The following is a 52338-nucleotide window of genomic DNA, read 5'->3' on the forward strand; positions in this document are numbered from 1 at the left end:
GATCTTGTGCAGTTGCAAACCGTAGTCTGGCTTTTTTTATGGCAGTTTTGGAGCAGTGGCTTCTTCCTTGCCGAGCGGCCTTTCAGGTTATGTTGATATAGGACTCGTTTTACTGTGGATATAGATACTTTCGTACCTGTTTCCTCCAGCATCTTCACAAGGTCCTTTGCTGATGTTCTGGGATTGATTTGCACTTTTCGCACCAAAGTATATTCATCTCTAGGAGACAGAACGCGTCTCCTTCCTGAGCGTTATGATGGCTGCGTGGCTGCGTGGTCCCAAGGTGTTTATACTTGTGTACAGGTGAATGTGGTACCTTCAGGTGTTTGGAAATTGCTCCCAAGGATGAACCAGACTTGTGGAGGTCTACAATTTTTTGATTTATTTAGATTTTCCCATAATGTCAAGCAAAGAGCCACTGAGTTTGAAGGTAGGCCTTGAAATATATCCACAGGTACACCAATTGACTGAAATGATGTCAATTAGCCTTTCAGAAGCTTCTAAAGCCATGACATCCTTTTCTGGAATTTCCCAAGCTGTATAAAGGCACAGTCAATTTAGTGTATGTAAATTTCTGACCCACTGGAATTGTGATACAGTGAATTATAAGTGAAATAATCTGTCTGTAAACAATTGTTGGAAAAATTACTTGTGTCTGCTGAGGTGAAACCCCTTCTGAAGAAAAGTAGTCTAGATTCTTAAACTCTAAGCAATTTACGGCCAATCTCCAACCTTCCATTCCTAAGCAAAATTCCTGAGAAATTGTTTTCAAATAGCTGCATTTTTTGTACTGTATTTAAAAGAAACAATACCAATCTGGTTTTCGTGCCCACCCAAGCACAGAGACAGCCTTGGTTAAAGTGGAAAATTGTCTTAGAGCCAACACAGATGCCAAACAGCTGTCTGTCCTATTATTGGATTTAAGTGCTGCATTCTGGACAGACTGGAGAGGTGGGTTGGCCTCTCCGGTCCAGTTCTAAATTGGTTTAGGACCTTTTTAACCGGTCCAGAGATTTTGTCGCCCTTGGTGAACATAACTCAGAAAAACTAGATATCGCATGTGGCGTTCCACAAGGTTAGATTTGGGGTGCGGCAGTGTTCAGATTATATATGGTACCCCTTGGCAGCGTTCTTATAAAGCTGTATTCTGATAAGGCTGTATTAGTTATTTAAATACTTGGATGGCTGCTTCCTCCAGCTACATAAAGATAAGACAAAGGTACTTATTATTGGAGCCAAAGCACAGAGAGAGAATCTGTCCACACATTTTAATTAATGGGCAAAAAAGATAAAATACCAGTTAAAAAACCTAGGTGTCATTTTAGACTCCGAACTCAATTTCGAATCACACATTAGGATTGTGACCAAAATACATTTTTACCACCTGAGGAACATTGTCAAGATGCCACCATTTCATCCATGCTTTTATTACAAGCAGGCTTGACTACTGTAATGCTCTCCTATCTGGTCTAGAAAGCTGTTGGTCAACTGCAAAACATACAGAATGCTGCAGCACAGTTACTGACCAAGACCAGACGGAGAGCACACATTACACCGGTGTAAAAGTCTCTGCACTGGCTGCCTGTGAGTTTTAGATCCTTTTAAGATTCTTCTATTTGTTTCTGAGTCACCAGACATGCTTTTGAGTTATGTACCCATTAGGTCCCTCAGGTGCTCTGGCACTGACCTTTTAAACTATCCCAAAGCCTAGGACCAAGAGACATGGAGAGGTAGTCTTTAGTTACTATGCCCCCAGTCTCTGGAATAGCCTGCCAGAGAATCTGAGGAGGGTGAAAAACTGTGGACATATTTAAAAGACATCTTACAACACACCTTTTTAGCTTTGCTTTTCCTCAGGGTTGTTTTTTAGTCTTTCAGTTTTTATTGATAATTCTTTTTTTTTATCCTCTCATGTTCGTTGTAGTAAATATTTTTTTATTTTCACTGCTTTTTTCTGTGAAGAGCATTGAATCATGTCTCAAATATGCTATATAAATAAAGCTTGATTTGATCATTTGCAGTGATTTGGTGAGGGGGACCCCTCAATTAAGAAGGCAGAAGGAGACTCCGAGCCCTCATGCTCCAGGGTTAAGCCATGGGAGAGACCAATATTATTCTCTGCAATAAAAGATTGGACAACATCATGCTAATTGTTTAAAAAATTGTATGACCTTTCTCAAATGCAATGATCAAGAATAAGGAGTTGGCTTAAGTTGTAAAGAGTCATCCTCACCATCATTACTTGGTGGCTTGTGCTGCGTTTTAGTCTTTTGCTTCTTGATAGCAGGAGGCACAGGTTTTACTGGTGTGTTGGGGAATATTTTGGTGGGGACTTGGGTAGACGTTTGCCTGAAAATTGTAAAATAATATCCTGTCACACCCTGACCATAGTTTGCTTTGTATGTTTCTATGTTTTGTTTGGTCAGGGTGTGATCTGAGTGGGCATTCTATGTTGGATGTCTTGTTTGTCTGTTTCTGTGTTTGGGCCTGATATGGTTCTCAATCAGAGGCAGGCGTTAGTCATTGTCTCTGATTGGGAGACATATTTAGGTAGCCTGTTTTGTGTTGGGTTTTGTGGGTGGTTGTCTCCTGTGTCAGTGTTTGTACCACACGGGACTGTTTCGGGTTTTCACGTATAGTTTCATTGAAGTGGAAGAAGACTTGGAAAGTCAACCTAAACACATTACCAAACTTTAAACCAAAATTCTACAACGTGCCAAAGTTAACCCAGCAAACGGGACGTCCTGAGGACATTCAGCGAGGTTCCCATTAGGTCCCTTAAGGGTTTTAGCGTGACGTTATCCCATTGACATTCTGAGAAATACCATATGAAACATAATATATACTATAATATACTGACAACAATATAAACGCATCATGCAACAATTTCAAAGATTTGACTGAGTTACAGTTCACAGAAGGAAATCAGTCAATTGAAATAAATTCTATCTCTGGATTTCACATGACTGGGAAGGGGTGCAGCTGGGAGGGCGTAGGCCCACCCACTTGGGAGCCAGAATTAGTTTTCCCCAACAAAAGGGTTTTTATCCTCAGACAATCCCGCAGGTGAAGAAGGTTGAGGTCCTGGGATGGCGTGGTTACACATGGTCTGCGAAGGCCGGTTGAATGTACTGACAAAGTCTCTAAAATGACTTTGGAGGTGGCTTATGGTCGAGAAATTAACATTCAATTCTCTGGCAACAGCTCTGTTCGACATTCCTGCAGTCAGAATGCCAATTGCACACTCTCTCAAAACTTAAGAAATCTGTGTCATTGTATTGTGTGACAAAACTGCACATGTTAGAGTGGCCATTTATTGTCCCCAGCACAAGGTGCACCTGTGTAATGATCATGCTGTTTAATCAGCTTCTTGATATGCCACACCTGTCAGGTGGATGGATTATCTTGGCAAAAAATAAATGCTCACTAACAGGGATGGAAACAAATTTGTGCACAAAATTTGAGAGGAATAAGCTCTTTGTGCGCGTGGAACATCTCTGGGATATTTTATTTCAGCTCATGAAAAATCGGACCAACACTTTACATGTTGCATTTATATTTATGTTCAGTTTAAGTGGAGTGTCTCCGATTTAGGTACAGAATAATATGAAATGCTCTGAGACCAGGTTGTGTGAATGGATCAGTGGTTCACCAATCAGGGCCTTGATGCGCTGGTCAACAGTAACAAGGGTAGACATGTAATAAACTAGGGTGCACGTGACCTGGGTACAACAAATTTTCATTTGCGCGCATCAGGTGATGTCCCCGGGACAAACCGGGAACAAAGACAGAACATCCCAAGAACATGACACAATGTCCCAAGAAAGTCTTAAAAACATACTTGGGTACATCCACGGGAACTAGACAAAACCTTCAGGGGAACATGACACAACGTCCTGATGACTTTAGGCGACCATTTCGTGATGTCCTAACTACTCATTGTTGTTTGCAGGAAACATGGGGTGATTATGTCTGGGTTGAGGCCACCTTCCCACTAAGCTTGTAGATTTAAACAGATCAGTTAAAGTAATATGGTTAAAGGTTCTCCCAGTTCAGGGGTTTAGGGCAGGGTTTCCCAAACTCATCAAGCTTCGATAATTTGAATCAGCTGTGTAGTGCTAGGGGGAAAAACATGTACCGTGTGTCCCTGGGTCTGTCATTGAAAGAGGTGTTCCTAATGTTTTGTACACACACACAGTATATTTCTTATTTATTCATACAAAAAGTGTGTTACATTGCGGGAAGCATGTGTGTTACATTGCGGGAAGTTTTAAAATGCATTCTGTCATTACTAAATGTGTATTGTGATATTTTTAACAAAGAAAACATTTGATTAAGAAATTATTCAATCAGTCGTCTTCCTCAAATGAAGGGGATGATGGGAATCTGATTTAATTGATCCTCAACTCACAGCTCAGTCACTTCATTCAGGGTAAGTGAAGTTAACCGTAACTTAGCCTGCCCCGGAGCAGGTTAGTTCTGTAGGATTGGTTGACGTAGAAATGTACCTGGCTGAAAGGTGAGCCACTTTCGTATGCCCAATTATCCCTAGTTGAACTCAAAGTTGACCAAAGTTACTGCGCTAACTCCTCAAACCTGCTTTTTAGGGTCAGTAGCGGTGCGTGGGTAAAATCACTGAGGAAGCTAAGCCAGGAAAAATAGTCATATTACAACCTATGTGTTGTGATAAATACAGTGCCTTGCGAAAGTATTCGGCCCCCTTGAACTTTGCGACCTTTTGCCACATTTCAGGCTTCAAACATAAAGATATAAAACTGTATTTTTTTGTGAAGAATCAACAACAAGTGGGACACAATCATGAAGTGGAACGACATTTATTGGATATTTCAAACTTTTTTAACAAAACCTTGTGAAGACTTACAGAAACGTTTGACCTCTGTTATTGCCAACAAAGGGTATATAACAAAGTATTGAGATAAACTTTTGTTATTGACCAAATACTTATTTTCCAACATAATTTGCAAATTAATTAATTAAAAATCCTACAATGTGATTTTCTGGATTTTTTTTCTTCTCATTTCATCTGTCATAGTTGAAGTGTACCTATGATGAAAATTATAGGCCTCTCTCATCTTTTTAAGTGGGAGAACTTGGTGGCTGACTAAATCATTTTTTGCCCCACTGTATATATATTTTTAAAAAATCAAGGTAAGGCAGATGCTCTCTGTCTTTCCTTGATTTCAATGCTATGGGTGGCAACAATGTCACTCTTTTTGACCTGACAGCATCAGATAGCACCCCTTAGTATGTGTAGGCGTTCTGTTTCGCTCACTAGGATTCTTCCTCCGGTAATATAGTCAGCCTCTTGCGAATTGAAAGACAGTTATGAAAGACAGAGAGACGAAAGATGAATAATGTTATTTTTTTCGTAAAAAATAATTGGGGACAGCCTGGTTTCCCTTGGCATCCATGAATACACGGCAGTGCGTAGGATACCCCTCATCAATCCTCTGAAAGTAGCAAAGATCAATCAAAAATCAGAAAACTAAATTCTGCAAATATTCAGTTGTTGATACAACACTTTAGATAGAACATGTGTACTTCAGTAAAGTTAAAGGGGCAATCTGTGTAACCGATGTGAAATGGCTAGCTAGTTAGTGGTGGGCCGCGCCAATAGCGTTTCAATCGGTGACGTCACTTGCTCTGAGACCTTGAAGTACTGGTTCCCCTCGCTCTGCAAGGACCGAGGCTTTTGTGGCGCGACGGGGTGTTAGCTGTCTATGTGTGCAAGGGTCCCTGGTTCGAGCCCGGGTAAGGAACGGACTAAAATTAGACTGTTACATCTGCAAACAATAACAAAGTCACCGACATGCAATAAAACAGTGTAATTGTCCAATACAATAGGTATGTTGTTCATTAGGTCAATAAGGAGAAATATGGTGCAAAGAAAGATTCTTTATAATCCTGGTAAGAATTTATTCCATAATTCCGTTAAAATGTGCTTGAAAAAAGGCAGTCGCGCATACGGTGTATGTGTTGAATGTAGAGAGAGAGATTGAATTGAATTGAGAGAAAGACGCGTATTTGACGAAGATGAGAGGGAAGGGCGGAGAGAGGAGGGAGTGGGACCCGGATTCTGATGCAAATAAGGCAAAGGAAGAGGAGAGAGAATATATCGATTTACGGCAAGAAAAGCAAACGGACTATAAACGGGGAGGCCCTCTCAGGCAACGTGTGCAATTATATAAAAATGAGTATATCTAGTAAAATGTCAATACATATGTAGTTATTTTTCACTAGCAAATCGTTGAATGATTGAAATTGGAACCGGCAAGGGAGACACGCCAAAGGAGAGAGAGAAGATGCTATGATACGCCTACTGGCAGTGATAGAGCGTGAGGGAGGGAGGGAGGGAGGGAGGGGGTGATACGGTAAAGATGGTTGTTTTGCAAGGGGTGCATCTTTCTTCAAAACAAATCGCTACAATGTAGCTGTTGGACGTAACATATATTTTCACTTTACAAAGAAACTTCAAAATGATCCGATTTTGACAGACGTGGATAGATACAGGCTAACCACAGTGTGTGGCAGCACTTGTTCAGCTAACTCGAAGAAAACATGCTGCTCCACTTGTGATAACCGGCCTGACAGTGAATACCATTTACGTCAGTCTGTCTGCATTGAACTATAAGGACGTTTTATGTTGCAATACATTGTTTGAATGAATGGATGTAGCAGGTTGAATATAGACAATAAATGGTGCAGTCAACACGAACGTTGATAAATATCTATAAATTATTGTTGCTGTCAAACTGAAATAGCTATTAGTACTTGTTATGCTATGTGGATTGACCAATGTATCATAAACGAAGCTAGTTAAAACCTGAAAACTGACATATAGACCAACCATGTTATCAATCTTGTCATACTTGTTAACATGATAGGTGTCGCTATTTTGAGTTTAGGCTAGTGCAGAACATGATATTTGTGTCGGCAATCCATTTACTCAGCGGGTTATTGTTCGGTTTCAATATAAGGCGTCTATATTCACTAAGAAGTAAAACCTCACAAATCGGTGGAGGTAGTAGGTTTTGTCTGGGAAGGTGAAATATATCCCACAATTCTTAATTCAGGATTTATCCTGCCTTTAACTCAGACTGGAGTTATAGGTCTACATCTCAAAGTAGCATAGCAATCTTTTCCTAACCATTACTTGCCATTGTTATACAGACTTCCTTTTTTTATTTGGGGACAATAATTCGTGAAATTCACCAAGATATAGAGCTAGTTATCAACATTGGTCACTCATAAGTTGTAGTCAATAGTTAGAGCAGTATGAGTAAGGAACTGTCACTAAGTCAGACAGCTCAATATGTTGGGCCATATCGAATGGAAAAAACACTGGGAAAGGGCCAGACAGGTGAGTTCTGAATTGTTCGGCTCAAAGTGGCTCACTTGTAAATAATAATGTGTTTGTCTGTGTTTATCATGGGATGGAAGGCTGGATGACAGGTGGGTGGGTGAATAGATAGATGGATGTAATATACACTCACCGGCCCGTTTATTAGGTACACCCATCTAGTACAGAGTTGGCCTCCAGAACAGCCTGAAATCTTCTGGGAATGGATTATACAAGTCGGAAATGTTCCACAGGGAAGTTGGTCCATGCTGACGCGATGGCATCACACAGTTGCTGCAGATTGGACGGCGGTACACCACCGCCTGTACCGTTGACACCAGGCAAGATGGGTCCATGGACTCATGCTGCTTACATCAAAATCCTGACTGCCCTCAGCATGACGCAACATAAACTGGGATTCCTCCTCAGTAGTCCAGTGTTGGTGATGGCGTGCCCACTGGAGCTGTTGCTTCTTGTTTTTAGCTGATAGGAGTGGAACCCGGGGGTGGTCGTCTGCTGCAATAGCCCTTCCGGATTGACGAGTTGTGCATTCAGAGATGCCGTTCTGCACACCACTGTTGTTCTGAGACATTATTTGTCTGTTTGTGGCAAGCCTGTTAACTTGCACGATTCTTGTAATTCTCCTTTAACACCTCTCATCAACAAGTTGTTTTCACCCACAGGACTGACTGTCAGACTGCCGCTGACTGGATGTATGTTTTTCTTCTTCGACATTCTCTGTAAACCCTAGACACTGTCATGCGTGAAAAGCCCAGGAGGGCGGCCGTTTCTGAGATACTGGACCCGGCAAGCCTAGCACCAACGATCATACCGCACTCAGTCACTTAGGTCACTCGTTTTTCTCATTCTAACTCATTCTAATCGAACTGTAACTGAATGCCTCGATTCCTGTCTGCCTGCTTTGTATAGCAAGCCACTGCCACGTAACTTACTGTCTGTAGGTACGATCCATTTTCGTGAATGGGGTGGTGTATCTAATAATCTGGCCGGTGACTGTATGTGTTTTGTGACTGCGTTATGAATGCATAATACTTATATTAAAAGGGTGAACATGTGACTCTCTCAGGCTTGGTGAAGCTTGGAGTTCACTGCATTACAGGACAGAAGGTGGCCATCAAAATAGTCAACAGGGAGAAGCTGTCAGAGTCAGTTCTGATGAAGGTAAGACGTTGATGATGATGATGATGATGATAATGATGAAAATAAGGATATCCCAGTATGATGCCTACTTTTCTAGACTGACAATATCATGATTAACTGTCTGTTTGCAATAGTTACAATAGGCGATGTACATAGTAAAGACAATTTTCAATAGTAATGAAATGATATGCATACATTGGCTTTCTCACTCTGTAACAAGACACGTTTCATCAAGTATGCCTTAAGAGTGAACACTGGAATGTAAATTCCTCTCAAATTACAATTTGTATATCTTTCTCTTCCCCCTCTCTATTTATATTCCCCTCTCTTTCTATCCCCATCTCTTCTCTCTCTCCCTCTACCCCTCTCTTTCTCCCGCTCTGTCTAGGTGGAGAGGGAGATTGCCATCCTGAAGCTGATTGAGCATCCGCATGTGTTGAAGCTGCATGACGTTTACGAGAATAACAAATATCTGTGAGTTCATTCATTGTACGTTCAGGAGCGACCCTCTGTTCTGCCTGTACCCTATAGCTCTAGACCCGTGGGTGTGATGTGTAAATATTACTCAAAGGACTGTATTAATCCGCTCTGTCTCTTGAAGTCTGTGTAGAGTTCTGTTATTAATTCTCCTATTGACTTCAATGTATGTTCTATGCAAAAATCGTGATTACACAGGCCTATCCTCAGGTTAGGATTCAACCCACTTGAAATGCTTGCTCAATTCCTCTCTCTCTCTCCAACCGTCACACCTTTCATTGTATTTCTTCCGCTCACCCCTCTCTCTCCCCATCTATACCACCCATCACTCTCTATCTCTCTCTTTCTGTCTATCACCCGTCTGTCCCTCTCTCTCTCTCTTTCTCTCTCTCTCTCCCTTCTCTACTTTCTCTCTCTCTCTCTCTCTGTCTATCACCCATCTGTCCCTCTCTCTCTCTCTCTCTCTCTCTCTCTCTCTCTCTCTCTGTTTATCACCCATCTGTCCCTCTCTCTCTCTCTCTCTCTCTCTCTCTCTCTCTGTCTATCACCCATCTGTCCCTCTCACTCTCTCTCTCTCTCTCTCTCTCTGTCTATCACCTGTCTGTCTCTCTCTCTCTCTCTCTCTCTCTCTCTCTCTCTCTCTCTCTCTCTCTCTCTCTCTCTCTCTCTCTCTCTGTCTATCACCCGTCTGTCCCTCTCTCTCTCTCTGTCTATCACCCGTCTGTCCCTCTCTCTCTCTCTGTCTATCACCCGTATGTCCCTCTCTCTCTCTTCTCTACTCTCTCTTCTCTACTCTCTCTCCCTCTCTCTCTCTCTCTCTCTCTCTCTCTCTCTCTCTGTCTATCACCCATCTGTCCCTCTCTCTCTCTCTCTCTCTCTCTCTCTCTCTCTCTCTCTCTCTCTCTCTCTCTCTCTCTCTCTCTGTAGGTACCTGGTGTTAGAGCATGTGTCAGGAGGGGAGTTATTTGACTATCTGGTGAAGAAAGGTAGGCTGACACCTAAAGAGGCCAGGAAGTTCTTCCGACAAATCATATCGGCCCTGGACTTCTGTCACAGTCATTCTATCTGGTAAACGACTATATTCACGTACAAAATCATTGTGAGTCTGTGAGGGGCCTGCGTGGTCGAGCGGTTAGAGCTGCTGACCCTGGCACACATTATGCCAGAGTTGGCATGGTTTCAAATCCGGCCAACTGCTCTTTGACTCATCCACCCCCTACCTCCTTTCCTGTCTTTCCTCTACAATCCTATCTTTTCAATAAATGCACAACAAACCTTAAACAGTTGGGACTGCCCACTTTAACAATTTGTATCAGTTTTTTCTTTTTTCAAGTAAATTAGCGGCACCTGATTGAGCTTGCCTGGTGCAATGGGACCACTGGAATGGTCCAGAAATGCAATCTCCGGCCACTACAGGCAGGCTCAATCAAATGGTCTGGTGGGGTCTAAATGTCTTTATGCTTCCTTAATTATTAAGTCATTATATTCTATACATCCGCGGTCTCAGTGTTGTACTTACATCCGTTGATAATTCAATATCTCACTAATAAAGTCATTATATTCCAATGTATTCTATCCTGCTCTTCTCTAATCTACTTTATTCACTCCTTCCTACAGTCACAGAGACCTGAAGCCGGAGAACCTGCTCCTGGATGAGAAGAACGACATCCGCATCGCAGACTTCGGCATGGCCTCCCTACAGGTGGGGGACAGCCTGCTGGAGACCAGCTGTGGGTGAGTATGCTGTGTGTGGGTCTTATGTGCTGGTAAATGCTTACATCTTCTCAATGCCCCATTTCTAACCATTTCAGATCCCCACACTATGCCTGTCCAGAAGTGATCCGGGTAGGTTCCTGATCATCTTCCCTTTTCATAATACATAATTCTAAGTGGCTAAGATCATTTAACCAAGTGTGATAGAAATGTAATGATTGGTAAGACATAAGAAATGTAAGTATTTGAGTTTTCTATTAGCAACAATGTGTAAGTAAGAAAGATACATGTTGGATAGTTAACCGTTGTTGCATAGTTGACATTTTGATCTCACATTTTGATTTCTCTCTCTCTGATCTCTCCATCTGTCTCTCTTAGGGAGAAAAGTATGATGGTCGCAGGGCAGATGTGTGGAGCTGTGGAGTCATCCTTTTTGCTCTGCTGGTGGTGAGAATGTGTCTTCTGATATTTTTTGCCTTATGCCCTAACACCTACCCAATTCTTTCAGATCTACAGGAGGGCCTTGGGTGGAGGTGCTAGGGGTCAATTTGGAATTTAGTATTCATGGAGTTGGGTTATAACCTTGTGACCCAACATTACTGCTTGCTTTCCTTGACACAGATTAAGCCTAGTCCTAGACATGTTCAATGGAGATTTGCCATTGAAGCTGCTTCTTAGTCCAGGACTAGGCTTAATCTGTACGGAAAACCAGCCCTACGTGTTCGTAAGTTTCTGCCTCCTATTCTTTGTAAAACGGCTTATTTAACAGTAACATTCTCTTCTCTGTAGGGCGCCCTACCATTTGACCATGACAACTTACGTCAGCTCCTTGAGAAGGTGAAGAGCGGGGTGTTTCACATGCCTCACTTCATCCCACCAGACTGCCAGGCACTGCTCAAAGGCATGATCGAGGTTGACCCCGACAAGAGACTTAAGGTACAAGAGAGGGGGATAGGGAGGCAGAGGGGAGGGAGCAGTCAACCCTGACAATTGTTTTATTTATTTGACCTTTATTTAACTAGGCAAGTCAGTTAAGAACAAATTCTTATTTACAATGACAGCCTAGTGGGTTAACTATCTTGTTCAGGGGCAGAAAGACAGATGTTTACCTTGTCAGCTCAGGGATTCAATCTTGCAACTTTTCGGTTACTGGCCCAACGCTCTAACCACTTGACTACCTGCCATCCCAAGATAAGAGACAGGGCGGGTCAGGGTAGGGCAGGGGGAGCCATTTGGGGATGAATAGGGTGCCATTTGGGGCACACTAAATAAGATTTAGATGCCCAAAATGTATGCAAAACTGATTTTCCAATTGCAAAAGTCAGGCCTAGCAGGAATTGTTTACACCTTGTGCTAGCAGCCATCTGTGTGTGAACAGACTGGCCTAATTGCTCCATCTGCCCTCTCGCCCTTCCAGCTAGAGGCCGTCCAGAAGCACTCCTGGTATCAGTAAGCATAGATCAGTTCTGTCTGCCTTTGAATTATATTGAGAATTTGAAGTAGATGTCAAACGTTGTGTATTGTGCCCAGTTTTTGGGTCACTAACATGGGGGTATTGTGTGTGTGCGCATGTATCTGTTTCTTTGTCTGTCTGCGTGTTTGTTTGTCTCAGGTCGGGTCAAAACGAGCCATGTCCCGAGCAGCCCCCTCCCAGGCATGTGTGCATGGGGCGCATCCTGTGTTTGACCGAGCTGGACCCGGACGTGCTGGACAGCATGCACTCTCTGGGCTGCTTTAGAGACAGCGGGAAACTCACGTGCAATCTGCAGTGTGAAGAGTAAGTGTGTGTCTGTTCATCTGTGTGCCCAGGTTCTTCTCTCTAATTTCTAGTTTTCCTGTTGTTTTGTCTTGCTCGGGGGTCTGCAACCGCGGCTCCCTGGCTATTTATAGATTCGCCCCAAAAAACAAATACATATGTAACATTTTTCAATTGGAAATAGATGGGTTTGGAAAGATTGGGACTATCTGAAATAGGCTATATTAAAACCTGATCTTAAAAAAAAACAGCCTCTTCCATGTTAAGTTTCTGTTGTTGAAAGTTTCTGTTGTTGAAAGTTTGCAGACTAGGCCTGTCTGAATGTGTCTCATTTATAAAAGTAAAGTAAAGAAACAAACAACACTTAAAGCAGTAAAATAAATATTGATTATAATTAAATATTATTTTTCATTATAACACTTGAGTATCTGTGTGGGGTATTTCAATTATTCACTGGAGGTTTTTCAATCAAAAACTAGTATCACCAGGAGTATCACTCCTGAGGCATATTTACTGTACAAGATGCGATGCTCCCTGCAACTTCACCAGACAGCTGCTGTGGCCGCTGCTCTGGGACACTGAATGTCAGATTTGAGCCGACTTCTATCCGTGGTGCTGAACATCAGATATATTGTGCTTGAAAGGGGCTCTAGTTTCTTGTGCAACTCCCTTATTTGTCTTCATTCTCCTTGTTTGTAACCAGTCTCGCGTCTTGCTGCCTTATTCCACTTTATATTTATTTACATTTGACCCCTTTTTCTCCCCAATTTCGTGGTATCCAATTGTTTTAGTAGCTACTATCTTGTCTCATCGCTACAACTCCCGTACGGGCTCGGGAGAGACGAAGGTCGAAAGCCATGCGTCCTCCGAAACACAACCCAACCAAGCCGCACTGCTTCTTAACACAGCGCGCATCCAACCCGGAAGCCAGCCGTGCCAATGTGTCGGAGGAAACACCGTGCACCTGGTGACCTGGTTAGTGTGCACTGCACCCGGCCCGCCACAGGAGTCACTAAAGCGATGAGACAAGGATATCCCTACCGGCCAAACCCTCCCTAACCCGGACGACGCTATGCCAATTGTGTGTCGCCCCACAGACCTCCCGGTCGCGGCCGGCTGCGACAAAGCCTGGGCGCGAACCGCGATGCAGTGCCCTAGACCACTGCGCCACCCGGGAGGCCTTACTCCACATTTTAATCCTGAATTGAATTCTGTGCAAATTTCTACACACATTCTCCCTTTGACTCAGTATTAAAATCAATACATTTCTGGGTAACAATTAAGTACCTTACTGTGATTGCTTTCAATTAAAATGGTTCAAAAATAAACAAAAATAGCTTATGCAATATCTCAAGCTAGAATTTTGCTATGACTTTCTGGGAGTGGTCTGAGTGGGGAGGGAAAACTAGCTGTTATTGGCAGAGCGGTTTGGAACTCTTTTCTTATTGGTCTATTAACTCATTTAACAAATTCCATCCCACCAAAACAGGCAGAAATTTCAGGTGCTCTTTTCAAACAGCGCTTACACTAAAAAGGCATTTTCACAAATTCACAGTATTATTCCAACTTCGTAGTGTGGAAAAATATATAAAACATAGGAAAATCACTTTGTGGATTGCAATGGGCCTTTAATGTATGATTTTTGAGAACATTCAACTGCATATCTCAAGATAGGATTTCATTTTCTTTGAGCACTTCCCAAATCCCCTCCCCCTCTCCCTCCCTCCCCCAGAGACAACCAGGAGAAGATGATCTACTATCTCCTGTTGGACAGGAAGGAGCGTTACCCCAGTTACGAGGATGAAGATCTGCCACCCCGTATTGACGTAGGTGAGTCCCTAGGTGGCAGGAGCGAGCCACTGATCACACTGACACTCTCCACCCCTGTCTGGTCTACTGTCTTCCTCCTGCCCCCGTCTCTGTGTCTGGGCGTGTACCGCTCTCCTGCTTCTCCACTGACACGCACACTACCCGGACCCACTTTTTAAACAGCTCAATTTGGTGTCTGAGATTGTGGGGGGTTGGGTGCATGTATGGGCTGTCTGTGTGTGTATAGGGATATTTTTTGTATTTATGAGAGGGTTACTATTAGAGGTCAACCGATTGTGAGTTTTCAACGCCGATACCGATACCGATTATTGGAGGACAAAAAAAAGTCGATACCGATTAATCGGACGATTTTTATATATACATTTGTAATAATGACAATGACAACAATAATGAATGAACACTTATTTTAACTTAATATAATACATCAATAAAATACATTTAGTCTCAAATAAATAATGAAACATGTTCAATTTGGTTTAAATAATGCAAAAACACAGTGTTGGAGAAGAAAGTAAAAGTGCAATATGTGCCATGTAAAAAGCTAACGTTTAAGTTCCTTGCTCAGAACACGAGAACATATGAAAGCTGGTGGTTCCTTTTAACATGAGACTTCAATATTCCCAGGTAAGAAGTTTTAGGTTGTAGTTATTATAGGACTATTTCTCTCTTATACCATTTGTATTTCATATACCTTTGACTATTGGATGTTCCAATAGGTACTTTAGTATTGCCAGCCTAATCTCAGGAGTTGATAGGCTTGAAGTCATAAACAGTGCAATGCTTGAAGCACAGCGAAGAGCTGCTGGCAAACGCAGAAAAGTGCTGTTTGAATGAATGCTTACGAGCCTGCTGCTGCCTACCACCGCTCAGTCAGACTGCTCTATCAAATCATAGACTTAATTTTAATATAATAACACACAGAAATACGAGCCTTAGATCATTAATATGGTCAAATCTGGAAACTATCATTTTGAAAACAAAACGTTTATTATTTCAGTGAAATACAGAACCGTTTCCATATTTTATCTAACGGGTGGCATTCATAAGTCTAAATATTGCTGTTACATTGCACAACCTTCAATGTTATGTCATAATTATGTCAAATTCTGGCAAATTAATTACGGTCTTTGTTAGGGAAGAAATGGTCTTCACACAGTTCGCAACGAGCCAGGCGGCCCAAACTGCTGCATATACCCTGACTCTGCTTGCACAGAACGCAAGAGAAGTGACACAATTTCCCTAGTTAAAAGAAATTCATGTTAGCAGGCAATATTAACTAAATGTGCTGGTTTAAAATATATACTTATGTATTGATTTTAAGAAAGGCATTGATGGGCATTGATGGGGCGGCAGGGTAGCCATAGAGTGTTGGGCTAGTAACCGAAAGGTTGCAAGTTCAAATCCCCAAGCCGACAAGGTACAAATCTGTCGTTCTGCCCCTGAACAGGCAGTTAACCCACTGTTTCTAGGCTGTCATTGAAAATAAGAATTTGTTCTTAACTGACTTGCCTAGTTAAATAAAGGTAAAATAAAAAAAAATATTATGGTTAGGTACACATTGGTGCTCCAAAAGTACTTTTTTTCGCAAATGCGCTTGTTAAATCACCCGTTTGGAGAAGTAGGCTGTGATTCAATGATAAATTAACCGCATCGATCATATGCAAACGCATACGCTACAAGTGGATTAGCTTGTCAGTCACACTACTAGCTGCAGCCTACAGAGCTGCAACAACCGCTCCTCTCAACAATTAGGTTTGTTTGCACCAGCACCTTGTTGTTTGACTCTGCACTCTACACTTGGTTTCTTTCTTCGCTCACGCTCCTCACCTGCCTGCTTGGTTGCCTGCCTCGTGAGAGAGCGAACCAACATTTCCATGGGAAACAAGGTATGTGTTAATAAAATCAGTTTAGTCATTCTCTAAAACTAGCTAGAATGACCCAATATATAGCTAGCTAACAAAACTACTAATGTTAGCTTTAGTAACCTAGTAACCTATATCTAACAGTATTTAGCTAGGTTAATGCAATAATGTAACCAGCAGCTAATGTTCACAATTTAGACTCACTGAATAAATGTGTTTGGCGCAGGATGAAGAATATTAAATGACCTTCTGCTGCTATCCAAGGCTGAAGTTTCTGAAAGGTTAGTCAGCGAGATGTCAGTCCCGTAATGTTGGAATTTTCATTTTATTTCCACCTCTGGTGTTTGTGGTGCAAATTTCACAGTCTTAAAAGTAAAAAACCTTCTGCCAAAGAGCAGTCTACACAGACAATATGCACACATTTTTCCAACCATAACAGAATTGCAGAAAGAGAGAATTTATTGATTGTTACTACCATAACTTTCACAAATACAGAGACAGGCAGCCATCATGGTGTCAGTCTTTTTTGACTAGCTAGTGCATTAGTGACACTTACTGATATGAACTGGCAATGCAGGTTTGGTTAGAATAGATTGCAATAGAATGAATGACGTTCAATAAAATCTACTTAATGAAAAGGGGGTTATTATTCAATGAATATGTTGAAAGTAGTTGATTTAAGATTGAATATATGGATTTTACAGGAAATCAGTTCCTACAGTGCGCGCCAGGGAACCAACCTCTGGTGGGCCAGATGGAGACCAGGACAACAACACAAGTTTAGTGGTTTTATGGCTTAGGCTACACATAAAACATGTTTTGTTACAAACTCTACTGTGTATATGTAAACCTGCCTTCTTACATAAAGCGTACATAATTAATAATTGCAGAAGAGTGCTGTAGTCAGACAAACAAATAATTGGTTTTATGACATACAATTAAAATACTTTTCAACATTAAAACCTGTCTATCTTTTACATTTTTCAAAAGTCCACTGCTTAACGTTGTGTGTATATAGAGTGAAATTCATATTTAAAGACATTGTAACCATTCTTTGCATTATGCTCAGCCCTGCTATAGTAGTTCACCAAACTATGTTGTTTGTTGAAGTTGTTGTCACTAGCGCTTTTGATATCAGATTCAGAATGAATAATAACAAAGTTTGTGGTAGTTTGAAAGGGTTCGACCCACCGTAGCGTAGGAATGAAAATGACCTAACAAGAAAACCACAAGCCCTATAGTCACAGCACAGATGAAAAGAGAAGCTGTCTATAATAATAATATTTTGTCATAGTCTACGAGTAGGACCCAGAGTTTTACCTGACCAGGTCATGAGATCAGGAAAAACTCCAGGCCCCAGAAAAGACACGTACGAATTTTGCCACACCACATTTGAACCCGTGGTGCCACCTCTGGTATAAAATATATAATACAAATACTGATATTTAATGGGGTTACCTGGTGTGCGTGGTCGAAGAGCTTTATTTTCCTGTCATTTGACCATAGCACCGGTTCCAATCCAAATGCCAATGCTGTTTACATTTGTTGGATGACATGAAAACATGAAAATTGGCCATTCACACCAGTGGTTCATTTTGTATCGATAGAAAGATGCAGAAAAGGGGCCTCCCGAGTGGTGTAGCGGTCTAAGGGCTTTAGATGTCACTACAGACCCGGGTTCAATCCCAGGCTGTGTCACAACCGTCTGTTACCAGTAGTTCCATAGGGCGACGCACAATTGGCATAGCGTTTGTTAGGGGAGGGTTTGGCCGGGCCGGGGGTGAGGCCCCTCTAGCAACCCCCTGTGTCAGGCCGGGCTCCCCTTAAGCTGTCGTCAGTTGAACAGTGTTTCCTCCAACACATTGATGGAGCTGGCATCCGTGTTAAGTGGGCGGGTGTTAAGGAGCGTGGTTTGGCTGGTCCTGTTTCAGAGGATGCATGACTCGACCTTTACCTCTTCTGAGCCCGTTGGTGAGTTGCAGCAATGAGACAAGAATGTAATTGAAAAATCGGGTGAAAAAAAATAATAACCCCATACATTCCATTTGAGTAATATAGCATACACCCTTATCCAGAGCATCTTACAGTACTGAGTGGTTACATTTTCAAACTGGTCTCTCGTGGGAATCAAACCCACAATCCTGGCGTGGCAAGCACCATGCGCTACCAACTGAGCCACAAATGCCTTGTCAACGACGTCATTAACTTTACCCAGTACCAGGTCATTTTAGCCAAAAACCTGGTTGCCTCTGGCAGGAGGCTGAAACTTGGCCGCAAGTGGATCTTCTTGCAAGACAATAACCCCAAGCACACATCAAAGTCCACACTTCTTACATTTTTTTCAATGACCACAAAATGAACATATTGCAATGGCCATCTCTCCGGACTTGAATGCCATTGAAAACGTGTGGTTTGAATTGAAGAGGGCAATGCATAAGCGCAGACGAAGGATATCAAGGATCTGGAAAGATTCCGTATGGGGGAAATGGTCAAGGTTCCCTCCCAATGTGTTCTCCAATCTCATAAAACATTTTACAAAAGGCTCAGTGCCATTATCCTGTCAAGGTGAGGTATTGAAAACAATCATTTTGACCCCTATGTTTTTGGAGAAAAAAACATTATTTAACAGGTAATCTTTCTTTGAGCAATTATATTAGTATAAAGTAATATACTTTTCAATTTTTTGGGGAGCATACAAAATAGCGCAGTATTGGTATTATTTATTTTATACAGTCTTTTGCTCATCTTTATCAAGGGTGTCAAATTTGGACCTGACTGCACGTGGTATGATCCGATTTAAGGGGAAGTTGGGGTTGGTGTTACTGCATGCTGTGCTAACTCCACCCTGGTGTCCCTCAGCGGACCCCCCTCGTAAGCGTGTGGACTCTCCCATGCTGACACGTCACAGCCACTGCCGCCCGGAGAGAAAGAGTCTGGAGGTGTTGAGTGTGACCGAGCAGGGGTCTCCCACCCCACCACGCAGGGCCCTGGACACGGCCGCAAACAGCCAGAGGTACTGGGGGTCTCACACACACAGTCCAGAAACACACATAAAGACTGAACATGCTTACTCTACAAAAAAAAAAAATCTAGCCACATAGAATACACAGAGTATAGATTATAATACATATACTAGTAAATAAGCCAACAGTGGACCTACTTAATGGTGGAATAATGACCTTTTCTTCACCTCTATGATGATGACATTTAACCTTATGACCTCGTGACCCCTCTATAAAGGTCTCGCTCAGTCAGTGGGGCGTCCACCGGCCTTTCCTCCAGCCCTCTCAGCAGTCCCAGGGTAAGAGGCCTGTTGGCCAACACTTTTAACATCAACTCTGAAGTGATAAAGTATACAACGTTGACTCTGAACTGTCTTTTTCATATGTATGTCAGTGTATTGTTTTGCAATGCTCAAATATTCTGTTTTTATTGCTGATTGAAAATGCATTGACATTGCTTTAGCGTTCCTTCCCGAGATTGTCCATCTCACTCAAGCTTCTTGATCATTCAGAGCCATTTTACATGTAATAACACCACTCTTATCGGAATAATTCTTACTCATTGGGATTTTCTTTGCCATTTTTTCTTTTTCTGCTTCTCTACACCTTCTACCATATCCACCAACTTGATAGATGCACATTTTGTAGCGCATCAAGTAGCATGTGTGGTTTGCAGAATTTTAAAAAATATGTTTAGGCCTTCCTCTAGTTGGTCATCATTGGAAGTCGTTGTTGGTTTAAGCTTTTTGTTCAATTTGAGAAGTTGTGTTCCACTAACTGTGAAAATGTCAACATACTGGTTAAATTGTTTCTGTTCTGGATCAGCAAAAGCAGAAACCCTGTTTTCCCACAGTCATAGCATCACTACTGAAAGAGGACGTTCACAGAACAGAGTCATAATGTATTGCTTATGCCATTTTGTAGTGTTTGTCTTCCATACTGTTTCTGACATGGAGGGATTTTTGTGTACTGGGGTATCTAATATGTTATCTTAAAAGATGTTTTTAAAAGTGAGGTTGGAATATAAATGGTTGAATTCGCAGTCAGAACTAATGATTTTTCAATTAGTTATACAAATAGCCCACACTGTCAGTGCAGTTTCTTCACCATCATACAAGAAGCACTCTTTTGTCATAACCCATAACACTCATTTCCATCCCTTTTCAATTTTTCCATTCCTCTCTCTTCTTTTTCAATCCTCCACCCCTCCCCTAGTCCTATCAGAGCCCCGTCTTCACGTTTAGCCAATCAGACGTCACCTCCGCCACCCCTCACACTAAGGACCCATCCAAAGCAGGAAGGGCTACCACTTCTCGGCCGGCCCGAGCTCTCGACAAACCCAAAGCGTCGCAGAACCCTAAAACCCAGACCCTGCCCACCCCCACCAAGGGTGGCCGGCCCCACCTCCAACCCATCATGTCCATCCCCATCCACAACTCACCCTCCTGCTCACACTCGCCCCTCCTCTCGCCCATCCCCCGCTTCTTCTTCCCCTCTCCCTCCATGCTCAAGTCGGTCACTAAGAGCTTTTACCCCAACTCTGCCCACTCTGTGTCACAGGTTACTCCTCTGCCAACCCCCATGGGCACCCCCGTCCACCACCCCTCCTCCACCCCTCGCTCTAACTCCTCCTCCTCGTCCTCCTCCTTGCGGGTGGAGGGAGGCGGAGGGGTGGGCTCCCTGTCCCTGACTCCTCCCTCCAGCCCCGGAGGGGGCGGCATGGCAGCTAGCAGCTCCGCCCACTGGAGGACCCGGCTCAACTCATTCAAGAACAACCTGCTGGGCTCGCCCCGCTTCCACCGCCGCAAGATGCAGGGTGAGAGGTCACAAGGTTTCTTTAGGTGTTTCCCCTAAAGGAAGTTGCAGTTAGGGCTGTTGCGGTGACAGCATTACCGGCACACCGGCAGTCATGAGTCATGGCCGCAGTAAAATTCTACGTCACGGTAAATCTCCTCTTATGCACTCTGGACATGCATTAGTAATACCCAACTCGCTAATAATCATCAGGTCGCTAATGGACTGGTACTTATCCCTCTAACCAATCTGACATCAATACAAAAGCAATCGAAAATAACAAACACTTATCATAAAACAGTATGTGCTTTTAAAACTCACTTACCTCACTGTTTTTGATCAATTTGAAGATAGAAGTTCAACAAATTGAAATGGTCGCTGTGGATGTTGTTTCAAAGCCTAACACAACGAAATGGACAGTGCTTTCTAAGGTTATGATGAATTCAAAACACCCTAATGCATATTAGAGCTTATGCATAAGCATAGGCCTATAGAGCCCAAGAGCCCAAGCCCGAAAAAAACACCCCCGAACTAAAATAATGATTGTGCAGTTATACAATACATAGCCTACCTCATATTACACATGGCAGAAAAAGATAGTGTCCTTGGTACATCATTGGTACAGTGCCTTGCAAAAGTATTCATCCCCTTTGGTTTTTATTTTATTTTGTTGCATTACAACCTGTAATTTAAATATATTTTTATTTGTATTTCATGTGATGGACATACTTACAATAGTCCAAATTGTTGAAGGGAAATTTTTTAAATAACTTGTTTAAAAAAATTCAAAAAATAAACGCAACAGGGGTGCGTGCATATTGTTGAAGTTGGAAGTTTGCATACACATAGGTTGGTGTCATTAATACTCGTTCTTCAACCACTCCACCAATTTCTTGTTAACAAACTATATTTTGGCAAGTCGGTTAGGACATCTACTTTGTGCATGACACAAGTCATTTTTCCAACAGTTGTTTACAGACAGATTATTTCACTTATAATTCACGGTATCACAATTCCAGTGGGTCAGAAGTTTACATACACTAAATTGACTGTGCCTTTAAACAGCTTGGGAAATTCCAGAAAATTATATCATGGCTTCAGAAGCTTCTGATAGGCTAATCATTTGAGTCAATTGGTGTACCTGCGGATGTATTTCAAGGCCTACCTTCAAACTCAGTGGCTCTTTGCTTGACATCATGGGAAATTCAAAAGAAATCAGCAAGACGGTAGACCTCCACAAGTCTGGTTCATCCTTGGGAGCAATTTCCAAAAGCCTGCTACCATGTTCATCTGTACAAACAATGTCATACCGCTCAGGAAGGGGAAGTGTTCTGTCTCCTAGAGATGAATGTACTTTGGTGCGAAAAGTGCAAATCAATCCCAGAACAACAGCAAAGGACCTTGTGAAGATGCTGGAGGAAACAGGTACAAAAGTATCTATATCCACAGTAAAACGAGTCCTATATTGACATAGCCTGAAAGGCCGCTCGGCAAGGAGGAAGACACTGCTCCAAAACCGCCATAAAAAAAATCTGAATGCGGTTTGCAAATGCACATGTGAACAAAGATCGTACTTTTTGGAGAAATGTCCTCTGGTCTGATGAAACAAAAATAGAACTGTTTGGCCATAATGACCATTGTTATGTTTGGAGGGAAAAGGGGGAGGCTATCAAGCCAAAGAACACCATCCCAACCGTGAAGGACGGGGTTGGTAGCATCATGTTGTGGGGGTGCTTTGCTGCAGGAGGGACTGGTGCACTTCACAAAATAGGATGAAAATAAGGTGGATATATTGAAGCAATATTTCAAGACATCAGTCAGGAAGTTAAAGCATGGTCGCAAATGGGTCTTCCAAATGGACAATGACCCCAAGCATACTTCCAAAGTTGTGGTAAAATTGCTTAAGGACAACAAAGTCAAGTTATTGGAGTGGCCAACGCAAAGCCCTGACCTCAATCCTATAGAAAATTTGTTGGCAGACCTGAAAAAGCATGTGCGAGCAAGGAAGCCTACAAATCTGACTCAGTTACACCAGCTCTGTCAGGAGGAATGGGCCAAAATTCACCCAACTTCATTGAGGGAAGGTTGTGGAAGGCTACCCAAAACGTTTTACCCAAGTTAAACAATTTAAAGGCAACGCTACTAAATACAAATTGAGTGTTTGTAAACTTCTAACCTACTGGGTATGTGATGAAAGAAAGAAAAGCATAAATAAATCTGACTTAGTTTTTTGTGAGCTCAACACGCCAATCATTCACGAGAGAAATTGGGCGCGTTCCACAGCTAAGGCAAAGCAAAGCAAAAACGAATGGTTGTGTGCAACGTTATCGACTGTGTCATCGACAGACAAATTGTTATAACATATGATGTGATTAGCTGACACGTAAAATACCTATCTAGGCGTTGTAAGATCTGTCAGGCATCAGCAACATATCATCATGGAAATGCCCCAATTAAGTCAAGAACGATGTGGGACACTGGGCTGAAGGCAGTTGTAGTTTTCATTATTCAACCTAGTTCAGCGCAGAAAAATGGCAATTAATGACAGTGACCCTAATCCGCTGCGCCTGTTCTTCCCTGCTTGGACAGAGACAGCAGAACACATGACAGAGGTGTGTATACAATACAACAACAAAGAGGGATGGAGAGTTTGTGAGGTAGCACTACTCGATTGATAGTTGTAGTAGTTGGTAATTAGCATTCTTGAATGTATATGCCTATGTACTTTGAAGACCAAGTAAAATGATTTTGAAGACATCTCTGCAGAATACTTAGGCTTCTAGCCAGCTAGCTACTAGCCTAGCTAAATAGGAGGACAAAGACAGTACAGTATGGGGAGCACAGAGATAAAGTTAGATGGTTGCCTGGCTGAATGGCTGCCATTGTCTACCCATTTTGGACCTGACAATTAATGTTGTCATTGTTTTGGCAATTGAAGGTTCACTATTTGGAGCTTTGGAATTTCCATTAAAAAGCTCTAAAATCATTTCATAATGTATTTCATGTTTTAAAAAATTATTGAATGTGATGATTTTTAATAGCCGAACAGAAACCTAACCGACCGCAAAAAGCACTAATCGCTCAGCACTAATAGCAATAGTTAATTAACATTTAATAAAATTGAAATTGAGCAAATTAGCATACATTACTAAATGCACGTCCTGTCAACCCCATAGATCAACTATTGACCTGTTTTTTTCAGTGCCCACATCAGAGGATATGTCCAGGCTGACCCCTGAGTCCAGCCCTGAGTAAGTCACAGACACACACTTATGAACATGCCTCTTAGATGCCCTAGGCCAAGGACTGACTAATTTTACCTCGCTATAACTATGAGTTTGTGTGTCCATTTCTATCCCTGTGTCTCTCTCTCTCTCTCTCTCTCTCTCTCTCTCTCTCTCTCTCTCTCTCTCTCTCTCTCTCTCTCTCTCTCTCTCTCTCTCTCTCTCTCTCTCTCTCTCTCTCTCTCTCTCTCTCTCTCTCTCTCTCTCTCTCTCTCTCTCTCTCTCTCTCTCTCTCTCTCTCTCTCTCTCTCTCTCTCTCTCTCTCTCTCTCTCTCTCTCTCTCTCTCTCTCTCTCTCTCTCTCTCTCTCTCTCTCTCTGTGTGTGTGTGTGTCATGCTCCATCAGGCTGGCTAAGAAGTCATGGTTTGGGAACTTCGTCAGCCTGGAGAAGGAGGAGCAGATCTTTGTGGTGATCAGAGACAAGCCGCTGAGCTCTGTGAAAGCAGACATCGTCCACGCCTTCCTCTCTGTAAGTATCTGGTTCCGCTTTGAACATCTTCAATTAGTCATGATTTTTATTGAACCTTTATTTAACTATGCAAGTCAGTTAACCTCTCTTGGGTAGCGGGCAGTATTTTCACATCCGGATGAGAAGTGTGTCCAAAGTAAACGGCCTGTTACTCAGGCACAGAAGCTAGGATATGCATATAATTGGTCGATTTGGATAGAGAACACTCTAAGAACACTAGTTTCTTAAACTGTTAAAATAATGTCTGAGTATAACAGAACTGATATGGCAGGCGAAACCCCGAGGACAAACCATCCCAAAAAAAGAAAAATTCAGCCTACCGCTATTTTCAATGGCTGTCACTTTTATTATAAGGCGAAGTCCTCCCAGATTGCAGTTCCTAGGGCTTCCACTAGATGTCAACAGTCTTTAGAAAGAGTTTCAGGCTGGTTTTTGGAAAAATTTGCCAGAAATTGTAGCTTTTCTAGGTGGCTCTCATTTTGGCTGTAGTGTTTCCAAGCTCGTGAATGAGAGCGCGTTCTTTGGTATTTTTCTCCAGTAAAGAAAATACCGATTCTCCGTCTTAGATTTGATCGTTTATTTACGTATTAGGGTACAAGGTTTGATTATTGTTTGACTTGTTTGAAAAAGTTTATTAGTAACGTGTGGGATTCATTTTGTAATGCATTTTGATGAAGGGAAGCTGGGTGGATTATTGACTGAAGCGCGCCAGCTAAACTGATTTTTTATTGATATAAAGAAGGACATTGTCGTGCAAAAGGACCATTTGTGATGTAACTGGGACCTTTTGGAGTGCCAACAGAGAATATCATCAAAGGTAAAGCATTTATTATATCGCTATTTCTGATAGTGTCGCACCTGCCTGGTTGAAATATGTTTTTCATGGTTTTGCATGCGGGCGCTGTCCTCGGAAAATCGCATGGTGTGCTTTCGCCGTACGGCCTTTTTGAAATCTGATACAATGGCTGGATTAACAAGAAGTTAGGATTTATTTTGACGTATGATGTATTACACTTGTGATTTTATGAAAGTTAAATATTTATAATTCTGTAGTTTGAATTTCGCGCTCTGCAATTTCACCGAATGTTGGCCAGGTGGGACGCTACCGTCCCACCTGCCCATAAGAAGTTAAACACTCAGATTCCTCATCTGGTATCTTCTCTGCACCTGGGTTCAATCTCACCACGTCATAGCAAGCTTCTTACCTCAAAATGGACCCAGCAGATCTCACCCAGATCCAGAATGCTATAACCCAACAAGGAGCATTGCTGGGGCGGCAGGAAGAACAACTCTCCCAAATATCAGAGACCCTCTGGGCACTTACCGATTCCCTCCAACCACGGCCCAACCCCAACCCAGGAGGAGCCAATGCCCAAGTCTTATCACCCAGTTCTACAGGCGTCGCCGTAGTTTATCCAGGGAACCTGCACCGGGAACCCAAGATCCCAGCCCCCGAGTGGTATGACGGGCTCCCTGGAGGATGCAAGGGGTCAGTCCTCCTCGTTCCACACAGGTCGGGCCATGATCACCTACATCATCTCTCTGCTCTCGGGCAAGGCCCTGGGGTGGGTAACTCCATCAAGGATGAACTGGTTGCTTGGGAACTGGGCGAGGACCTCGATTCCCTGATAACACTGGCCATCAGGATTGACAACCGCATCTGAGAATGTGTAAGACAGTGCCTTTTTGAAACCGCATCCCAGTTTGCGGAGCACCACAAGCCCCCGAGCCCAGCATCGAGGAGCCCAGGCAGCTGGGATGCACTCGTCTCAGCCCACAGGAATGTGCCAGGCACCTGCGCGGGGTATGCTGCCTCTACTGCGGAGGCCTCGGCCATCTCCGTTCTACATGCCCAGAGTTGACGGGAAACACCGGGCTCTCCAGGATAGAGGAGACCCTGACGAGCTGTGCAGTTACACCCCAGCTACCTGGTCACCGTCTGACACTACCCGCAACCCTCTATTGGGACAACCGTCAGCACCACATTCCATCCCTCTGCAGATTCAAGCCCTCTATGGATGCCCCATCGGCTCCAGCCAGGTGGAATATCAGCCCATTCTACTGCAGTTTGGGGTGAACCACTCAGAGACTCTTAGATTTCTTTTGAACACTGCTCCCGAGCACCCACTCACCTAGGGTATCCCTGGCTAGTGCTACATAACCCACTATTTTCCTGGTCTACGGGACACCTACTAGACTGAGGTATTAACTGTCAGACTAAATGCCTAAGACCCCCACCAAGAGCCTCACCGTGTTCCCCGGCCTCCATTGAAGACCAAGACTTTTACACTCTCCCTCCCGAGGACTTCGACCTCCTTCAGTAAGAGGCAATCTGCCACCCTCCCTCCTCATCATCCATACGACTGTGCCATAGAACTCCTACCTGGCTCCACCCCTCCCCTGGGCCGTCTCTACTCCCTCTCTGAAGCAGCAGTCATGGACAACTACATCCGGGAGTCGCTGGAGTCAGCTTTCATTCGCTCCTCTACATCCCCAGCTGGTGCAGGCCTCTTCTTTGCGGGAAAGAAGGATGGAGGTCTGTGTCCCTGCATAGATTACAGAGGGCTGAACAAAATTACGATTAAGAATTGTTACCCCCTACCCCTGATATCCGCCTTCTTGGAGTTGGCCCATGGGGCCCAATTCTTCAGCAAACTGAACTTAACGCTTACCACTATCTGGTGAGAATCAGGGAGGGAGAGGAATGGTGGTCACTATGACTATTTAGTCATGCCCTTATTATCGAACTCACCGGCAGTCTTTCAACCATTGGTCAATGACACTCTTAGCGATATGTTGAATTGGTTAATATTTGTTTACCTCGACGACATCCTCCAAAACTCTTCTGGAACACATACTGCACGTCTGCCAAGTCCTGAGACGCCTCCTGCAGAGCCAACTATTTGTCAAGATGGAGAAGTGTGAGTTCCACGTATCCCAACTTTCCTTCCTGGGTTACATTATCTCTACCGCAGGCATCCAAGTGGACCCCATAAAAGTTGAGGCGGTCACCGACCGGCCCCATGTCACCTCAGTCAAGCAGGTCCAGCGGTTCCTCGGGTTTGCCAAATTTCAAAACCATTTATTATGCAAGTTTTGTGCGGTGGCAGCACCTCTCGCGGTCCTAACCCGCAAGTTCCAGTCTTGTTTATGCTGGACTCCCGAGGCTGAAAGGGCCTTCATGGAGCTCAAGGGACATTTCACCTCTGGATCAATCCTTGTTCATCCTGATCCTACTCGTCCCTTTGTGGTAGAGGTGGACGTCTCGGACATAGGATCAGGGGGGTCCTTTCACAGCGGAACGAGGAGGACAAGAAACTGCACCCATGTACCTTCCTCTCCAAGCGGTTCTTGCCAGCGGAACAACCGGGAGCAACTACGGGGGCACCTCATCCTTTCGTGATCTGGACGGACCATAAGAACTTGGTCTCCATTCAAGAATCCAAGAGGTTGAACGCCTGCCAGGCTAGGTGGACTCGATTTCACACTAGCCTATCGCCCGAAATTCAAGAATCAGAAAGCAGACGCCCTGTCCCGCCAACACGATGTCTCTAAACGAGGAGAGGGTCTCCGAGCCCATCATCCTCAGTTCCCGCATTGTGGCCCCTGTGATATGGAGTATTGAGACCACGGTCCGACAAGCCCAGTCCTGAGGACCTGACCCCAGTGGGGGACCCACTAACAGACTTTACGTTCCGCTATCAGCCCGTTCCCGAGTACTACAATGAGGACACTCCTCTAAATTAACTGGGCATCCAGGGGTTAAACGGACACTGTTTCTGTGGCGGAAATTCTGGTGGCTTAACATGATTGAGGATGTGAGATCCTTTGTTGCGGCCTGTTCCACCTATGCCCAAAGCAAGTCCTCACGACAGCGACCGGCTGGGTTGCGCCAACCTATGCCCATCCCCTGCTCCATCCCAAGGGCTTACCACTATCCTGGTGGTCATTGATTGGTTCTCCAAGGCAGCCCATTTCATTGCCTTACTCAAGTTGCCCTCATTGAAGGAGACGCGGATCTCATGATTACATCTCATGATGTGTTTCGACTACAAGGGCGTCCACAGGACATGTCTCGGATCGTGGGCCCCAGTTTGTTGCACGGAATTGGAAAGCCTTCTGCTCCCTGTTGGGGGTGTCTGTGAGTCTCTCCTTGGGAATCCACCCACAGTCGAATGGGCAAACGGATCGGGCCAACTAGGAGCTGGAGAAGTTCCTCTGCTGTTTCATCTCCACCCAGGTCAACAACCGGAGCAAGTTCCTTGCCTGGGCAGGGTGTGGTCATAACACACTGCCAAAATCGTCCACTGGAATGTCGTCATTCGAGCCCCCAGTTTCCTGAACAACAGGCCGAAGCGGGGGTGCCATCAGCCGATGCGTTCATTCAACGATGTCGTCGCACCTGGATCAGAGCACGATCCTCCTTGCTCCGCTCCTCTGCCTGACACCAACACCAGGCAAACCGGCACTGAAGGCCTCTTCGGGCTCCTCTGACGGGTCAACGGGTGTGGCTGTCCACCTGTGATCTTCCCTTATAGGTGGACTGGCAGAAGCTTGCTCCACGCTACATAGAACCATTCAAGATACCGAGTCGCATCAACCTATTGTCCCCAGCTTCCCAGGTCTATGAAGGTCTGTCCATCCTTCCATGTCTCCCGTCTCAAGTTGTTAAGGACCAGTCCCTTCACTCCCCCCACACCTGCCCTTTCACCCTCTCGACTTGTTGATGGTCAGCCTGCCTAAACTGTCTGGCGTCTGTTGGAGGCTCGTGGGGTCCGAGGCATCGTGCACTACCTGGTGGACTCCGAGGGCTATGGCCCTGAGGAGCGGGCGTGGGTTCCTGCCCGGGACATCCTAGATCCGGGACTTGTTCGGGACTTCAACTAACTACGTGGGAGTCGTCATGGCTCTGCGGCTGGAGACGCTCCTAGAAGGGGGTGTACGGCATAGACCATCCTAGAGACATTAACGACACTCAGGTGTGTCCAATTTACTCATTATGATTTCCCTGTTAGAGGTGTGTTTTCTGTTGTCCTTTGCAGAAGCTTGAATTGTTTAGCGTGTGTATATGTTTGTTTCCTGAGTGAGTTTGAGGCTTAGTGTTTGTTGTTTTTTCCAGTGTACTGTGATCCTGCGGCTACTGTTTATCAGTAAAGTATTTGGTCCCTTCTCTGCAGCTGGGTCCAACCTCACCACGTCACACCGTCACACTGTCATTCATCTTCAGTCCTAGTAATATGTTTTTAAAGTGCTAGGAATTTTTCTTGTGAACCTTTATATTTTCATTGCAATCTGTTTTAATGACAAACATTTCTTGCTCTCTACTACCCCATCTCACACGGACTCTGTTTCTGTGTCTCCCCCTCACACAATCTTCCCCTTTGTCTCTTACTTTCTCTACCCGTCTCTCCTTTTCTTTCTTTCCATTACCCTACGCATCCTCTCTCTCCCCCTACCCCCCTCGTCAGATCCCCTCCCTCAGCCACAGCGTCATCTGCCAGACCAGCTTCAGGGCCGAGTACAAGACTTCCTGCGGCCCCTCCGTCTTCCAGAAGCCTGTTAAGTTCCAGGTGGACATTGCCTTCTCCGTGGGAGAGAGAGAGCGAGATAGGGAGAAAACCGAGAGGGAAGGCAAGAGAGAGACAGGCATCTACAGTGTGACATTCACCCTCATATCAGGCAAGTGGAACTTGGAATAGAAAGTATAACTGTTCATTCTAGTGCTGTTCGTTGGTGATTTTACAATATCTGGTTATATATGGTGGCTTGAATTGGTACAGTTCCACGAATTAATGAAAGAAAGTAGGGCAGGTTTGTTATGGTGGAAGGGTGTGTGTGTGTTTGTGCACGCACGCACGCGGTGCAGATGTGTGTCTCATGTGCTGGTAAAAGCTTGCATCTTCTCAATGTCTTTGTGTGTGTGTGTTTTCGCAGGTCCTAGTCGCAGGTTCAAACGAGTGGTGGAGACCATTCAGGCCCAGCTTCACAGCTCCCATGATCAGCCCGTGGGGGTCTCTTGTGAGTCATACACATTCTCTTCTACTCACACACACCAACCTCCTCACATTCGGTTACACTTTCTAATAACTGAAATTAATAATCTATCATTTGCTTTATAAATTATTGTAATTGTTATAAATGTTTGTATATGTTTACAAATAATGAAATGCTAATTTATTAATAGTATGCACACTATGTATTGATAACGTATTCATTATTCATGAAAATGATTTATTATTATTTCCCCACATTCTTACACCACACTGGTTTCACCTTCATGAATGGAGTCACTTTCCTCCAGGTTTCCCATGCTTGTTCAATGAACCATAAACATTTAATGAACATGCACCTGTGGAACGGTCTTTAACCTTTCTGATCTCCCCATCCCGGATCCGGGATCGTGAATACAGACTCAAGCTCATTACCATAACGCAACGTTAACTATTCATGAAAATCGCAAATGAAATGAAATAGCTCTCAAGCTTAGCCTTTTGTTAACAACACTGTCATCTCAGATTTTCAAAATATGCTTCTCAACCATTGCAAAACAAGCATTTGTGTAACAGTATTGATGGCTAACGTAGCATTTAGCATTAGCATTCAGCTGGCAACATTTACACAAAAAAACAGAAAAGCATTCAAATAAAATCATTTACCTTTGAAGAACTTCAGATGTTTTCAATGAGGAGACTCTCAGATAGCAAATGTTCAGTTTTTCCTGAAAGATTATTTGTTTAGGACAAATCGCTCCGTTTTCTGCGTCACGTTTAGCTATGAAAAAACCCCTGTATCCAGGATTGTGTAAATCTATCAGCAAGCTCATTAGCATAACACAACGTTAACTATTCATGAAAATCGCAAATGAAATGAAATAAATATGCCATCTCTCAAGCTTAGCCTTTTGTAAACAACACTGTCATCTCAGATTTTCAAAATATGCTTCTCAACCATAGGAAAACAATCATTTGTGTAAAAGTAGCTAGCTAGCGTTAGCATTTAGCGTTAGCATTTAGCGTTAGCATTTAGCGTTAGCATTTAGCGTTAGCATTTAGCGTTAGCATTTAGCGTTAGCATTTAGCGTTAGCATTAGCGTTAGCATTAGCGTTAGCATCCAGCACGCAACATTTCAACAAAAACATAAAAGCCTTCAAATAAAATAATTTACCTTTGAAGAACTTCTGATGTTTTCAATGAGGATACTCTCAGTTAGATAGCAGATGCTCAGTTTTTCCAAAAAGATTCTTTGTGTATTAGAAATAGCTCCGTTTTATACATCACATTTGGCTACCAAAAAAAATCCGAAAATTCAGTCCTCAAAACGCGAACTTTTTTCCAAATTAACTCCATAATATCGACTGAAAACATGGCAAACGTTGTTTAGAATCATTCATCAAGGTGTTTTTCACATATCTCTTCATTGATACATCGTTCTTGGACACATGGTTTCTCCCCTATATCAAATGGAAAAGTACGAGCAGCTGGCAATTGCGCACCGAATTCCACACAGGACACCAGGTGGACACTTGGAAAATGTAGTCTCTTATGGTCAATCTTCCAATGATATGCCTACAAATACGTCACAATGCTGCTAAGACCTTGGGCGAACGACAGAAAGTGTAGGCTCATTCCTTGCGCAATCACAGCCATATAAGGAGACAATGGAAAACAGAGCTTCAGAAATTCTGCTAATTCCTGGTTGATGCATCATCTTGGTTTCGCCTGTAGAATGAGTTCTGGTGCACTTACAGACAAAATCTTTGCAGATTCTTTCCAGAACTGTCAAGAATATGCATAGTCGAGCATCTTTTCGTGACAAAATATCGCGCTTAAAACGGGAACGTTTTTTATCCAAAAATGAAATAGCGCCCCTAGAGATCTAACAGGTTAAGACACTTGTCGCGATACGAAACCTTCAGCCCCGCCCCTTGGCCGGCAGCGGGTGCTAGAGGTGGTTAGCATCCCGTTCCCTGGATTGGACAGGGCACTATAGATACTTCAGGTTATCTCGGTATAACCAGGACCGCTCGCGTAGCCCTCCCTCTCTTTCTATATCGAAGCGTTGTCCGCGTAGAGAGGTCTTTGCCTTGTCACTCTCAACGGTCTAGCTCTAGCTGGGATGTGTGAACCCCACCTTTATCCTCTAGACTCTTTGCTTCACCACTAATTGGTCCTTGAGTTGTTATTAAGCACTAGTCCTACCAGTCTCTATATGATTTCCCTGTGGTTGAGTGTTTACCCTCTGTGATGTATCTAGTTTAAAGTGTGAAGACCTTTAGTCAACTTAGTCTCACTACTCTGCCCGTCGGCTATGTATCGCTTGGAAAATAAAACTTAGATAGATCGATAAGACAATTAAATGAATCACTACTGGACAGACCTTCCTCCTTGTCTTTTTAATGGTAACTCATTCTGTCATAGAGCATTGATCCCCGTTTCCAGTGTCCCGGTAGCGGGGAGTGTCAGAGTTGTTATCTCCCGTGCCGTTAACTGTCCTTGAGAGAACCTTTTACTCGAGACAAAATGAGGCTACCGTTTATTTTTGAAAACACTCTGTTTTTTTGTCTTTTACAATCAAACACACTTCAAAATACACAATTTGTTACTCGGTCACACACTGCGTTAATCAAAAACATGCAAATGCCTTAATGCTCTATAAAATGCCTGGTACAATGATAACACTTATCTCTACATTAAATGCTTAACATAGTTATTTAATTACCTTTGAGAGATGACGAGGAGACCCACGAGATCAGGAGCAGAGTTTCAATCGGTCAGAGTTCTTTTAAGAATTTAGGTCGGTAGCGACTCCCCTCTACTGGCTGAGAGGTTGAATTGGAGTCGGTGCTTTACTAAATTGAGAGATTCAAGTTTGGAACGGATGAGAGAATCCGCTGGTGATTCCCTGCCCCACTGGAATATCGAAGAGTCTGTGCCACACAACTAGGGCGAGGTACTGAGCTCAATCGAGAGTTGCAGTTTCAAAGACTGGCTCTGGATATAATTTGCGTCAGTATACAAGCACCAAGGCCGCGGGCGACAGGGTCAATTCAGATAACCACAGGTATTAACAGGAGATCAACTTAAGGACTAGAGGGACTCTCAGTTGAACTACCGCAGCATCCGTGCCATGCAACTAGGGCGAGGTACTGAGCTCAATCGAGAGTTGCAGTTTCAAAGACTGGCTCTGGATATAATTTGCATCAGTATACAAGCACCAAGGCCACAGGCGAGAGAACAGCTGTTCAATAGTTAAACGGTATATCGGAGAGACCCTTTTCAGATCCAACAAGTTAGAATCTTTAAGTAATTTGAGTCAGGTGGCAATTACCCGAAGTCAAATGGTTGTCTAAATTAATTCAGAATTCAAGAAGTCAGCGCCAAAGTAATGGCAAGTGTCTCTTTATATACCTTTTGATTCTCTGCACCCGATCCACTGCTCCTCCCATTCCCTCAGAGCAGAGAGGGTGATGACATATCTTACAACAGGAAATACTTTTCTTACAGTGCATATATGGGCCTCTGGTTATGACAGAGCCTATTACACTAGCAACAATGAGGAAACACTTTTCTTACAGTGCATATATGGGCCTCTGGTTATGACAGTGCCCTTACTCTATCAGCATTGAGTCTATCAGCTGTTCCCATTCAGAGGTGTCACTTGAGGCAGAGAGTGATTCTTCCTGACACCAGTCAGGTTCAGTAGTGGGTTGGCTTGAGTCGTCTTCTGGTGGCTTTGCCCAATCCGGTATTTCAGTAGGCGAGGTCATCTCTGTCTCTACCCTTGGTGGGTAAGACAGGGGAAGAGGACCAGGAGGTAGATCCATTTGGCGTTTTACTACACACTAACAGCTTACAGATGGTAGGCAATTAAGGTCACAGCTATGAAATCTTAGGACACTTAAGAGGCCTTTCTACTGACTCTGAAAAACACCAAAAGAAAGATGCCCAGGGTCCCTATAATTATATATATTTTTTTTATAATTTGTAAAATACTGTAAAAACACCAGGAAATCAGCGCCAAATTATTTTAATTATAGAAATTTGTTCCCCAGTATTCTGACGCATAATAGAGAGAAATGTGATCGTATACAAATGTAAGCAAGTTTGAAATTATTATGTTTTAGTCATATTGGGTTTCTTGCGGTCAATTTGCAGTCTACAAATTATTTGTAATTATATTCCGGCATACCGACCATCCTCTTAATATTTTCTTTTGTCATGTGGCTGAATCTATTTGACCCCCTACTCTCTATTTCTCTATTTTGCTCTCTCTTTCTCTCTACAGACCCCTTCCCAGACGAGAAGAACAATCGGCCCCACGGGACCCCCACTCGCCAGAACTCCCGCCGCTCCGAGGGCGGAGGTGATCGGTGTGAGTGGGGCGAGAGAGACGATGGAGGAGGCATCGGAGGCAGTGGGGGGGTCCTACAACGCAGAGGCTCTGGGAAGGAGAGGACCCAGCTACTGTCCTCCAACGGAACACAGTCCCAACCCTGAGAGAGAGAGAGAGACCAGTCGGGTAGCAGGTGTCCAAACGCCATTGGGGGAAAAAAGCAGACAAATTGTCAAACAAAACCTCACACCCTCACAAGCCATGATATATCTCCCATTCTGCCCCGATAAGATGTCTCAACAAGTTGCTTTAAGCCTGAACACAAGCTGTCGTTTTTTTCTGTGTTGAAATTTACATTCAATTCACTGAATCAAGCAGGGATCCAATCCAGAACAGTTATAAAACATTTTTTTAAATGTCAAAAGGGATTCATGGATGAGCTAGACACATCAAAGGTCAAACTAGGAACTTTGCAGAAGTTCTAGTTTGCATGGCAGTTAGCAAGTCATTGTGCAAAAATAGTTTTAAAAGTGGCAATATGTAACTTTTAGCACGACCTGACCAAATTCACATAGAAATGTGAGTTATAGATATATCATTCTTGGAAGCAAGTCTAAGAAGTGGTAGATCTGTTCTGTGTGCAATTTCTATGCTTCCTGTTCTTAAGTTTTGTTTTTTGTTTTTGTGTCTTTTACTTTAGTTTTTTTTACTTCAGCTTCAAGCAGCTGTTTAGATGGTAACTTTATTCTCTACACGATACTAACTTATTTTGTCACAAACTGAAATTTGGCAAACTGTTAGTGTTTTAGCAACCAGGAAATGGCAGAGTGATATCTGCAGAGTGCAACTTCACTATAGATGATAAGATCTGCTAGCGTACCATGGATGGTCCCGGAAATCGAACCCACTATCCTGGCGTTACAAACGCCATACTATACCAACTGAGCTACAGAGGACCAAACCAATAACTCAAGCCAAAAGATAAGAACGCTTTTTGTGACGGTCTGAACAATCTTGTGACGGTTCTCAAAAATACAGAACTCCCCCCTCCCCTTTCCCTTTACCGCTCAGCAGCAAAGGAAACCTGATGAATACCTTGATGTGCCCAACATTGTACATACATTTACTCAAAAGACAATGAAAGACGATGGAGACATGTAGAACCCTCTTGCTTATTATCACAGACCACCCATTCCAGAAGATAGAACCTGCTGCCAATTCAGTGAATGAGTTTGACAGCACCTAAAGATCCTGCTTTAAAATTGAGAAATTATGTCCTTGAAAAAAATACATGTAAACTTTGTCTTCTGTTGTCAAGAAATACAAATTAAGCTAAGTTGAATGTGAAGAATGTTTTTTTATTTAGGTTTAGTTAAGATGATTTATATATTGATTTCAGGGATGTCGACACTCAGCGAAGATATAGGAGAGAAGAATGACATCGGGAAGAATTGACATCTTGGACATACAGAAACATTTTGCACGCCCAATTTTTCAGTTTTTGATTTGTTAAAAAAGTATGAAATATCCAATAAATGCCGTTCCACTTCATGATTGTGTCCCACTTATTGTTGATTCTTCACAAAAAAATACAGTTTTATATCTTTATGTTTGAAGCCTGAAATGTGGCAAAAGGTCGCAAAGTTCAAAGGGGCCGAATACTTTCGCAAGGCACTGTATATTATGAGTATTTCTGTGAATAATGTGGCTCTCTGCAAAATCACTGCATGTTTTGGAACTACTGAACATAACAGGCCAATGTCAAATGAGATTTTTTTATATAAATATGCACTTTATCAAACAAAACATATGTATTGTGTAACATGAAGTCCTATGAGTGTCATCTGATGAAGATCACCAAAGGTTAGTGATTAATTGTATCTATATTTCTGCTTTTTGTGACTCCTCTCTTTGGCTGGAAAAATGTCTGTCTTTTTTTGTGACTTGGTGGTGACCTAACATAATTGTTTCTTGTGCTTTCGCTGTAAAGCCTTTTTGAAATCGGACACTGTTCAAACCCCCGAGCTGACAAGGTACAAACCTGTCGTTCTGCCCCTGAACAGACAGTTAACCCACTGTTCCTAGGCCGTCATTGAAAATAAGAATTTGCTCTTAACTGACTTGCCTAGTTAAATAAAGGTAAAATAAATCAACTGGCTGGATTAATGAGAATTGTATCTTTAAATGGTGTAAAATACTTGTATGCTTGAGGAATTTTAATTTGTGTTTTTTGTTTTGAATTTGGCGCCCTGCACTTTCACTGGCTGTTGGCGGGGTGGGACGCTACCGTCCCGAATATATCCCAGAGAGGTTAAGGCCTCCCCTTGTGTCACAAACACTCCCCAATGTCAGTTCACATAAACAATTGGACACTAGCGTAACCAGGCTACAGGCCAAGGGCGCAGGCAGACATGTTGTTTCTCACAAAATCAAAACAAGCAGGGTGCCTCCTATAACGTCACCAGAGGGACCTACCGCTCCTTCTGTGGTGATAGGCTCTCCCGCTACGAGCCAGCCGGACATGCGCAGTGCGTCGCGGCCTGTCGTACACCCTCCCATCAACAGAGGGTGCTGCTGCACCGTCTATGGGGGGAAGCCCGGTCAGCCCTCTCTCAGAGTCGAAGAGAGAACTGGCGAGTATGCGCAGTGTCAAACTTGGTACAGGGCACAATAAACAGGCGATACAGACTACAATTCGCTGTCACCCCACAACAATTCAAATCATACACACTCAGGCTCAGGAGGAATCGGCGTGTGTCCTCCGGGAGGAAATCACATCACTAATAGGGAAAAGGGCAATAAGAATTGTTCCTCCCGAGCAAAGCCACTGTAGTTTTTATTCAAGATATTTCCTGGTTCTGGGCGTATGCGCCAGGGCGATTGGTTTGTATCTGCCGACCTGAAGGATGCTTACTTTCACAACTCAATATACCCCCTTCACAGGAAATTTCTCGCTTTTCAAGGAGTAATCTACGAATGTCTGGTACTCCCTTTCGGCCTCTCACTGTCACCTTGTGTTTTACGAAATGTACAGAGGCAGCCATAGCCCCACGCAGAGAGGGGGGCATTCGGCTGATGATGTACATAGATGATTGGCTGCTGTGCACGCAATCAAGACAAGAGGTCTTAGAACACAGTCGGCTACTATTGGAAAACCTGACATTTCTAGGTTTCAGAATAAACACAGTAAAGAGCGTTCTGATTCCCACGCAGACAGGGAATCAGATCTCTTTCCTAGGTTTAATCCTAGATTCAGTTTCATTCAAAGCTCACCTTTCAGTGGAGCATATACGAACATTCCAAGATTGCCTAGGCATTGTTTCGCAAATGGAACCTGGTCTCTTTCAAAACATGCCTGAGGCTGATAGGTTTGATGGCATCGGCTTTAGTAGTCTTCCCATTAGGACATTTGAATATGAGAGGGTTTCAACGCTGGGTCTCTTCCCTAGGTCTGAGCCAAATACGTCACAAACAACACTGTGTACAGATCTCCATAGACTGCATGGTAGCACTGCACTCCTGGAGACACCGGAAATTTCTGTCACAGGGTGCCCAGATGTTTTATCCAGAAATGTAGTCACGACGGACTCTCTCAGGTTGGGGTGCGACCTACGAAGGCAGAACAGTCAATGGGGTGTGGGGATCCCATCTCCGTTCTACTCACATTAAATAGCTGGAACTCCTTGCAGTGTCCCTAGAATTAAAGTCGTTCCTCCTATTTCTGGAGGGTTGTCAGACAATACCACTGTTGTGCCTTACAAACAGACAAGGTGGACTGCGATACCCTCACTTACTGTACACACACTGGCACACAGACTGATTATGTGGAGCAGTGTGCATCTCCTGACACTGAGATCTACTCATGTACCGGGAGTACTGATTCTGGGGGAAGATTTACTTTCCACAGGGAATCCTCTATACGGAGAGTGGAAGCTCCACCCAGCGGTAGCCAATTATGTTTGGCTGCACTTCGACATGCCTGCAGTGGGTCTTCATGCATCAATGGAAAATACTCGGTGTTCTTTTCCCTGGGGGATCGGGATGCACCAACGGGAGTTGATGCGTTGGTGCACGAGTGGCCACGCGTCTTCCTGCATGTGTTCCCCCCCACTGGCCCTGATTTCCCCCACCCTAGCTAGGGTATATTTCTCATACTAATCAATCAATCAATCAAATTTATTTATATAGCCCTTTGTACATCAGCTGATATCTCAAAGTGCTGTACAGAAACCCAGCCTAAAACCCCAAACAGCAAGCTATGCAGGTGTTGAAGCACGTTGGCTAGGAAAAACTCCCTAGAAAGGCCAAAACCTAGAAAGCACATTGGCCAGAGAAACACGTAACTACTATGCGGTCATCCGTGACCCCTCCCCCTGCGTCAGGACCTACTGTGCCAGGCGTGAGGGGAGATTTTCCATCCTCACCCGGAACGGTTGTCACTCTGGGCCTGGCCCATGGTTCAACTTGAACACTGCCGGGTTTACCCAAAATGTCATTTAGACTATTCAGAGTGATACAGCCTCATCCACCAGGTCGCTTTATAATTTGTAAAGGATTGAGGAATGGAGCTCTAAATTAAATCACATTTATTTATAGAGCCCTTCTTACATCAACTGATATCTCAAAGTGCTGTACAGAAACCCAGCCTAAAACCCCAAACAGCAAGCAATGCAGGTGTAGAAGCACGGTGGCTAGGACAGGAAGATCAAGTCAGTAACTCAACCCACTCAAGTGACCCCCCCCCCCTCCTAGGGACGGCACGAAAGAGCACATGAAAGAAAGAGCACATGAAAGAGATATCAGGTTCCAGAGTAACGCCGAAGTCCTTCACAGTTTTATTTGAGATGGCTGTACAACCATCAAGATTAATTGTCAGATTCAATAGAAGATCTCTTTGTTTCTTGTGACCTAGAACAAGCAGCTCTGTTTTGTCTGAGTTTAAAAGTAGAAAGTTTGCAGCCATCCACTTCCTTATGTCTGAAGCAGGCTTCAAGCGAGGGCAATTTTGGGGATTCACCATGTTTCATTGAAATGTATAGCTGTGTATTATCCGCATAGCAGTGAAAGTTAATATTATGTTTCTGAATGACATCCCCAAGAAGTAAAATACACTGCTCAAAAAAATAAAGGGAACACTTAAACAACACAATGTAACTCCAAGTCAATCACACTTCTGTGAAATCAAACTGTCCACTTAGGAAGCAACACTGATTGACAATACATTTCACATGCTGTTGTGCAAATGGGATAGACAACAGGTGGAAATTATAGGCAATTAGCAAGACACCCCCAATAAAGGAGTGGTTCTGCAGGTGATAACCACAGACCACTTCTCTGTTCCTATGCTTCCTGGCTGATGTTTCGGTCACTTTTGAATGCTGGCAGTGCTTTCACTCTAGTGGTAGCATGAGACGGAGTCTACAACCCACACAAGTGGCTCAGGTAGTGCAGCTCATCCAGGATGGCACATCAATGCGAGCTGTGGCAAGAAGGTTTGCTGTGTCTGTCAGCGTAGTGTCCAGAGCATGGAGGCGCTACCAGGAGACAGGCCAGTACATCAGGAGACGTGGAGGAGGCCGTAGGAAGGCAACAACCCAGCAGCAGGACCGCTTCCTCCGCCTTTGTGCAAGGAGGAGCAGGAGGAGCACTGCCAGAGCCCTGCAAAATGACCTCCAGCAGGCCACAAATGTGCATGTGTCTGCTCAAATGGCCAGAAACAGACTCCATAAGGGTGGTATGAGGGCCCGACGTCCACAGGTGGGGGTTGTGCTTACAGCCCAACACCGTGCAGGACGTTTGGCATTTGCCAGAGAACACCAAGATTGGCAAATTCGCCACTGGCGCCCTGTGCTCTTCACAGATGAAAGCAGGTTCACACTGAGCACATGTGACAGACGTGACAGTCTGGACGCCGTGGAGAACGTTCTGCTGCCTGCAACATCCTCCAGCATGTCCGGTTTGGTGGTGGGTCAGTCATGGTGTGGGGTGGCATTTCTTTGGGGGGCCGCACAGCCCTCCATGTGCTCGCCAGAGGTAGCCTGACTGCCATTAGGTACCGAGATGAGATCCTCAGACCCCTTGTGAGACCATATGCTGGTGCGGTTGGCCCTGGGTTCCTCCTAATGCAAGACCATGCTAGACCTCATGTGGCTGGAGTGTGTCAGCTGTTCCTGCAAGAGGAAGGCATTGATGCTATGGACTGGCCCGCCCGTTCCCCAGACCTGAATCCAATTGAGCACATCTGGGACAGCATGTCTCGCTCCATCCACCAACGCCACGTTGCACCACTGACTGTCCAGGAGTTGGCGGATACTTTAGTCCAGGTCTGGGAGGAGATCCCTCAGGATACCATCCGCCACCTCATCAGGAGCATGCCCAGGCGTTGTAGGGAGGTCATACAGGCACATGGAGGCCACACACACTACTGAGCCTCATTTGGACTTGTTTTAAGAACATTACATCAAAGTTGGATCAGCCTGAAGTGTGGTTTTCCACTTTAATTTTGAGTGTGACTCCAAATCCAGACCTCCATCGTTTGATACATTTGATTTCCATTGATCATTTTTGTGTGATTTTGTTGTCAGCACATTCGACTATGTAAAGAAACATTTTAGTGTTCCCTTTATTTTTTTGAGCAGTGTAGTAATTGCTATTAGCTGATTCGTATTGTGGTTTCTGTCAGCCGAGAGTTATAAAAATATGACCACTTGTGTTACGTCAATCTTTCCTCAATTAGCGCTAGAACAAATGTAGCCTACATTATCCGGTGTGGATGATTGTGTTATCCTGTAGCTACTTCTGTGAATCTCTGAACACTGCATCCAAAAATAAACTGGTCACATTCTGGACATAACTTTGTAAGGACTGTGTTTGCGCAAAATGTTTCTGTGAAAAAACAGTGTGGCCAGCTCAAATGCTGATTGTTGCGTCAATCGAAACTGGACGTTCAAATGCTAATGCACTTGAAGAAACTTTAAAAGTTCTTGAAATGTTCCGGATTGACTGAACTCCATGTCTTAAAGCAATGATGGACTGTAATTTCTCTTTTCTTATTTGAGCTGTTCTTGCCATGATATGTACTTGGTATTTTACCAAATAGGGCTATCTTCTGTGTACCACCCCTAACTTGTCACAACACATCTGATTGGCTCAAACATTAAGAAGGAAAAAGATTCCACCAATTAACTTTTAACAAGGCACACCTGTTTATTGAAATGCATTCCAGGTTACTACCTCATGAAGCTGGTTGAGAGAATGCAAAGAGTGTGCAAAACGGTCATCAAGGCAAAGGGTGGCTACTTTGAAGAATCTCAAATATATAAATATATTTAGATTTGTTTAACACTTTTTTGAACCAGACTTGATGAGGTCTTGGCTGATATCTTTTGATTTTCCCGTGATGTAAAGCAAAGAGGCACTGAGTTTGAAGGTAGGCCTTGAAATACATCCACAGGTACACCTCCAATTGACTCAAATGATGTCAATTAGCATATCAGAAGCTTCGAAAGCCATGATATCGTTTTCTGGAATTGTCCAAGCTGTTTAAAGGCACATTCAATTTAGTGTATGTAAACTCCTGACCCACTGAAATTGTGATAGTGAATTTTAAGTGAAATAACCTGTCTGTAAACAATTGTTGGAAAAATGACTTGTGTCATGGACAAAGTAGATGTCCTAACTGACTTGACAAAACTATAGTTTGTTAACAAGAAATTTGTGGAGTGGTTAAAAAACGAGTTTTAATGACTGCAACCTAAGAGTATGTAAACTTCCGACTTCAACTGTATATTTTAACTCAACTAACCGGTGCCCCGCACATTGACTCTGTACTGTTATCCGCTGTGTATAGCCTCGCTATTGTTATTTTACTGCTGCTCTTTAATTATTTGTTACTTTTTATAACTTTTTTTTCTCTCTTTTTTTTTAAACTGCATTGTTGGTTTAGGATTTGTAATTTAAGCAAATCACAGATCACAATCTGATACACCCCAAAAAAGAAGAATGGCGTTCTTGTTCCATGTTACAAATACAATTTGATTGAAAGGGAATTCATTTAAGGGAAATTATCCAAAATGTTTATTGCATGACTACCTAGTAAGTTGGGAATACTGCAGCCAATGTTAATTGTTGATGTGTCCCAAAAGGATTGATATTATGTACGTTTCTGACAGGATTGTACAAGTTTTCAAACACATTACAACCAACCAGAATCAATTTGGACACAGTAATACATAATGCAGGTTAATAAATGTATGATTTCTTAGAGTGGGTAAACTGAGCATTATGCAAAGTAGTTAAGTAATGTATGCCAAGGGACTATGTTACAATAAATAAATCTAACAGTAAATATGGACATTTCATTTACATGTGCGGGACATCTTCCGGTGAGACTGGAGGGTGCGCAATTTAAATAAACAATCATAAAATTATGAATATTAAACATTTCACATTCTTGTTAATCTAACTGCACAATCGGATTTACAGTGGCTATAACAACGAAAGTATACCATGCGATTGTTTGAGGATGGCACACCACATAAAAATATTTTTCCACCGACACAGGTTTCATAAATTCACAAATAGTGATTAAATATTCACTTACTTTTTGACAATCTTCCTCTGCTATAACATGTAGTGTCGTTTTGTTAGATAAAATCCTTCTTTATATCCCCAAAAGTCAGTTTAGTTGGCACCATCGATTTGAGTAATCCACTCGTTCAAAATGCAAATAAGGAGTCTGAAAATCTACCACTAATCTTTGTCTCAACAAGTCAAAATAAGTTTCTATTCTTTCCTCAGATACCTAGAATGTAATCAAACTATAATATTTATTACGGAAAGAATTATGATCAATGTTCAATAGCAGGTGCGTCTTGTCTTCTTGGCGCGTGCGAACACGGATTTTCAAGCCAGGGTCCTTGTACTAAAACTGTTATTTCTTATTCGTTATTCAAGTTACAAGCCTGAAACATTGAACATAGACTGCTGACACCCAGCGGAAGCCATAGGAATTGCATCCTGGGAGGTTTGAATTGAGTATGCCCTTATACTCGCCATTGGAAGAGCATGGTCTCTCTCTCAAAACAATTCTGGTTGGTTTTTCTTTTGATTTTTATTGTGTTATTCTCTCCTACATTATTTACATTTGTACAAACGTCAAAGTGTTTTCTTTCCAATGGTACCGATTATATGCATATCCTGCTTCCGAGCAATTGTTGTCACGGTCGTCATAAAGAGGAGACCAAGCCGCATCGTGGTCGAACATACTTATTTAATAGAAGAACAAACACTGAACAAAACTCACAAAACAACAAAACGTGAAGCAATATGGCTAGTGCAGAACAGGCAACTAAACATAGAATAGCAACCCACAAAATAACCAAGGAATGTGGCTACCTAAATATGGTTCCCAATCAGAGACGACGATAAACAGCTGCCTCTGATTGAGAACCAATCTAGGCAACCATAGACATATAAACACCAAGACGAGAAAAATCCCTAGACATACAAAAACCCCTAGACAATACAAAAATTAAACAAACCACATCCTGACCTTACCAAATAATAAAGAAAACAAAGATAACTAAGGTCAGGGCGTGACAGCCTGAGTAAAAAAAATATCTGGTTTGGTTTTCTTTTGATTTTTCTTTTACCATATATATTGTGTTATTCTCTCCTACATTATTTACATTTCTACAAACTTCAAAGTGTTTTCTTTCCAATGGTACAAATTATATGCATATCCTGGCTTCAGGGCCTGAGTAACAGGCAGTTTACTTTGGGCAGGTCATTCAGACAGGAAGTGGAGAAAAAAGGGGCCTAGCCTGATGAAGTTAGAGTGGGTAAACTGAGCATTATGGAAAGTAGTTAAGTCATGTATGCCAAGGGACTATGTTACAATAAATAAATCTAACAGTAAATATGGACATTTCATTTCCATGTGTTATGGGAATTTTTGTTTTGCTTACGCTAAGACTGTTGTCCAATCACCTTTATGTCAGGTCCCACAGCTCCTTCATGTAAACAGAACCGTAACAACAGATTCCTTTTTTTTGTCATCTTTACTGGCACAGTGTTTTTAAAACCATTTCTAATTGTAGTCACTCCAAGAACCATAGATTGTTTGTAGTTCATAACATTAACACACAACTGACATTAAACGTGGCTTGACTGTAGATTGGGAAACATGTTTTAATAACATTGGATATTTGATTGGGCTTAATGTTGCATACCATGCGGTGTTGTGCATGCCAACCAGGTGAGAATCACCAGAACTAACTGATACTTGATGAATCAGGTCTTCTCTGCTGCTTCATCAGCCTCCCCCTTGCCCACTCCAAGCTCCTCTTCATGGATCCCTTCTGCAAGACACAATGTGAAAATAAAGCGGAAGGAATGGGAACCCTATTCCTTTGAAGCAGTAATATATAGTACTTTGTATATGCCTGAAGTTATTTTACCCTAATAAGCTTCAATAGAATATAAATATTTTACAAAACAAAGTGAATATTCACATTAAAGTCTACTGTGTTGAGATGTTGTAGATGTTAGCAAAGGTTTTACAAGGTTGTCACTAGCCAAATTTGCTTTGTGAGCTTTTCAATGTCTTCATGCTAATCGCGAGCGAGCGTGGCTAATGCTAGCATTGAAATGACAGCCAGTCAGCCTGAAGAAGTTCATTACCTTCAGATGTTGTTTAACTTAAATACAAGGCTTTGGGCTAAAAACGTAACTCAAAAACATGTCCTGCTTCAGTACTAGCCAATAAGTCACATTTAGGTAGCTTGTCTTCCTTTGGTTAATGATAAAGCAAAATAAAGACAATAGTCCAAACATCCAGAACTACCAGGATTTTGAGCATCTCTGTTGTCTAATCTATGTATGCCCTGCATTCTTGCTAGTATGTAATTTACCTTGATGATAGTATTAACACAGTCCAATGTGTTTCAGTGGCTGTTATAGTCAACATGTTTTTTCAGCAGGGCTTTTAATAAAACACAAGACCGGGCAAAGTTTGAGGCTAACTATATGATATAATATGGCCGAGGTTCGAGACTACCGACGTTAGCTAAATTAGCTAGCAAGTATCTGACTTAGCTTAACCACTGCTGATCCTGGTGCTAGATTAATGTTAGCTAACTTTCAGTGCCGACAGAGATGGCAGCCTCGCTTCGCATTCCTAGGAAACTATGCAGTATTTAGTTTTTTTAAGTGTTATTTCTTACATTGGTACCCCAGGTAATCTTAGGTTTTATTACATACAGTCGGGAGGAACTACTGGATATAAGAGCAACGTCAACTCACCATCATTACGACCAGGAATACGACTTTCCCGAAGCGGATCAAAACCAAAACAACGATGCCGTAAAAGGGGCAGACGAAGCGGTCTTCTGGTCAGGCTCCGGAGACGGGCACATCGCGCAGCGCTCCCGAGCATACTACTCGCCAATGTCCAATCTCTTGACAACAAGGTTGATGAAATCCGAGCAAGGGTAACATTCCAGAGAGACATAAGAGACTGTAACGTTCTTTGCTTCACGGAAACATGGCTCACTCGAAACACGCTATCGGAGTCGGTAGAGCCAGCTGGTTTCTTCACGCAACGCGCAGACAGAAACAAACATCTTTCTGGTAAGAAGAGGGGCGAGGGGGTATGCCTTATGATTAACAAGACGTGGTGTGATCATAACAACATACAGTAACTCAAGTCCTTCTGTTCACCTGACTTAGAATTCCTCACAATCAAATGTCGACCGCATTATCTACCAAGAGAATTATCTTCGATTATAATCACAGCCGTATATATTCCCCCCCGAGCAGATACATCGATGGCCCTGAACAAACTTTATTTGACTCTATGTAAACTGGAAACCACATATCCTGAGGCTGCATTCATTGTAGCTGAGGATTTTAACAAGGCTATTCTGAAAACAAGACTCCCTAAATTCTATCAGCATATCGATTGTGCTACCAGGGCTGGTAAAACCCTGGATCATTGTTATTCTAACTTCCGCGACGCATATAAGACATTTTGTTGCTCCCTGCCTATAGACAGAGACAAAAACAGGAAGCTCCCGGGCTCAGGTCTGTTCAACGCTGGTCCGACCAATCTGATTCCACTCTTCAAGATTGCTTCGATCACGTGGACTGGGATATGTTCAGCATTGTGTCAAACAACAACATTGACGAATACGCTGATTCGGTGAGCGAGTTTATTAGCAAGTGCATCGGCGATGTCGTTCACCAGGGCAAGGAGACCGGAAACATGAATGAATACAAACAGTGTAGCTATTCCCTCCACAAGGCAATCAAACAAGCTAAGCGTTAGTATAGCGACAAAGTAGAGTCGCAATTCAACGGCTCAGACACAAGAGGTATGTAGCAGGGTCTACAGTCAATCACGGATTACAAAAAGAAAACCAGCCCCGTCGTGGACCAGGATGTCTCCCAGACAGACTAAACAACTTCTTTGCTCGGTTTGAGGACAATACAGTGCCATTGAAATGGCCCACTACCAAAAACTGCAGACTCTCCTTCACTGTAGCCGACGTGAGTAAAGCTTTTAAATGTGTTAACCCTCACAAGGCTGCAGGCCCAGACGGCATCCCCAGCCGCATCCTCAGAGCATGAGCAGACCAGCTGGCTGGTGTGTTTACAGACATATTCAATTAATCCTTGTCCCAGTCTGCTGTTCCCACATGCTTCAAGAGGGCCACCATTGTTCCTGTTCCCAAGAAAGCTAAGGTAACTGAGCTAAACGACTGCCACCCCGTAGCACTCACTTCCGTCATCATGAAGTGCTTTGAGAGACTAGTCAATGACCATATCACCTCCACCCTACCGGAAACCCTAGACCCACTCCAATTTGCTTACCACCCCAATAGGTCCACAGACGACGGAATCACAACCACTCTGCACACTGCCCTAACCCATCTGGACAAGAGGAATACCTATGTCAGAATGCTGTTCATCGACTACAGCTCAGCATTTAACACCATATTACCCTCCAAACTCGTCATCAAGCTCGAGACCCTGGGTCTCGACCCCGCCCTGGGCAACTGGGTACTGGACTTCCTGGTGGGCCGTCCCCAGGTGGTGAGGGTAGGTAACAACATCTCCACTCCGCTAATCCTCAACACTGGGTCCCCACAAGGGTGCGTTCTCAGCCCTCTCCTGTACTCCCTGTTCACCCACGACTGCGTGGCCATGCACGCCTCCAACTCAATCATCAAGTTTGCAGACGACACTACAGTGGTAGGCTTGATTACCAACAACGACGCGACGGCCTACAGGGAGGAGGTGAGGGCCCTCGGAGTGTGGTGTCAGGACAATAACCTCACACTCAACGTCAACAAAACAAAGGAGATGATCGTGGACTTCAGGAAACAGCAGAGGGAGCACCCCCCTATCCACATACCCGGGACAATAGTGGAGGGTAGTAAGTTTTATGTTCCTCGGCGTACACATCACGGACAAACTGAATTGGTCCACCCACACAGACAGCGTGGTGAAGAAGGCGCAGCAGCACCTCTTCAACCTCACGAACCTGAAGAAATTCGGCTTGTCACCAAAAGCACTCACAAACTTTTACAGATGCACAATCGAGAGCATCGTGTCGGGCTGTATCACCGCCTGGTACGGCAACTGCTCCGCCCACAACCGTGAGGCTCTCCAGAGGGTAGTGAGGTCTGCACAATGCCCTCCAGGACACCCGATGTCACAGAAAGGCCATAAAGATCATCAAGGACAACAACCACCTGAGCCACTGCCTGTTCACCCTGCTATCATCCAGAAGGCGAGGTCAGTACAGGTGCATCAAAGCAGGGACCGAGAGACTGAAAAAAAGTTTCTCAAGACTGTTAAACAGCCACCACTAACATTGAGTGGCTGCTTCCAACATACTGACTCAACTCCAGCCACTTTAATATTGGAAAATGTATGTAAAAAATGTATCACTAGCCACTTTAAACAATGCCACTTAATATAATGTTTACATATCTTACATTACTCATCTCGTGTGTATATACTGTACTCGATACCATCTACTGCATCTTGCCTATGTCGTTCTGTACCATCACTCATTCATATATATTTATGTACATATTCTTCACCCTTTACACTTGTGTGTATAAGGCAGTTGTTGTGAAATTGTTAGGTTAAATTACTCGTTGTTTATTACTGCATTGTCGGACCTAGAAGCACAAGCATTTTGCTACACTCGCATTATTAACATCTGCTAACTATGTGTATGTGACAAATCAAATTTGATTTGATTTGAGCTGAACAACAAATTTTCAAAGACAAAACCGTTACCTTGTAAAGGTTCATACAGTGGAAAAGGAAGTTTCTTCAAACCTTGAAATCTGGTTGAAATGAGGAGAAGGGGAATTGTCTAGTAAAATTAGCATATTAAAGAACACTTTAAGTTATTTTATTTATTTAATCTTTATTTAACTAGGCAAGTCAGTTAAGAACACATTATTATTTTCAATGACTACCGGGGAACAGTGGGTTAACTGCCTGTTCAGGGGCAGAACGACAGATTTGTACCTTGTCAGCTCGGGGATTTGAACTTGCAACCTTCCGGTTACTAGCCCAATGCTCTAACCACTAGGCTGCCCTGCCGCCTAGTGGCGGGTGTAGGTGTATATTTAGCAGCTGTAGATGTTAATTTGAGTGTGCAGGACTGCCTGCAGCCGTTTATTTAGCATGTCGGATCGCCTGCAAGCATTTTTTGCACAAGCTTTTTTTTACGCGTATAGGTGCGTGAAGACGTTAACGCGTGAATGGGTTAATTTGGCGCCTGCACCTGCTTACTTTACACGCGTAGCATTAGAAAGATTGCGTTTTGACCACATGCTTTAAGACCCAATCGGCGTTCCATAACTGCATTCCAATTTAGGCGTTTATCAAATCTGCCATTTTCAACCCGTATACGGGAACGATTGTAATGTACCCATTAATGTCCTTTGGACTGTTACTGGTGTCTTTGCTTCCTACCCACTACGGGGTGCTAAAACATCCTCTCTCATAGAACGCTACATTATTTTACTCCGTAGTCTACACACGTCCTATGGGATGCTAAAGGGATCTCAATGCCACCCACAAGGCTTTGCCGTTATTTATCTGCCTAAACCTTTGGTCTCAATGCATAAACAATGTCCCTTTTGAAAGTAAGCTCTGCTTCACAAAGAGCAGTCAACAACACAAACTACACAATGAAGAACTAGTAAACATTTTGTTTTTGATTATATTTCTATGGGCTAGACATAGTAGACTTAACCTAGCTTTGGGAAGCACTATATCTGAAGGGTTTTTGCTAAGCACCATGTAGATGCAGACTTCTGAATTTGGATTCCGTCGCTGTCTGTTTGATTAGTGCTGAACACACATGTGACTAAGTCACCACACCCTTTCTGACTGACATTTGGCTCAGCACCCAAAGGGCTTTGCTCAGCTCCCTATCTAAAAGACCAACCCTCTACTTCAGCTTCTCAGTCCTTCATCCCTGCGTCTATTCCTGAATACATGAATCATTATTATTATTATTATTATTAATCATTACTTTCCAGCCTGCTAAAAAGGAGAGAACCCTTAACCACCACTGTTCAGGGTGTCTTTCATACTAAAACAAATCTGAAGGGTTATAGAGCAGTTATCTTTTGGAGGGGGTTTTAGTTTATAAACTAGAACCACTGCCCCCGGTGCTCGGGGTCCTCTGATGCTGTGGTTCTACATGGGGATTAGTCATGAGAGGCACACCCCCGAGGTGGATGTACTGGTGTCACGTTGTAGATAAGCTGGGGCCTCTGGGAGATTTCTTGTCTTTGTGTAGCTTGACTTTGTGTTTCTATGCTGACCCAGTGGCCCATTGTATACTCTTTCAAAAAGGTTCTACGTAAAACGATAAAGGGTTCTTCGGCTTATCTTTTTACCCAACTACTAATATTGTTCTAACACTTTCTTTCACCCATAGCCCTTGTCCCTGTCGAACACTCCTTTTAGATGCTATTTTTCTAACACTTTCTTTCACCCATAGCCCTTGTCCCTGTCGAACACTCCTTTTAGATGCTATTTTTCTAACACTTTCTTTCACCCATAGCCCTTGTCCCTGTCGAACACTCCTTTTAGATGCTATTGTTCTAACACTTTCTTTCACCCATAGCCCTTGTCCCTGTCGAACACTCCTTTTAGATGCTATTGTTCTAACACTTTCTTTCACCCATAGCCCTTGTCCCTGTCGAACACTCCTTTTAGATGCTATTGTTCTAACACTTTCTTTCACCCATAGCCCTTGTCCCTGTCGAACACTCCTTTTAGATGCTATTGTTCTAACACTTTCTTTCACCCATAGCCCTTGTCCCTGTCGAACACTCCTTTTAGATGCTATTGTTCTAACACTTTCTTTCACCCATAGCCCTTGTCCCTGTCGAACACTCCTTTTAGATGCTATTTTTCTGACAGTGTATATTATTCTCTCTCCTTTCTCTTTCTTTCTACCCACCTCCCTCTTTCTTCCCCAATGCTTTCATGTCCGTCCTCATCCATTCATACTATCTCCCGCTCTCTTGTTTCCCCCAAACACTACCCACACACCTCTCTCTTGCTTATCTGATAGGGAAATACAGAATGTAGACCATTAAACACAATGACAGTTGGAGGCAGAGTGGACACTGAACTGTGACACTACACTAAAAGGGGAGGTGACTGCAGCACTTTCCTCTTTCTGCAGTGCCTCCATTTCTCCTGATGGTGTCTCACCAGTACTGGGGATTGTGAGGGAGGGAGAGAGCGAGAGGAAGAGAGAGAGAGGGTGGAGAGAGGCAGATAAATAATGAGGGAGGGTAAAAATGTAGAGAGAATAGCGAGAAACCTTGTGATGAGGTGGTGGAAAAAATGGCTGAACACACTCACACACACACACAATGTTTTGAAAATGTATTGAAAATGAAATTCAGAAATATCTAATTTACATAAGTATTCACACCCCTGAGTCAATAATTGTACGAGCACCTTTGGAAGCGATTACAGCTGTGAGTATTTCCGGGTAACCCTCTAATAGCTTTCCACACCTGGATTGTGCAATTTACCCGTTATTCTTTTCAAAATTCTTCAAGGTCTGTCAGATTGGTTGTTGATCATTGCTACACAACCATTTAAGACTCAGAAGTATTCAATCCCTTTGACTTTTTACACATTTAGTTGTTTTCCAGCCTGAATCTGAAATGCATTAAACTGAGATGTATTGTCACTGGCCTACACACAATACCCATCATGTCCAAGTGGAATTATGTTTT

General features: G+C 43.3%; 1 protein-coding gene across 3 annotated transcripts; it reads left to right on the forward strand.

Annotated features, from left to right (window-relative positions):
• Window positions 1–6070: 6070 nt before the first annotated feature.
• LOC110498791 (serine/threonine-protein kinase BRSK2-like) lies at window positions 6071–36592 on the forward strand. 3 transcript variants are annotated; one of them, XM_021575416.2, is made up of 19 exons: window positions 6071–8209; window positions 8448–8542; window positions 8910–8995; window positions 9926–10066; window positions 10616–10732; window positions 10810–10843; window positions 11090–11158; window positions 11501–11647; window positions 12129–12160; window positions 12324–12488; window positions 14200–14297; window positions 19019–19172; window positions 19400–19460; window positions 20377–20977; window positions 24158–24206; window positions 24585–24708; window positions 30177–30387; window positions 30643–30726; window positions 34994–36592. In XM_021575416.2, exons 2-19 carry the CDS (start codon window positions 8537–8539, stop codon window positions 35203–35205), a joined length of 2391 nt encoding a protein of 796 aa, XP_021431091.2. In that variant the 5' UTR covers window positions 6071–8209; window positions 8448–8536; the 3' UTR covers window positions 35206–36592. The 3 variants fall into 3 exon arrangements, with proteins under 3 accessions (XP_021431091.2, XP_021431090.2, XP_021431092.2); XM_021575415.2 differs by having other exon boundaries at window positions 6071–7381; XM_021575417.2 differs by having other exon boundaries at window positions 6073–7381; window positions 20722–20977.
• The last annotated feature ends 15746 nt before the right edge of the window (window positions 36593–52338 follow it).

Source organism: Oncorhynchus mykiss, chromosome 20, assembly GCF_013265735.2.
Source record: "Oncorhynchus mykiss isolate Arlee chromosome 20, USDA_OmykA_1.1, whole genome shotgun sequence".
Lineage (NCBI taxonomy): Eukaryota > Metazoa > Chordata > Actinopteri > Salmoniformes > Salmonidae > Oncorhynchus > Oncorhynchus mykiss.

Coding starts and splice junctions, on each gene's coding strand:
- LOC110498791 (XM_021575415.2), top strand. CDS start 7,297: ATGAGTAAGGAACTGTCACTAAGTCAGACAGCTCAATATGTTGGGCCA. Junction 10,844..11,089: donor CCTGTCCAGAAGTGATCCGG/GTAGGTTCCTGA, acceptor TGTCTCTCTTAG/GGAGAAAAGTATGATGGTCG. Junction 30,727..34,993: donor TCAGCCCGTGGGGGTCTCTT/GTGAGTCATACA, acceptor TTCTCTCTACAG/ACCCCTTCCCAGACGAGAAG.